Here is a 72,089-nt window from a genome sequence, read left to right as displayed (position 1 = left end):
ATGAGGCCTTCGTTCGTTGTTTTAGGGTGAGGTCGGAGCAAGCTGAACAGCAATTATAGAGTGATTAAAGTTAAAATACCGAAGGACGGACGGAAGTAAACACATGTATATCTCTTTCTGGCTGCCTTTCTCTTATCATACACCACATACACATACAAGAACACCCGCACAAATATTAATGGAGATAGCTGGTAATACATAATCTGTCTCTAAAATCCTTTATCCTGGACGAAGATAATAATTATATCCATCTAGTTTTCCATTGGTACGCGTGTATGCATGCGTAGGTATACATACACACGGCACCTTCTATATGTAGAGGTAAACTAGGGGCATAAACTCCTAGTCTGTTATAACCACAACCCAGCAAAATGTACAAACATTATATGGTCATCGTCACTGTGCAACATTCATTATTATAAACAACATGCACAACTTATTTTTCCAATATATCCCATATAATTATTATCACATCTCTGTTCATCCTCACTTCACAGTCAGGAGTGAACTATAAAGTCATGTTTTCCAGTGGCCTCACAAGCACAACAGAGAAGTATATTTCGTGTAGACAAAGAGATGGTCTTTCCTCACTTCCTTGATGTAGGCCTAGATGTAGTCTCGTCTCACCTCCCTGATCATGCATAGGATATACTCAAGGAGCTTCAGCTCCTTGATTTTACTGTAGCCAGTCTCTACAATAGCACGTCAACGGTTGTATAATGGCGAGTGAGGGCGCTAAACCTCATGAAACTTGAGAAACCTGGGTATTGTGCATCATCTGGAGATGACGAGGTCAAAGTCCGCGAACATTTTTTTTTCTCTCTCTCTACATAATCATAATATTATTAACATAATGGTTGGAAACCTAGTGCAACTTCAAGCAGTCCCATCATCCATCAACATTTAATGCTTGCAGTCAGCTGTGCTCATCTGATACAGATATCTAGCCACCTAACCATCTATTTATAATAATATTATAATGTGATAAAAACCTAAAATTGGCATTAAAACACTCCATCCTGCCGGGAAAATGCATGTTTCATGAAACAAAGCTTTCAACAATGTAGTTTATAAAAGTGAAATTCACCCAATCAACATTTAACACGAAAGGGTATCCAGTTTCTCTCGAAGTGTAGATTCCTACGACCAAAGCTGCATTTCAGACACGTATTCGTGAAAGAAAAGAAAATAAGCGTGGGATGGTTATCCCGTATGTTCAGTTTTGTTGAATTAGACTATCAATTATCTTCATGTTACATCAGGTACAGGCAGTATACAGCGATACTCTACAGCTCCATTTTCTCCATTGCTGTAATATTCTGAAATTACTTTGGGTTCCTCCCAAAGGAGGCCGATTATTTTATTTTTATGGGGATATCTAATGGACAAGCATGAAAAAAACACAGCTAAAATGTGAAATTTACCACTAATGATTAAAACGGATATTACCTGCGGTGATAATGGGCAATTCGTTATGTCACTTTATACGCAATTAGAGCGACACAATTTGCTACGAACGTGGCTTTTGCTTAAAAATATATTCCAGACTTTGCCCTGTACGTGTAAAACGCGTGGCGTGTGCGATTAATATGTATAACACGCGTGTGCGATTAATATGTACCAGCAAACATGAAATTTTCGACATGGACACCCAGCGTGTGGCATGAGGAGCTGACGGGCGGGCGGATATCTCTCCCGAACGAGGTCGGTAGCAGGAAGAGTTTAAGTGTTCCTTTTGAATACTTAAAAAGCAAAACACGTTGTTTAGAGACAAGAGAAAAAAAAAAGAGGAAAAAAAAATACCCCAAACACATAAAAAAAAAAAACACACACACACACACAATAGCAACAACAAGAGTGCATCCGGGATACTAGCACCTCTAACGTCCTCAGATGATTTCCGCCAATCACAATGCCTACCTCTATGTTGTCAATGCGACAAGTACAAGAAGTGCACGGCATTACACACGAATATTGACACCATGACAAGCACATAAGAAACAGAGTATACATGAATAGAGGACTTATACATACACACCACAACCAAACACACAATGACGTGCGTGTGTGCAATTAACACTAAACCATTCTTGACATAATAATTCATATAAATGTAACGTATATGCACAAATTGGCTAATTGGCTTCAGGATATCGCAGATCACCATCAACGACACCTTCAACGTCTCTTGATCAGTTGCGAAGTTGTAAGTCAGTTGTCATCTCTGCCATTATTCGGCTCATGGAAGGTGCCATGTCACGCGCTGGAACATGCACGATAATTAAGGAAACATCTACTCTTTGTTCGGCTAATTGTGAGACTTACTGTAGCCATTAAGGTGTGAATGATATGTAGGACCTAATAGTTGTGAGAACGCCTGACTAGCTCTCGAAATAATTTATGCGTCTCAATATGCAAAAACATTAATGTGAAGCGTGAAAGACAGTACACGGTCAATTAACAATAGTTAGCGCAAGGAGATACCGCGATAGCGTACCTCGATCCTTGGGTTAGCGTGAGCCTATTTCTCCACAGAAAATATTACATTAAATTGCTGTCTGTGTAATAAGTAATCTAGCTACGATTTCAAGGGGAACGATTCTTTAGCAAAACAACTCGAGCGTCCCTTGGACGATTTTCAGTCACGTGACCGTTTGATACCGTGATCACAGGAAGTTCCCGTGAGACGCCATTAAACTGCTATCCAGCTGATCTTGAGCAATATCAACGTCACAATTAGTCTCTACTGTCCACGTTTTCCCATTGATGTGGCGAGGTGTCTGATAGTAATATGTTGTCTCCGCTTTTCCAGTTGTAGTTTAAAAAAATGTCCACTCTTGGCCATATCTCCGAACATCTTGAATATATTTTAGGATGAAAACGCATCATGGTGAAACCAATTGTCTACTTTCACTAATCTTTACTAAATTCTGCCCCTTTTCCCCCAAAGAATTAACTAATCAAAACAAATGATGTTACTTGCTTTGAAATTGTTCCGCAATTGTTATGCTGACAATGATTTTATGATAGAAATGAATTTCGAAGGGGGGGGGGGGTTCAAATTTGCTAAAATGATAATGGACAAACGCTTGATATGAATCGATTCTATACTCCATTTGGAATTTGTGAAGAGATGACTCCTTAGCTAATCTGCGTATGAGATTTCTAGGCTTTTTTTTTGTTTGCAAACAAATGTTAAACGTTAAAAACTGTTCTTTGACATCCATATTGATGATTCATTTCTCATTAGACTGATGGAAGAGGAACTCGAACATGGAGCAAAGTTTCACGTCAAGGCCAAATGAAGCTTTCATTTCAACAACTTTTACGCGAACACTGTATTAGCTTTCATCGGGAAAAAGAGCCCGTCATCAGTCAACAATATACACGTCGAAACATAAATTATATTGAGAGATAGGACATTATTACAAACTGATTGTTTCCATGGATACAGATGGAAGCAGCACCGAGTAGGCCTATAAATTATGAACATCCCTCTGTCACTTGCAGGCAGTTAGTAGACAGGAGTTCATCGGGCTGAAGCAGACAATAGCCAGACATCGTGGACATGGTTCCTGGAACAAATTGTACTTATGTTTCTTTTCCGAGCAAGAGCATGGACGTATGTCAACCCATCGGATACTACGTAGTTCCCTCCACAACCTGCAAAGTCTACAGGTTTCCAGACCCAGAATGAAAAATGAAATATTACTATCCTAACCATGTGCTTTCATAATTCAAACTAGAAATGTCGCTATGGCAACTGGTATGCCTCCGCCATAATGCGTGATTCTCCTAATAGGTCTAAATAGTACATGTGGACAATGTTTGATTACATTTTCACAAAATCGGCAAAATGTTAAAATGACAAGTTTGTCACAAATGTGTTGAATGCTCACCTTCCTTGACCTAGATTTAATTCGATGAATAGGAGAGCATGTATTTGACCCATTCATACGTTTATGCATTGAGTAATTTTCAAGGTATGGAGAAAAAGTGCAATTTCTGTATTGTATAGTAAATTGTTACCATTTTCATCTGGCCTTTGACCCTAAAATTCATAAGACAATCACTGTCAGGCAGAAGAGGCATAAATATGTAGTACGTTTCAAGATAACTTGAGCCACTTCTGAGATATGGAGGAAAAACTTAGTTCAGCACTTTCACTTGATCTTTGACCTTTTGACCTTTGAGGCAAAAACAAAAGAAAAAAAAACTTTCCAGAGAATCTCTATTAGGTTAAACATGCATACACCTAGTGTTAAAAAAAAAATAATCCTGCTGGCATTGCATAAACATGAGGGATATATTTAGTAAAATTTTGAAGTGTTGCCCTTGACCTTTGACCCTTGACCTTTGAACCCATGAACCCTAAATTCTCTAGATAATCACTGCCAGTCAGTACATGTATATATACTATGTTCCATGAAGAGACCTTGAACAATTTCCAAGGTACAGAGAAAAAAGGTGAAGTTTTGATATCTTTACTTGACCTTTTGACCTTTGACCTTTGACCTCATGACCCAAACTTTCACCAGAGAATCTTAATTGGGTAATACATGTATACACTAAGTTTCAAAAAAATATCTTCAGGCATTGCATAGATATGATGGAAATAGTGAAATTTTATGTATTTGACCTTGACCTTTTGACCTTTGACCTTGAGCATGTGCACCCAAAAGTTGATAGGCACAACTTCACCCCCTAATACACATACATGTCAAGTTTCATTAGGATACCTCAAAAGGTTTTGATAGTTACCTTGTCCACAAAATTCATTACGGACGGACGGACGGACGGACGGACGGACGGACAACCCGAAAACATAATGCCTCCGGCACCACTTCGTGGCGGAGGCATAAAAAAAAATCAAAGCTTGTGATGAATAAGGCATTTTGCATTATGTTGGGTCGTCATAAAATTCCTCTATAGCATATACTTTTCATTTGAATCGTGGTAAGGTGGACGGACTTCAAAATAATGATTAGAACAAGTAGCTACGAGCAAGCGACACACTCTAACATAAGTGCACAACGAAATCCTGTTAATCGGTGATACTCCGGCTTCTATATGCATTTCGGTAAATTTACATAGGCCTACTTCATTATGTTATCATGTAGGGCTCTTATAGTGGGGGGGGGGGGGGGGGTCAATTTTTTATTACTGGAGGCAAAATAGCATTGACCGTGAGATAGGCTTTTTGTAATTGCCTTAATTGAAGGCTTTTCTGTTTTTACATTTTGAAACTTTCAAATTCATAATAAGAAGAAAGGATGTTGTTATAAATTTATCTGCATTTTTCATGATTGTTCTTTGGACATTTTATCACGGTGAGAAGAAAAATCTAATGGCCCCAAAAGAATCAATTCTCTTCTTGAGGATGATGATGATCATAATGATCATGATCATCATCATCATCATCATCATCATCATCATCATCGTCATGATCATCATCATTATAATAATCATTAACATTAAAACGTTTCCTTTCATAACACGTTTCAGACTGCACTCCAGTATGCACATAGTATGTAACTCACACAAAAATCAACCATTTAGTACACCAACCAACCAAGCAACCAAACAACAGATATTTAGACAGAATGAACAGATATTTGCACTCTTCAAATTTGTGTATAATTGATTGCACTTTAGAAAACTCTATTCGTCTTTAATGGATCACGTCCTTGCCATAATATTCGCAGATTGCGTACACATTTTACTCTATTCTCTCTCTCACCCCTCTCTCCCTCTATTTGTCTCTTTCTCTCACTCCAGATGCAATCTTAGCAAACTGGACACGCAGGTAACAGTCAAAAGGATACATTGTACAAACTTCGAGGACCGGAATACACTTTGTGGAACGATCCTTTTGATAACAAGCGCTAACACAATGAAAGGAAGGTTGAAGGGGATGGTACACAAACTTACAGATAAACATTACACAGTCAGTTTCCCATTCGACTTAAAGGGATTGTACAGTTTTGGTTGAGATGGGGTTTGAGGTTTCCCACTTTTTTTTTTTTGATGATGATTTTTGAGATAATGAGAAACCTCGTATGAAATATGAAAGAGCATATAATTCTACAAGGAGTTCAAAGTTTATTTGATGAAAATTGGTTTTGAAATAGCTGAGATATCCAAAACAAAATGATCCTAATAAAAGGTGGGACCTACCTTTCATTAGGATTTCTTTGTTTTACTTTTGTTTTTAGATATCCCAGCCATTTCAAAATCCATTTTCATCAAATAAACTTTGAAATCCTCTTAGAATTGTATGCTTTTTAAAATTTGATAAAGTGGTTTCTAAGTATCTCGCAAAAAGTTAAAAGCTAAATTTTCACCTCAACCAATACTATACCATCCCTTCAATGTCTGACCCGACCAGGATTGTAACCTAGGAACTCGATGACACTCTTCGCTTACAATCGGATAGAAAACAATAGCTTGATTCGAAAACACTTTGAAGAGAAGAGAGTAGGTTTGATATGTTTTGTGATAGGTATAATGTCACTTATTGTGCTTGTGTGTCAAGGCGTCATCAATACAATACGTTGATTACGACTTGTGGGTATACCTGCAAACTTGTGCATGTGTGCCCATGTGTGGGTGGGTACGTATGCATGGATATACATTCACTCTTGATGTAGAAATACAGGAGACATTTTGACACACTGTTTAAAAGCCCAGTGAAAATTCAGAAGAGAAGCTCAACCATCTTACAGGTATACATGTGTACTAAGTAAGAATCACAGTGATAGTTCTCTTTCTCTCTCTTTATCAATCCAGCTATACATTGCAATCCCATGGTCTTTAATACACAGAAAGTTTTGATCACAAAGTAATCATGACTTACAGAACACACAGAAAAATCACTGTTGTTGTTGTTGTTGCTGCCATGTTTGCCACAACTTCCAGTCTTGGCTTCTGCCTTTCCTGTTTGTTTGTTTGTTTGTTTGTTGGTTTTTTTTTGACGAGTAATTCTGTTTATTTTCCTCATTGTAATGCTACCGACATTACACAGGCATGTCATCACAAATATCAAGTGTAGATATAGAAAATTGCAGTCACACTACCTATGAACGCTCTCTGGGTGTGATAGCATTGAAATATCTGTTCTGATCACATAACATTTCTTCTCCATTTCCATGTCAAACATTTTCCGTCCTCATGGAGGCATGGTGTACACATTACTCTGTGCTAGAATGACATTCTCTTCACATAGAAACACGAATATCATAAGAGCATCTATGATAAATATGCAGTATATACAACATGTTTAAATGCAAAACAAAAGCAAAATCACAATACTCCTCCATGAGAAAAGAAGAAATAATATATATACTTCAGTGGAATTGGCTTACATTACTATCAATAAACATATCGTCTTTCCTGCTTGTTTTATAAAAATATGTGTCTGACAGATGCATTCATCTCATATATAATTATGTACCCTTAAGATATGTAAACATACAAACACCAGCACACCATCATGCATACACACGACACACACATATGCACACATAAAAAACATATTATGCTTCCATATGCTCTGCGCTGCTGGATGACACACATAAATAAAAGTTTGAAAAAATATAACCCCCACCCTCCAAACTGACAAGTGAGTCATATTCAGTAACATGTCCAATAACCTCTGCTCATTAAACAACACCCCTGACCTTCATCAAATAGACTCAACTCACTAGAACTACATGTAGTTGTTCTTTTTTTCTGTCTATTACCCCCTGGAACCCCTCCCCTCCAACAAACATGCCCGTTTCCAAGCTAGCCTTTGTTACCAGTCCTTGGTGCAAATGTCATGCTGTCTTCCTGCTTAAAAGGAACAAAAAATCTCTCCTCATTGCCATATTTCACATCAATGTGCCAAAAACAGATCAAATGGCTGTTTATGGCATTCATATAAGTTGTCACACTTCTTCAACATAGGCTTGCTAGCAAGGGGATATTGTGTTGGTTCTAAACACATATGTCTCACCACATTCCTACACTATACTGTACCTCACTGCTGAATTTTGAGGCAGGGAAAACTTCCACTTCATTTCATGCAAAACTTTGTGAAGGTGCCAGAATTTCTCATAACTTAACAGAATTCTGCTTTCAAAATCTCAAACTGATAGGACATTAAACCTTTTTCCCATCATAAGTTTTCTCCTTTTTTTTTTCTTCCTTGAAGCTGATAATCAAGAGTCAGATAAGGCAATGCCAGCATTAATTCAAAAGTAATCAAACAAAACTAAAATGAACTACAGCAAACTTGTTTTTGATGGAAACCACTGTCATTCTCATGAGTAATTACACAGCCTCTGTAATAGGCACAATGACTGTCTGAAGAATGTCATCTCAACTGATTTACATAATTGTTTTCTTTTGAAATATAATTCATCACCTAAACACACACCTTAAATTGTATTGTCCCTTGGCACAATCATATTGACCTTGTTCAGATCTTATTTGGACATTGCTTGGACATTCTTACACACAAAAAAAAAAAAATAAAGGAAAGGAAGAGAGAACTGTTTTGAGACTGTAGCCTGATAATGCTCCCCTTTTTGTAGCTGTACACTCTATCCAGGCATTCTTTTATATGCAAGTACTGTTGGCATGAGGACAACTTAATCATTTGCAAACCATTCTAAATCAAATCTATTCTCTGGCATGGAAGGGAGCATGAATGATGAAATATTTCTGGAATGTCCCTGCTCTACCCCCTACACACCAAAGTTATCGCTTTGTCCCCTCTATTGACAGTGTATAAAAGAGGATGACAAACTTCTCCTATTACTATTTGACACTATGACTGTTGTAGGAGTATAATGTTGCAATGCATTTTGCTGGATTAAGCAATCAGATCAAGCTATATGTAGCAACAATCTTAGTTAAAGCACCCCTCCTACCACCCCCCCCCCCCCCCCCCTTCCACCTCACAATGCCTCCCGACATCAGGGTAGACTGCTTGGAAAGATTAGAGACAGGAAAAGCAGGCCACACATAGATATGTAGGCTGTCAGTCAGAGTGCGTCAACCCCCACTAGTCTATCAGCCAGGGTACCAACCACTCCACACTGTATAAAACTGTTGCTGCACTATCCACTATCAGGAAATAATACTGTAAAATGAGGAATGTTCGCGTGCATTTTAATTTTGCGAATTCCGCAAGAGCCGAGTTTCACAAAATTAAAATGTACGCTAAAGATCTTGTCTACACTATATGCATTGAATGTTAGAGGCAACTCGCAAAAATTTCATGCTGCGAATAAGGCTGTTGGCTCACATCCGCAAAAATTTCATGCCGCAAAAATTTCATGCCGCGAAAATATCATGTTTTACAGTAATACTCTGTAGAGGTGATGTTACGTCCCTGGTGTCCAACAACATAATTATGTACTGGAGTGAGCGTCAGATGAAGCATATGATCGTGACTGGTCACTCTGAAGTGGGGCAGTAACATTCTTCATTTCAAAACATCCTCTGAAATTCTTAAGGGACACCAGTCAAGACACCAAACTTCCGATCGATTACTGAGATATCCAACTTACACTTTTCCACCCAAGTCCCAAAATCAGCTCATTTTGCAGTTTTCTTGGCTTTAATGTCTGCAAATTTCTGAGTGCACAGAGATGATGCAGGTCATCTATGAATTCTCTAGACTGACAGGCCACAACCTCAAACTCTGCCTCAGGAAAAGGGGAATTTGATGCAGAATATGCGATGGAAATAGCACTGCGCCACTGAAAATGATTTTTACCGAATGAAATGAGAAATAGGAACAGATTGCTGCACCCTTCAAAAAGACACAATACTCGGACAAAGTGGAAACCCTGCACAAAGGCCAACTGGAGAAAGAAGAAATTCGCAGGCAGACACACATGTGCACCAGCACACAAACACACACATACACACAGTCTTCATGCACAAATGCACACATACAAAGAATGACAGTAACATAAAGATAGAGAAAAGAGAGAGAGGGGGAGAGCATGATGACACAGTGAAATTAAAATTACCATAAGAGATTGCTAAAAAATAATATAAACCCATATAGTCTACACAGCATACAAAAAAAAAGGCTTTGAAACTGTATATAGACATAAATATAGAGCTAGGAATGTTAGGTTAGTAATACATGTACATTGTTAAACAGGATATTCTACAGGTTACTAGTAACATCAAAGTTGTGAGCAATAGACTGCAAGTTTAGCCAAAATACCCCTAATAATGCCAGTACATGTATTGAGGAGGCCAAAACAGTTGATAAACAAGTCTAGAGACGTCCACTATCTGAAGGATGGGAATTGAGGATGATGACCATCTTCTATGGCTTCATCATGGTGAAAGTCATGTCTTGGAAGGACAGTTGGCATGTTGAACATGAACATGTTGATAATGAATTCATCAGAATCGTGCAAAAGTTTGAGCGAAGCTGGAGAAGCATTGTTATACAAGTCGCTTCTGCGTCGCTCTTGAATGGCAGTAAATTGCAGGATATGGCTTCCTATGGGAACCCTGAAGTAGCTGTTTGTCTGGTCACATGACTGTGGAGCGGCACACGTAAAGAAATCCTCACCTGGCTGCTTTCATACAAATAAATACTGATGAGTGATTTGTATCAAATATTTGGGAAGAAATGCACGTAAGGGATGCGCGATGCATTATTTTCAATGGATTGTAACTTGAGCAAAGGCAAGACTTATCCCTCTAACTTATTACCAAGTCAAATCAGTCAGGTGACCTTAGCAACTCTTTTGAGGTGCCTGGTGAACACTGCATTGCATGACTTGATATCGTATTGAAAAAAACAAAGGTTGCTGATTTATGATATTTGTTCCATTTTGTTAAAATTGTTCACTGCTCAGTCCTTCATGTTTCAGTGAATCTATAAAAGAAAAGAAAAAAGAAAGAAAGAGAAATCCATTCCACTGTACTTTATCCCCACAGATCTCAACCCATAACAGTTCCCAGGCTCACAATTTGTGACTTTTCCTATTGGTGACACAACAGCATGAAATGTACAATATTGGGTAGAACATGTCTCTGGGGGGGAATATCATCTTTCGCAGTGAAATGGCAATATGATAAATGAGTCACTCTTCAAAAACTGTGACTGCTGTCTCATGGACCACATCATAACATTTTTCTTCAACTATGGCTTCTACTAGTGAAGGAGACATCCTCATAATGCTTCTCCTTGCCATTTTTTTTTTCTCTGTCGTTCAGGACTTCTAATTAGTGAGAAAGCAAGCTGGGATCGCAAACTGAGTGAAAGATGCTACCGATGAAAAATCATCGGTTATACAAAACAGAAAGAAGAAAATAATGCTGCAGGACAGGCACTACTTGTGAGAGTGTATCTGATGCCATATAAATGGATATGTTGACTCCTTGAGAGAAGGGTCTTTGTGGGTGAAATACTGCGGGGGAGTCCCATTATAGTGAGGACAGATACACAAATCCACTTTCAACTAGGTAAATCATAAGTTTCCAACTAACTTTTATGTTTTAACCTACAGCAATTCAAAATTTGTCTTCCTGCAAGATGAATTATTGGCCAACAAACAAAGGAAAATTTGTGCAGATTTAACAAGAAAATTTTTTGGTCCCGAACAAAACAGTGGGCGAAATAATGTGCTGTGTCAAAACTAGGAAACTAATGTGGAATAACCACTCTCTATACTTGCCTGTATTGTCACAGTAAGTGACTACCCCCGTGACGAGTGCTACATAAATGAGTGCTCCGCATAATCTGAGCTCCAAATAGCTTTGAGGAAAAGAACGTAAAGAAAGGTAGGTTCCATCTATAATATGATTATTGTTAAATCCAAGACTTTTGACAGCATTCATCAAGAATAGAAGCTTTTTTTTTTCATGAGAATACTCTAACCATTTCTCCATCACATTTCATATCTTTGTGTGCATCAAGACTACATTGTACCATGTATGTAATATGATCGTAGCAGAACACGTTCATACGGTGTACATTTGTTGGTGTGTTTTAAGTGTTACGGATACAGGGAGGGTCTGGATATATTGAGGCAAATTAACCAGACATGATGACCCTGTAATAATAGGATTCCCCTGTATTCATATATACAGAAGTTATGTGATAGGACGACAAGCATGAATACATGAATTTAGCATGCATGCTTTATAAGCACCATCTGTTACATACACAGAGCAGAGAATCTGATCTGCTCTTACGTAATATCTCCGCTCTCAAGTCATTGACAATTCAAATCCTGCTAAAATCCAACAGGATCTAGGCAACTAATGCAAATGCTGCAAAAGAAATCATGAAGATAACATATACTGATACCTTACAATTACAAAAATGATGAATATGACCATGGCATCTCTTTACTACAATTATCTAAACACATATTGAATGCTTTTCATTTGTTTGTTTGTTTGTTTTTTTGGTATACAAATATGCGGCATAATGTCACACGAGGCAAGACTGCACAACTGAACTCTGGAGATTAATCAAATTTGATGACAATGTTCATGGTGTCAGGACGGTATCAACTCCTCTCACATAATTCATCACTCAGTTGTTGAATGTATGCTGTCAGAAGCAAACCAAAAAAAAAAAAAACAATTTCCCATGATAGACCACATGTGCTAAGCAAGTACTACTGTAAAAGCTGCTATTTTCACAAACAGATATTTTCATGAGTGAGGAGGTCACAAACATTTTCACGTGATGCTGTTTTCGCAATTTGACATCGAGGCTATTGTAAGTGCAGTAGCGGTCGTCCGTTCGTGATATTTTCATGTGTTGTTCAATTCATGGTCTAGCAGTGATTCGGGAAATTTGTGAAAATGAATCCCTTGGGGAAAATACCAGCTTATACCGTATGTCCCCCCCAAAAATGAGATCGGGATCCTCTGCAATGATAACTTTAAAAATAGTGAATCAAGCCAAATACAATTTCAGGGTATGAAACTATAACTTATTACCCTAATCTTATAGAAAACCCCATCCGAGTTGCTTCAGTGGTCAAAGAGAAATGAGGAGTTTTATAGAGCATGTCAGGAATCCCTACCCTCGAAGTTCAGTCCATTGTGTTCACACATTATGCAGTTCCAAGAGCATCCATTATGTGCTAAACTTGGAAGAATCAGACCCATGACATGCTTCACAACGGTCCACATTTCTCTGTGACCACTTCACCAAAATAAATGGGGTTTTCTGCAAAATAGAACCAAGATGTTATATTCTAAGACCCTGAAATAGCATTTAGACAGTTTAATCATACTGGAATTATCAATGAAAAAATCTCATTGTGATTTTTTGGGGGGGACATAGTGTACGGTACGTCTTGGTAGACAATGCACACCATGGTCAAAGGGTTCATTCATGCTTCTAACACCCATTCTACTTCATCTGACCACACAGTTTGTCCTCTCTGCTGCATAACTTTATAATTCTCTAAAACTTTCTCCTCTTGGACCTCTGATTAAAGTGATCACTCACTGGTTGGTAGACACACTACTTCCTTTGACCTGGAATATCGAGAAAAGGTTCTCTTGTAATACCATCAGGACAAAGAAAAAAGCAAAACAAAACAAAAACAAAAACACAGGAGCAATTTCTCTGTGGAGCACAGTCCACGAGGATGTCGGCGGCTTCTTATGCAAACAGTACATTTCTGCCTGCATAAGGCCCTTTATCTATTCATTGTTCTGAATCTCTGACTGTAAGGATTAACCATGGCTTCCTTTGTGAGAGGACAACATTTCCCTACTTCCAACTGGGAAACAGATTGCATTCCCATCGGACGTAGGCAAATGATAGTGTCCTTCAAGTTTTGTGTCCCACATACTTGACTGTCTCAATTCTTTTTAGGTTGCACTGGTTTGCGCATGATTTTGTTACTCTTGCCATGTTTCAACTGACTGTACTGACAATGTTTTGATTACAAGGCAATATATATATCCACAGAAATCATGGGTTTTGTTCTTAAACAATACCAATAGTACTCACTGTATTGTAGACATGGAAAGATAAACTTCTCTGGCATTGTGCCCTCCACCCATACATTCATATTCTAATGTCCTCTGAATGAGGATAATGTTGGTACCAATCAAGAGAATTTCTGCATACTATGTTCCCATATATTCCTTTCACTGATGTCCCACACATAGAGAGTAATGTTTATCAAGATGCTAGCTTCTTGTTGTCAGCCACCCATCTGAACTCATCAATCCTAGTGCAGTGATGCTACAAGAACTGGGAGGTGATGGGTGGGTGAGTGGCAAATGGGCATTGCTTAGCAGCTTTGATTCACAGAGTACAGCTATACCTGACAAAAATTTTGAGATCTCTTCACTCCAACTGGTCTCTCAAAAGGCGGCATGAGGGCAGGACACTCAGTGGGATGAAACCTCACAAACTGAACACTGATCCAAACTGTGTAATCACGACGCTGACAGGAAGAGGGACACTCGAAGCCTCTCCGATCTCGAGCTCCAGTTTTCTCCTTGTCCCTCCTGGGAGTCCCATCTCACTTTCCCAACTGCCTTCACTTCATGTTCTTCTTCCAAGGGGAAAGTCCCAACTCCATCCGCTTGCTGGAAGATTTAGTGACTAGCTCTGCTGGCTCTCCTCCAGGGCCCGTAGTATCGTGTGCTACCTCCATGACCAGATGTCCTCCATATCATCGACGATGTCGCCAAGACCATCCAACGACTTGATGAACTCCGAGTAGAACACAAGGTCAGAGGTCACAAGCCTGGAAATGAAGGTAAATAAAGTCCAGAGGACAAAACAGGATTAGTTTACATTTGAATTATTCCTAGTCCTAGTCTTGGTCCTAGTTTATGCTTTAATAATTCTTAGTCCTAGTGAGAGAGGTTTTGCTACATTCTTCACTCCCACAGGGGAAACTCACTATTGTCAACTGTAACAGAAGTAGGATTATGTATTTTAACACCAGGATATATAGCATGGATAAAAGTCTTTGAAGCTCTTGGGATAACTTACACAACATGATTACTAATGTGTCCAAGAGATTTTAAACATGAATTAACCTTCGTACAGCCAATAAAAGCAGTCTTACGCATTGTTCTTCTTCTTCTCCTCACTATCTATAGTATCACGAGAATCTGTCATCCTCTTTACAAACTCTCATCCAGAGGGGAAACACATGTTACATCAATTACTCCAGTGAGATGATGTTGAGATGCTGAGAAATGCAGCTTAATCATGCAGGGCTGCCAAAATTGACTTATCAAAATCAGGAGGTGTTACAGAGCAATCAGAGAGATACTTGTATGCTACATGCATCTCCACAGGCAAAATAACTCCCCAAATCATATATTCAATATATTCCATATCCTCTTGTCAGCACATGAAGGAATATCAAAGTTTGCAGGGAGCCTCCCAAAGAATCAGGTAGACTTGGAGGCTGTTGATGCATCAATTTCAGTTCACACCTGGCTATACTCCTCCATCACCTCAGAATATATTTCACACTTCAAGGATAGTCCATCAAACACAGGCTTGCCAAGAACCACTTACATGGTCCACTGGACTCTTGTACTGGATTACAGAAATATGGCAGGGTTGAAGGGTTCATTTACTTCCACATGTAAAAGAAATCTGTATGTCATGAATATTCATGAACAATATTTATACACAGTTACTACAGAGTGCACACAATCATGATATTGCAGCCATACATACCCGTGCTTGGGTCCCCCATTGTTCTCTACATTGAGGTGTATAAGCTGTTCCTTCAGTCTGGTCTTGAATGATGCATTCAATCTTGTGAAGAGGACCTGTGGCGAATATAGATATGAATTGTGTGTCAGTAGAAAGTAAATATCAAAGTCATGATTTTTATTACTTATATTCCCCAAATCTGTCTGAGGTATCATTCGGTCTGTTTGCAATCAATTGATTAAAATTGAGATGCAGTGATTGTTAAAGCATTCTTCACTTGTAATGCTGACCCATGCTTGCTTGGAAGGAGAGGGTTAGGTATGGGTTTTGGAAAGCTTTTGTAAAGCTTCTCTAGCAGACCTTACACTATCCTATGACAATTTTCCGTTATCCCTCCTTTCTACCTGCATAAAGTAAAGACTTACTGAGGAACAAGTTTTGGGGCAAGAGCACTAGCTCATATCAGTCCTTCAGTGATATTCCCCCTCCCACACAAACAAGCACACGAGGGAATGAGAAAAGGGCGTGGCAATATGTAAAGGAGTGGCTGAATGCAGCTCCTGAATCTCAGGCTGACCTTAACCCAAGCTACGGCAATTTCTACTCATGTCTGGACTTTTGGTCAGTCACCAAAAAACAGTTTAAAAAAACAAAACAAACAAACATGGTAGAGAGATTTGGTTGGATTTCAGCTAATGAATCCCCAGCCCTCACTACTGTTTCTGTCACTATTGACATAATTCCCCCCACCATTCCACAAGATACTCAGGAAAGGGTCCCACCCACACTGATTTGCTTGCAAAGAAGAAGATTAGAGATGGCTTCAATAAGCTTCCACATGCTCTTGCTGACCTCACACATGACCTGAAGCAATTTTCTTTCACATCCATTCATTTCCAACAAACACCAAAACTATAAGTTGTGGTGTTGTTGAATTTCAGGTCAAATATTGCCAACTCAAAATTTAATGTTTTGCTCATTATTACAAAATTACTGCCACCAACACCACCACCCCCCCCCAACACACACATACACACACTAACACAAACACACAAGTGAAATACAGCAGAAAGCAGTATGCCTCAAAACTGTGGGCAAAACATTACTGTATACACCATATATTTCACAAGGTTTTTATTTTCATTAATTTTGTGAGTCGGGTGCCATTCGCTAATTCAACAACATGCAAAAATATGAACTCTGGTCCCGACATGAATGTGACGTGCACGCATATATTCTCCATTCAATACTGTACTCCCTGAACACAAATTTAAACACTCATGAAACTGTCGGGAAGTCCCGACTTGCGAAAAAACAGACTCGCTAAATAAATGGCATATACAGTAAATCTGACAGACAGGTTTGCCCCACCTTGATTTGTTCAGGAGGAAGGAGGTCGGCGATGGCCTCGTACAGCTTTCGGATCCTCTTGCAGATCTCTCTAAAGCAGGACGAAGGGACAGGGGCTTTGACTTCCCACTGTGGGGGTGGAGAGACATGGAAAAGTAATCAAGAGTCTTTAAAAAGAAGAGAGAAGCATTCCTTGAAATTCAAAGACGTCTTTGGAATTACTGAAGCATAACTCACATCAACATTTAACCATAACTGAGTTGAGGCTAAGTCTAGATTCTAAACCCATGCGGAGGTACATACTGCCAAGACCGCGCTTGGATCAAGCAGCAACAAATCATAAACAGAGCCAGATCAAGCCCAAATTGAGTGACAATAAGACTGAAGTTCATGAAACTTATCACTTCATAGGTTTGGTGTGCATACTCACCATCGAGAGGCACGACCGAAACGAGTCATCCATTATGGCAACAAGCTTGCTGGAAATCTCTTGCACATGGTCATTGTAGTCCTGTCAGGGAATTGAAAAAAAAAAAACATCAACAAGGATGAGGTCATGTCCAACTTCAAGTGATACACTAAAGTCATGGAAATTGGCTGAAATATTCCAACAGAGAACTAAAACAAAACAAGCCAAGAACAAATTAAAAACACAAAACAAAAGGGCAGGTGATCTTGCTGTAAGAATCTACTGTTTGACAAACCATCCTGCAGGGTTGCACACTAACCAATTTTTTCTACTGATCTGACCTGTCTCTGGGACCAGTAGGAACCTAGTTTTTTTCCATTTTTTATAGGTCCATTCCTGAAAAAAAATTACTGGATCGACAGTGATCTTTACTGGTCCTGGACCGTAGGACCAGTGCCAGTGTGCAGCGATGCATTCTGGAATGACTTCTTGAGGAAATTGCATGTGAGAATGAAATGGAAGCTTAACATATTGCCATGACACAGAAGTGGATATGCACCAGATGGCAAGCCCAAGATGCATTGCTTTTACCCCAAATTTTTTTACACCTACAGCAATAAAATCTGGAAAACAATTGATGTGGTGCACGATGATTTTATACACTGGGCCAATATTCATGCTTAGTGCCGGCGTGACTACACATGAAAACACTTCACTATCACTTGATAGCATTCACAATTGTGCTTTCTCTGTCAGAAAACCACTGCTGGAAGTCCCTAATAAGGGCTGGCTTCACATCCCCATTACCATTCACACTACACTTCAGGTTGGCCTAAAGCTTGCTGTGAAGTGGGTTGTTGAAACTGCATTGAATACCTCACATGAGAATTCAATTAATCACATCATTACAGTTCTGCTGGAATTGCCGTTATTCAGAGGCAAAGTACAAACCTTGTAGATTTTGTCAAAGCTCTTCAGAAGGGTCTGCTGCTTGAGAGACAGACGGTCAGCAAAGAACTCCTTGACGATTGGAATGTAGAGTGCCACCAATTGCAGACAGCGAGATGTGAGTGCTATGGGAAGGCAAAGTATAGAGTACATACCAACAATAGTCTCCTAATATTCTGTACAGATCTTACAAGCAGAGGAGATTCTGGTTTCTGAATTTAGGTATATGAAGTTTACGGGATATGAAATAAAGCTGGGACAATGTGGTTCAGTATGTTTATTGACTAATTTTAAACGGCTTTGTATGATTAAACATTTTCAATCAATTGAGAAACCCGTGCCAGTTACCTTACTTGTAAGTGACTCAGAAAATATGTATTGGCAAAGCACATGGAACAATGAATATTTCACAAAATCTGACATATAACATGAAATTTGAAGACCTGAGCAGAGTGTGGCAGTACCAGGACACATATTTCTGGTTCTGGTTCTGAGCTGGCAGTAGTTGACGACTGCAACATTTCATCATTTTATCCAGCACGCTGAATGTCTCAATATTTCATCAAGGTAGCTAAAGCAACGTCATGGATAGTTATATGTGGACAGACAGAGGTCAGGGATTGCTCTATGCCTTACCAAGGTTCTTTGTCGTGATTGTCTTGAGTCCAACAAGTTTGAGTGCTCCTGCGCCCAAGATGAGCTGACATGACCTGGAATTGAACATCTGCAGAAGAAAAAAAAAGAGGCAAAAACATGGAAGAAGGTATTCACAACTGCTGACATTTCACAATCACTGGATAACAATGAGTAGTGTGCCTTGATTATCATGAAAAATAGCATCCCAAACCCTCTGTCTTTTTGGTGTCTTTTCTGCCTTTCTCTGACTAATTCAAAAATATTTTTGGATTTGACATCTTTGTTGAATTTGAATGAATAGTTTGTCACGTAAATTAAGGCCACCATGTGGAGAGCAAGGAACCCAAAAGGTATGCATGCAAAGCACAGAAGACTGAGAAATTTACCCAAAGGATTGTATTTTAGGCTACTTTTTCCCCTTTCTTGTTAAACATGAAGATTCCTTCAAATTGCCATTATGGTTGCTAATTGGCTTCAACTCAGCCTGAGTCAAGAGGGAGACAGCTGCCTAACCTGTAAGAGCTCCACCACCCTGGTGAGGAGATCAGCCGTAGCTGTGGGCACATCCCGCGCACACTGGCAGTATTCTGCAATCATCTTCAGCAGCAGGAGTACAGTCCTGGAAACACAGAGTGATGGAGGCGAGAATGAAAATGATGTTGAGGATGATCACGATGCTGCTGCAACTATCACTACTACTACTACTACTACTACTGCTACTACAATGACTACTGCAGCTACCTTCTACCACTATTGCTGCTGCTACTACTGCTAATTCTACAGCTTCTACTTTTTTATTATCACTACTGTTACTTCTGCCTCCACTTCTGCTTATGAGAATGTGATAGCATCATAATGTTAGTACATAATGACAACAATCAACAGATTATCAATTCTATGAATTAGAAAAACAAACATAGACATAGAAGAGGAGGAGAAACAAGTACAGGAAGGAGAAAAAGAAGAAGATGCAGAAGAAGAAAAAGAAGCCTATTTCATACACACAACATTACACAGATAATTGAGAAGCATTTGAATTAATCATCTCGCCTGAATTATTTCTCCTTTCTATCACCAATAGTCCCAAATTCATCACTTCAATAATGTGAAGACAACTTACTGTATGTTATAACCCTATCCAATACCCTTAGCTATCGTCAAGCAAGAAACAAAAAGAAGACCAGGAGTGTAGAAATTAAGATGTAGACACAAAGCTAAACAATTTTATTCCTGGCACGTAAGAAAAAATTTCAAGAATACTGTAAAACCAAAAACATTCGCAGTAAGAAACTTTCTCAAATTGAAGCCAACGGCCTTTTTCACGGCATGAAACTTTTACGAATTGCTGCTGGCATTCAATGCATTGTGTAGACAAACACTTTTGCATGCAAGAAACTTTCATGAATCTTTGCTTCTTGCGAAAATCACAAAAAGTTCACCCAAATGAAAATTTCTGGTTTTACTGTAGGAGGACCCTTTAAATGCCTCCCCCCCCCCCCCCCCCAACACACACGCACACTCCTTTCAGAGACAGCTTTATGAGGATCAAATGCCTCGCCTAATGGCACAACCACTGCTGCCAGGGGACTTGAACCAGGGACCTTGTGATTGAGTGACAGCCATTTTCTCAAATGAGCCACAATAGCTTTACATTATTAACCCATAGGCTAACATAATCGCATGTTTTACTCACCCAACAACAGCATACTTTGAGCCTTTAACATCTACACAGTCCACTGCCTTCCTTTCACCACCATTACCTGGAAAGGGAGGGATTCAGGAAAGTGAAAAATTGGAAGGAAAATGTTAATCTCCAAGAGTATTTTTACCATGTTTCCATGACTGGATGTGTCCATCTGTTATATCTACCTCAGTCTTAATTTAAGTCTGTTAGAGTCCCTGTTCTTTCTTCTATTATCGAAGGTGTGTTCTCAACCTTTGCTAACGTTCCCTTATATCTGACAGCATAGTACTCTAAATGGGTGGAAGAAAGAAATAAGGTCAAACTGTTAGACAAAATCAGTCTGAGGTTTTCTCATCAAGTGTTAGCATCTGCATTACTCTGAGCATCTTTCTTTCTTTTTTTTTTGTTAAAAAACCAAACAAACTCTGTTTGAACACTATATTTTCACTAGCTTTATGTATGTATGAATCATTAGTGATGACTTCAAACAACATTTCAGCAAATTACAACTCCACTGAAAGCATTCGAGGGTCCAGCTTTGCTTTGATAATGACACCTAATCTATCAAAACCAGCATCTTATCTTACTACTGCTATCTTTCTCATACAATGGTGCACTTACCCATATCTGTCTTTGCAAGAAGGTCCAGAGAAATTTGTCCTAAAATCAACAAAACACAAAAGCAGACAAAAATATATTTGACAATTTTCACCAGAGGAAACATGGGCTGATATGTCAGAGAAATTTCAATGTGGAGAAGGACACAAAGTGCAAATATGAGGTTCCTATTTCACTCCCAACACATGATGATTACTGAAATGAGCTTGTACAAATATGGGCTGAGAAGTCTCTAATAGCTTGCTTGAGAACACAAACACTACATAAGTCTCGGTCCCATCTACATGTTCCCAGCTCTTAGAGCAAGTTTGAACATGTTATACCATGTTACAAGCTCAAACTCTCTATCCCAACTCCGAGAATGTGATCAGACAAGAAACAGGACAATACACACACTATGCACCTTTTGAAAAATAGAAAAAAGAATACAGATAACAAATTTGGCCTGTTCCATATCACTGGATGGAATAACACTGACACTAAATGCATAGGTATAAAAATAATGCATAAGTAGTGAGGAGCATCTCGGTTCTTACCAGCAGAGAAAGCTGTGAGGAGCTCTTGTAGCTCAAACGGAACTTCTGCCTGCTTCCACCTTTCACTGTCAAGAATTAAGCTGCACCAAAAATATTCACAGCAAAAGATGATATCTTTGTCAAAGATTAAGTAAGTTTAAAAGAAAACTGTGCTGTCACTGACATAATGTATGTAGCTTTTGATAAGGAGATTTTAGGAAGATGTCAAGATACTGATTTTCATTTGAACAATGATCGACTTGTTTTCATCTGCGATTGCAGTAGCAAATAATCACGAAGTACACATAACTTCTGAGTTTATGATTGTTACAAAAAAAAAGTCATCAAATATCATCAGCATTATTTTTTTCCTGTTTAATAAGTGAAGACAAGTCCAATAAACTCTTATTCTACAGCCACAAAAACTTGATGTAATGACTGACACAGAAACAACAAAGGATATGTCATAATATATGTAAAGGCAAGTACATGCTGAATAACTTCAGCAAATTCAAGTCCTAAATACAAAGTCACATTTTCCCTAGCTTGCTGAAAGTCACTCATGAAGAAACTTTAGACAGACCCACTGATATACTAAGATCATGGTCACAGAGGTAGCCACACTGCTTGAGATGGCAACACATCTATATGGACTAGGGATCACACTAAAAATGTATCGCAACATTCGCTGCTTTTACAATCTTACCTGAGCTTTGTTTTCCGTTCCTCATGGAATCTACTGACAAATTTCACTGCCTGCAGGGTCAACAAAAAAGGAGAATGGAATAGTCATATGGGTCTGTGTCATTTCATTCTAGTGTTGCTTAACCCATTCTGTGACAGGGACTCTGATCAGTGTATACAACACTATGAGGTTTTCTGTGTCAATCAGCACTGAAAGCACCCAAAGGGTTTACCTACACTCAAAATCACTCCCAAGGTTCCCTGGTTACTACAACAGCAGCCACAATAACAATGGAAAAGACATGCATGGTAATTGAGAAACTGTCTCCCAAATTGCAAATGCCCTGTCATAAACTGACATCACATCAGAATTACATTTCCTTGTCCAGTACTGCACAATATTTCTCAAAAATATGTAACAATAAGCTTTTGGAAAAGTCATGCTGATCAATGCACCGATAGGTAAATGGTATTACAATTTCCCAAAGCATGAATGATTTTTTTTTTAATAGTGTGTACGAGTGTGCATGCCTTAATCTGCTTACTATAGCACTGGCAAATATGGTTCTGGTGACAGTTAAAAAAGACAGAAGTTGGGTACATGTTTTCTATTATGAATACACTTCACTGACCAGGGATATTTATGCAACTACCTTTGTAAAGGAAGAAAAGCTAGTTTACTTCCAAGACTCGTTGCCCACCATACTTGGATTTCTGACTTTGGAAAAGTTTCTCAAGCAAATCAGGGCATATCATGTGATTGACAGATACCTTATAATCTCACCACAAAATGAATGACAAACATCAAAAACATATCTCACGTTTTTGGGATGTGACATTTATGCATGGTAGAAAGCTTGAGAAAAATTCTTGACATCGATCAAGCAGTTCATTAAAACTTTACTTTCCACTTTTACTAATGGAAATTGAATACACAGACAGTCAACTGCACGTTGTTTGTTGCTTTCATTTTTTCCTAATTTTTTTGTTCTCCGCAGATGACTACAAAGATCCCACCGATGAGCTGCAAGGCAAGCCTCACCTGATTCTGCAGGCCTCCGATGAGGGAGATGCTCCGCCGGCCGCACATCTCCTCACAGTTGCCGACAAAGACCTTAACAGTGCGGGAGAGCGTCAGGAACTCACTGGAGCTTAGTCTCTCGAGAAAGCCATCCTGAACAAAAAAAACCCCAAACAAACAAACAAACGGTTTGTAGGCAACAAATGGCACAATACAAAACATCTATGGGTAGTGATTTGGCATTTAATGCTTGCTTTTCTGCCATTCGAATATACATGATGATGTCATAAATTCACAACAGCTCCACATGCATACATATTACTAATTTCTTCAACAACAGCTTCTTCAAGTCCCCCGTTTCAGTACTCAGTACTACAGCTCAAGTTCCTTCTCCGCCATGGCACCCACCCTCTGGAACACTTTACCTATTATATTATTATTTACTGCATTATCATTATTATTATTGTTATTATTTACAAATTTGGAATAAATGCAACAAATCATTTTCTGGGTCCACGTTTTCACGGCAGCTGCTTCTGGCATCTAGAGAACTTGCCTGGGTCTTGCCCGACACGCTGATACCTGATGTATGCAGCCAGAATTCTGAGCCCTGACATTTAGTGGAAATCAGCAACTCGATTAGCTTTTTACCAGGTAATCTGTGATGAATATATATAAAAATTTGATTCTGATTACACCTGAAGTCTAGTAAAATCTTCAATCACTGGCAGTTTCAGCCCTAATCAAACAAATGTACTCAAATTCATGGATACTTTGATGACCAAGAAGAAGAGTGAAATAGTCCCGGGGGGGGGGGGGGGGGGGTAGATTGACTCACCTTTCCTCTGGCAATGAGGAGTTTGAGACAGCGGTCATGCATGTAGTCACACACTAGCCCCAACATGTCCTGTAGACCAGTCATCAGCTTGGCATGCTCATTGGGTGCAATGAGGTAGTCACCTTGAGGCAGCCTGGACATAAGGGCGGATGGGGGAGGGGAGATGGGGGGGGGGGGGTGGGAGAGGAAGAAGAAACAAAACCAATGCACATATTATATCAAGACGGACTGTTATTCTCCAATAGTCATGAGATCATATACTATAACAATGTACTATACAGTTTTCAGTTTTCAAGAATGGTTGATTTCACTATAGTGATGCTTATCTCAGTGAATCTAAGAAGTTTAACTTTATCATTGACACAATAAGATATCAAGCGACATTCACACTTACACAAAAGGCATATCGTCGGCTGAGAATGATAAGGGCGTTAAGTTGCGACTAAACCCATAGTGTTCATGACCACTTAGCGCCCTTCTCATTCTCAACAGACGATATGATGGCCTAAGTGAAAGAATATTCCAGTGAGGCAGAGAGAAGGTGTGTAGGAAGTAAACAAAAGATGGACAGAGTCTGAAAGGAGTGCATGAAGATCGGAAAATGTGGATGGAAGGACACAAAGTTAAGCTTGGTAATGAAAGAGTGGCTGGGACCAGAGAGTTAGCATTCCCTTCACACAATTGTCTAATCACAGTTTTCCATTTGGAACAACTGCACATAGTGAGCACAGCAAAAGAGAGTTTCTCAATAGTGGATCGTTCTGATCATCTTCTCACAGTAGGAATGTCCCCTTACAAGGGATTGAAAAACCTAAAATTTGTCCTCACATGTCGGCCGCCTCGATGCATTCCTCCACCTCGTCCAGCCGCCCATCGTCACTGTACTGCTCGTCTAGCTGTGAGGGGGCGGGGCTCAGTCCATTCATCTGGTGACCCTCGGCTCCGTTCACAGCCTGCTCTTTGGGCCCTGCTCTGCTAACCACCCCTTGTCCTTTCTCCTCTGTGTCTGGACGACCAGCTGCTGTATTGACCAGTCTCTTCATGATCCCATATGTGTACTGAAATACCACAGGGACAGCATTAGTTTGGAAACTGTCTAAGGAATACTCCTTTTACATAGGTCTCAGACTTGTGTTAAACTTAAAACTGTATACTTTCTGAATGCATTCTTACCATTTGAAATTCCAATGAGCACAACTACAACTGTGTACGTTCTCTGTTCCCCACAATGCATTTCAATAGTCTTGTTTGTCTAAAGCTTGTACGTATCAATACATTCTTCAATGTAGTATCATTATCACCTTAAATAGATCAATGATAATGAAGATAATGAGGACAAGTATGATGGAAAGGCTAACTTTGAAGGCAGTATAACGAAGAGGCTGCTTACTTATCTCAAGACACTAAGCCTATCATCATTATATCTACATCATCATCAAACACTATTCAATGCCTCTGCCTCATAGGGTTGCAGAGTCACAGGAATTTATCTATCTTTCTTTCTTTTCTTTTTTTTTTTGAGAGGGGGGGGGGGAGGATTGCTCATCCCTCCCATATCTCATTACTGCGATTCAAGGAAAGCTGCCCCACTAATTTTCCTGGTACAGGGTCCAAGTATGCTACTTGAGGTGAAGATGCCCTAATCAGATTTTGTGCAGATCCTTCAATGTAAAAAGTCAAAGGTCAGAGAACTTTGTCTAAATTGGGCATTTTTTCAGCTGTAACTTCATCTTCAAATTTCCAGAGTTATATGATTTGGTAGGAAATAAATGTAACAATAAGTAAACATTTATTTCCGTGAAATGATCATGGTTACAGGTGAATGGTCATGAAAGCCACTGTACTTTGGGTGAACAATCATGTCATTTCCGGACATACTTCAACAGGTAATTTTTACTGCAAACATGCATGAGGTGGTCAGGAGTCAAGGGAAGACTAACCTCTATCCTGTTGAGTAGTATCATCAGGTTGATAAAGACTCTGTTGAAGAGTTCTAGCCACTGGCTGAAGTTCAGCAGTCTCATCTGTTCCGATAAACTATGAATGAAACGTAAGATGAGAGGCTATGAAGTTAAACACTTGATAAATGGGTAGGTAAACTAACTAGTGGTCTAAGTCCTTCTTCCAAATAATCTTTCAGCAAATTCAAATAGCACTGACACTACCAAGTGAAGTCCTATCAGCCTATCTGAATTGAAAATCTATAAAGAATAACAATCATAAATACACATGAAAAGCAGTTATGGCATGTTTGCATTGTAGCCTTAATGCCCTAAAATTTGTCATCTTTTTTATTTTTGTGTTTGTATGTATGCATGGGTTAGATCTGAGTTTGTACGCCATCATCCGCTTTCTTCTTCAGTAGATGCATCAGCGTTTACCTCTAGGACCACTGTCTTGATGTCAGCAATATTACTGCCTTCCACTGCATCATGGAGTTGAAAACTCAAGCCAATGAAACCTTACTTGCAGAGATATTTCAAAAGGGGCCTCACTTGGTCGTCATCATTATTTTACAAACAAGCCAATTCCAGCAAAGGAAACAATATCAGAATTTGGACATTGGTTAAATGAAATGTACATCTCACAACTACACAGAGAAAATATGCATTGTGATTGAACTGGAAGACTGCCTATGTACGAACGAATACAGACAGGCCTCAATAACTTGTAAGCTAGTAAAGAGAATAAGCATGTTAACAATCAAACTTGTACCTTGATGGTGTTACATCACTGTCAACTGTCTCTGCCTCAGACACAGCTTCCACAACAGTCTGTTGGAACACAATCAAATGCAAAATTGATGGAAAGTACAACATAAAATGGGAAATCTCTCTTTTTACAAGGAAAAAACTCACATTGCCATCCCGTCCATTGCTCATTATACCAATTATGAATAATAAAGGTTTTAGTCTCATTCTCCTTGTTGAAATTGTTTGCAATGATGTAGGAATTCACATAAATATTTGACATAATGTGATTGTGTGATTGACTCTTTACCACTATGTTTGCAAAACTACCTACACATTGATTTGCTCTTAAGTCCGTACACTCAAACTCAAAAGTCATGAAATATTTTCACTTCAAATCCTTCTACGCTTATTCTTACACCTAATACCACCACAGCAATAAAGTACTCAAGGAAATTAGCATGCCTATACAGCACTTGGGGTTGATCAACAGAAAAGAAATGAATGAAGTTATACCCATATCCTTATCAAATGTAAGTTCGTTAAAGGGATGGTATAGTTTTGGTTAGGAAGGCGGATTTAGATTTCAATCTTTTGCAAGATATTTAGAAACCACTTATCAAAGAGCATACAATTCTAAGAAGAATTAAAAGTTATTTGATGAAAATTGGTTTTGAAATGGCAGAGATATCCAAAAACAAGGTAAAACAAAATGGTCCTAATAAAAGGTGGGTCCCACCTTTTGATAGGACCTCCTTGTTTCTAGATATCGTAGCCATTTCAAAACCAATTTCATCAAATAAATGTTCAATTCCTCTTATAATTGTATGTTCTTTAATATTTCAAAAGCGGTTTCTAATCATCTTGCAAAAAGTTGAAATATGAATGCCCCATCCCCACCAAAACTATACCATCCCTTTAAAGGACAAGTCCACCTTCATATACATGTGAATTCAGTGAATGCAGCAATATTAGTAGAACACATCAGTGAGAATTTAAGGAAAATTGGACGATCCGTTCAAAAGTTATGAATTTTTGAAGTATTTGCGCAGACACTGCTGGATGAGAAGACTACTACAGTGTATGAGATCACATGCGTAGAACGATGTAAGGAAAATATAAAGAGAATTTCACAAAATTCTATTTTTTGAAAAAAGTGCACATTTCCTCAACTTGTCATTGACGTATGTGTAGGATATTATTTCCCATGCCTTCTGAAAGAGGCATGTCAAGCATTCTTTTATCATGGGAGAAAAGTGAAAATATGATGAATTTTCTTTTTATTTTCTTTATATCGTTGTACACATGTGACATCACAATCTGTAGTAGTCTTCTCATCCAGCAGTAACTATGCAGATACTTTACAAATTCAAACTTTTGAATGGATTGTCTGATTTTCCCCAGACCCCAATGATGTGTTCTACTAATATTGCTGCATTCACTCAATCCACATATATGAACATGGACTTGTCCTTTAAATCACCAACAAGAGAAAAGGTTCTGTAGCTACCTGCTTGATGACTGCCTTGATGGCACTGGTGGTTTCTTCCCGATAGACATCAATGAAACTGAACTTCCTCTGCCTCATCATGCCCAGGATGACAGAGGACAACTTATCCTATGGATTCAAAGAGGTAAAGACAACACAGAATGGTATTCTCGGGGACGAAGAATAATGCACATGGATCACTACACAAGAGGCTGTTAGTCCCTCAGAGTGCTTTGTTCACAAATCCCACAGGCTCCCTGGAGTGCCATCCAATTGGCACAGATGTCTGAAAACAATAATAGCCAGTGAACAAGATTTCCTAATCCCCCTAATCCCTATTGTATCACAATGGCCTTCCAGGGGTGACTGTGACACATTGCTTCACCCGAGTGGGTTGGTACATGTACCTGTACAACTAGTCTACCAGTATGTCAAATATGGCAATATTATACAACACCTCAGAATGATGTCGAATTGTGATTGGCCAAGAACATGTCACATGACATTCAATAGAAAATACCTATCAAACTCATTGAGAGTGACAGCCATGCAATAGGCCCCTGGCATGGGCCTATTGCACGGCTCGAAGGTACTATAGCACGGCTTCGCAAGGGGCTACTATTGCACGGCCGCTCACTAGACTTCTGTGGCTCACACTAGCAAAGCGCCAGCAAACTACGTGCTGGCCGGCTGCGCTGCGCTGCCGGTAAGTCTCACAGACCAGGCGCGGCGGAGTACTGCAATGTTAACGTGTACGCGCAGCTACCTTACCTAGCTAGTTGCATGTATTGCGGCCTTACCTACTGCTGTGTTTTTACTTTTGACTCTGATCTGCTACGTGGACCACAGTGATCCCAAAATCAAGACTTCATTTCAAGTTGAGAAACCGTAATTTGATTATTTTTCTGTGTTTTTATACAAAATCATTTTCGGAAATAGACAAAGTCTAGACCTACTACTAGATCTACCGACATCTCAGATCGGCCCAACATGCAGTCAGGCCTAACTCGATCTAACATTAGTGTAGAATGGGTATAGACCCTGCAGAGTTTGTGATTCCTGTGACTGTGTGGTCGATTCATGACGAGTGTTTGAAAGCAGTACACATGGGTGGTTTACAATTCTCGGCCTAATTGTTACATTTATATTTGGGCCTTCATGAGTTGGCGGTCACTAATTTAGTACTGTGATTGTGGACAAGGTGTTGTATAAAACGAATAATTTATGATTTTGTTCGTGCATTGGGGCACGTAATATCGCACTCGGCGCGAGATTCGCCACTGGTCTATTCAACGCGGCGCTACGCGCCTTGTTGAATAGACCAGTGGCTTATCTCGCGCCTCGTGCGATATTCGTGCCCTGATGCACTCACAACTTATAAATTATTCGTATATTATTGAATGCTGATGAAAAACCACGGCAAGTTAAGCTAGATGCCTGGGAACTCAGAGTTAAGCACAAATATATTGTCAGTGACATTATCTTCCTATGTCTGGAACTACTGTCAGCGAACAAGATTTCCTAATCCCCCTAATCCCTATTGTGTCACAATGGCCTTCCTGTTTGACTGTGACACACTGCTTCACCCTAGTGGGTTGGTACAGCTAGTGTTCCTGTGCAACTAACAGTATGTCAAATATGGACATATTATTGAATGCTGATGAAAAACCATGGCAAGTTAAGCTAAGTGCCTGGGAACTCAGAGTTAGGCACAAATATATTGTCGCTGACATTATCTTCCTACGTCTGGAAACTATAACAGTCAATGAACAAGATTTCCTAATCCCCCTAATCCCTATTGTGTCACAATGGCCTTCCAGTTGGACTGTGACACAATGCTTCACCTGAGTGGGTTGATACCTGTACAACTACATTGTACCAGTATGTTAAATATGGACATATTACTGAATGCTGATGAAAAAATCATGGCAAGTTGAGCTAAGTGCTTGGGAATGCAGAGTTAAGCACAAATATCTTGTCACTGAAATTATCTTCCTCCTATTCCTTGCATAACTGAGCATAATTTCAGTTTCAATGAAGGTCTATAATATCTTTAAACTGCTGAGGACGGACTGATGTTGTTACAACACGCATTTTCCATAGACCCCTGCCGAGTATACTTGGGACCCGTCCTCAACAGGTTAATACAGTGTACAACTGTATTTTCTATATCTCTCGCTCCTCTCACCTCCTCAGTTGGCGTGGGATCATCCAACGGTCGATTCAGATCCTTGCAGGTGTACCTTGTGAACTCTTCGCACAGCATCTTGTCAATTAGTTTCTCCATCTCAATCAGTTGTGAGCTCAGATGCCTGGATAATCAATCCAAAAGCAAGACGGAAGCTAACATGTGAAGGGAACTGGCAGAAGACCAGAAAGAAAGCAATCAACCTCTCAACTGCTTTATATCCGTTTTTCTTCTCTTTCTTGTTCTTTCTCGATTTTACTTCTTTGTGCCAATCTGTTTTCCTCCCTTCCTTCTGTTCTCACACACTCACACACACACACACACACACACACACACACACACTCAGACACACACACAAACATGTAGAAGACTAAAGAACACACACGTGGGTCTGACCTGAAGCTCTGGATGCCTGCAAGCTCCTGGGTAAGAATCTCATGTGTGGTGGAGATGAGATCCAGGGCCCCGACAAACTCTGAATTGGATAGGAGCAGCTGGATGGTGGGTTGGGTCTGGTGGACTGTGGCCATCAGTTTCAGCTGGGGAAAGAGGTGGGAAGGGGGTGGGGATTAGCATCTAGTAGAGCATGAAGCATGTAGCATCTCACTACTTATAAGGTTTAGAATCCTTTATCATGATCAGAATATAACAAATATACCTACCATTACCATCGAAAATGGAGACACTTTCTAGCTGGCTCCTTTCATCAAACAATGTGAGGATATTTCAAAACAAAACAGAACAAAACAAATGCGCAAGACAAAGTGAGAGAACAATCTGTTGGTTTAAGCTGTCTGCAGAGCTCCATGGTAAAGGTGTAGATGATGCTAGAATCTTGCATCAATGAACATGTGCAGTACAATGTGTGCATACTCCCTCACACCAAAGCACAACTCTACATTTGAAATCTGAAAATATGTCACTAAGTATGACAGTTGCAGTACAACCAAGGGGGGCTAACTTTCACCCTTTAACAATCAGTGCCGAGCCATTTCATGGAAATTTGCACCTGAAATGGGCAATTCGTTGCTGGCATAATTTGCTGTAATGAGCAATACATCATAACCCCCTCCAGTCATTCCGATAAAAGTAATGTAGCTACAACATTGTTGTATTGAGTCAGTGTTGACTATGAGTCCAGCTTTGTTTTGTGGAACACCTATGGTCAGGTTGGAGATGATACTATAGTCTCTTTAACACAAGGCTACTAACACATGTAAAACAAAAGAAAACAAAACAAGAGTATTCAAATTGATGAAATTCTTCTGTCGACTATGTTTTTATTGCAACTGATTGACAAATTGCCCTACATCGAAGTAAATAAGCACTGAATTGATCAGTGTTTTAGCAGTAGCCATGATTAAAGAAGAAATCATGAGCGTACGTACTCGAGCAGGATTCGAACCTACAACCTCCTGAACTCCGAACAAGCATCATCTCCACTAGACCATTGAGCTTCCGCCAGAAAACAAGTGTCAGTACTAATCCTTATAGCATGCAGCGGGTACTGCATAATTATTCTAATTCATGAAATTCTTCCGTCAAGATGTTTTTAATGCAAGTGATTGACAAATTGTCCTATATTGATGTAAATAAGCACTAAATTGTTTAGTGTTTTAGTAGTAGCCAAGATAATGACTCTGACACTGATCAATTCAGCGCTTTTTTACATCGATGTAGGACAATTTGTCAATCAATTGCAATGAAAACGAGAGTATGCGTACAACACCAAGATCTATAGACCGAAAAGAAGAAATGCAAATATTACAAAGCATGAAAGAATACGTTTTGAAATTCAATGAATGTAAAGCTGCTTCCACACTTACCTTGTTGTAAACTTTGACATAGTTTAACCTGGAAATCTTAAGCCGCATGACTTGCAAGGAGCCCTTTGCCAAAACTTTATCGATGTTGTTGATTTTATCTCTGCAAAATGATAAACAAACAGAGGCCTGAGAATTAGGCACCAATCAAATCAAATCATTTTCTGTAAACATCATTGCACTACACAAAAAACAACAACAAACAAACAAACAAACAAAACAAAACAAAACTAATATCACTTATTAAATGCCAGTGCTAGATTAACTCTTTCAATAGTTTTGGCAACTTGTTAGTAAAAAGTCAATGGCAATTTCAGGTGGTAGGGTCCCAAGAGAGCTACTGGCATATGTGCAGTCAAAACTTCTCTTATATGACTGCCTTTGACACTGACAATTTAACAGCAATTGATATTGTCTTTAACTGCTTTTGCCATTTAGTGTGAAATGTAGCTGTCAACAGTGTTACACATATATTCTAATAATCATGCCAGACATCCACCAAAATGACAGAGAAATGAAGAAAAACACATCTCAGCCTGGTAAATTCTCCCAGGCATTTGCTAAGACTACGGCAGCAGAAATGCATAGCTTGGCATTTGTCGGTCAGTCTGTCCGTCTGTCTGTGCTTCATAGTATGTGCTTACCTTAAATCACAGACAGCCTTGGCTGTTGCAACAAGGTCCTCCTGCAGCTTATCATGGGAAGCCATGGCGCTGAAGAACGCATTGGATCGCATCGAGATCTGGCGGGCAATCTGCACTTCCACCATGTCCAGGTAATGGCTCAGCTGTGGACAAGAGGCAGAGAGAATCAAGCAAATGGCTGGTAAAGAACTAGGCTTTTAACTAATAAGAAAGTTACAACAAATTTCTCTTCAAACGTTCATACAAACATTATTCAATTCAAACAATATTCCATGCAATTATTCCCAAGACATGAAATGTAATGAGAAGTAATTACACGAACAGATGGGCAACTTGAATACAAGGTGCCTCTTGCACTACTTCCTGGCATCTTGTAGTACAGTTTGTACATGGGAATTACAACAGAATAATGGAAAAGGGACCATTTACAAAAATGTTATCCAATTGGTAGCTTTTATAATGATGAGAAAATTATATGCTTATGAAAGATATTAGAATGTTTTGACACAATACTGTAATGAAATGAGGTTAGAGCACTGGAGTGAGTGTCTCTGGTATGTCTGGTAGGACGTAGGGGTGTGCGGTGACCCCATGGCCGTAAGAGTTTCGGTGGGGTGTCAAGGGTCGCACATGGGTATACTCTCGCTCGGGTAGTAGGAGCGAGGAGTGGTGAGCTGACGCTCAACGGGGGCGGACGTGTCCGCCGTGTCTCCCCGGAGTTTTGTAGTGTATCATACACTAAAGTCTTGTATACGCTGTTTGTATCGGCCATTCGTGCGGTGAGTACAGTGACGGTTGTGCATCGTGTCAGGCGACGGGCCCTGACGGGTAGCCGGATTGGCGAGTACAGTAATAAAGTTTTTTCTTCGCATGCAGTTCGATTGTCATCTCGGTGAATTATTGATGCTGTCTCGGCGTGATAATGCGATGTGATGTGATCGTTGTGAGTCTGAGTGAGGTGTCCGCGAACTTACCCAAAAAAGATTCCACACAGTAACTGGAGAAATCCGGTTATATTACAATACTATATAGACAAGTACACCTACAGGAAATCTATTTCTCATGTATCTAAGCAGGATCAGCAAAAGAGCGTACAGGTTGCTAATGATTGTTTTAACACAAGACAAGTGTGAGAAAATAAGATATCTTTAAGGTACATACTACTCAAATAATGCGTAGCAATGGATACCTTTTCTTGGAGTAACTTTGAGGATTGCTGGCCTCTGAATTGTGACCATGGCAGCACGGCTTCGAAAGTTTCTTGATTCTCTAGAGCAAATTCGCCCTTGAAAAACATCTGGAACAGGGCAGAAGAAAAAACAGATCAATGCTTCTCTATTAAAAAAAAAAAAGAGGACATGACCAAGGTCAGTCCAGAGTAAGAAGCATGTGCATAACTTGCTTCTCCCAACAAACAAACAAACAAAGAAGCAAAAACAAATCAAGCCAAGAACCATAAAAGACATATTTCTGATTTGCCTCTTTCTGTTTAAACACAGCACTAAGACATGCTGGAAGGTTGTTCAAATGCATGATTATGCAGAATATGGGTATAATCCTCAATAAATATAATGTGAGGATTGGCCAACCCAGTCATAATTACATCCAGAGAAAACACGTGTGAATGGATTCAATTTCAGCTGTTTGATGACAAAAATTGTGTCAATCACATACCAGTTTATATTGTCTTAGACGGCATTTGGGAAAACAAAGAGAAATAACAGAAACTATAGTGGCTACAAAAATATGCACAAATAAACCAAAAATACAGGATACTCAGGCGGGCAGCTATCAATATGAAGGCATTGTTATATTGCCAAATAACTTGTCACAGAACAGGTGTGTACAAGTACTTCTCATGGTGTATTGATATCTGCACATGTACAGAAAATATCCAGCAGATATATTGTGAATACAACTAAGGCAATTAGTGTCTGGCAACACTTGCATGCTGAACTTTGCACCCAAATGAAAATAGTGCCATTCCTGGTACCTGTGAGTATCTGTTATGCCAAGCATCAAGATACCAACTGCATAACTCAGTACCCATTGTACATTCACTGCATATTAAAGGACCATGTCACTTAAGAGCAGAAGTGCATGTTTCAGAAGACAGAAATAATATAAAAGGCTGTGGTGATAAATTCCATGATGATGAAGATGAATATCATACTACTTTTGGTACTACACTCCTACTACAACTACATGTACTACTACTGATAATAATGATATTGATAATGACAATACCAATGATAATGAGAATGATGATGATAATAACAATAATGATAGTAATAATATAATGATGATCATGATGATGATTATGATTATGATGAAAAAAAAATAATACTAATAACCACTAATAATAATAACAATGATAAATGAACATTTGGAAAAAAGGAAATTAAAAATCTGTTCATATGTCATCTGTGCAGTATTCAAAGAAAGTTTCAATGGTACACTTACATATGAGGCACTTACATTCAGATTACATGAAACAAACATTTTATGGCATCCAAAGTGTAAATATGTAAATTAGGTAGTATCAGTTGTCATCAGCTCCAGAAACATCATAAAAACATTCCAACCAAGTAAGTCTTCATGCTGGACGACTCACACTTGACTGCTCTGTGAGACATCACAGAAAACTGCTGGTGATTAAGTCTCAATGACATGTGGTAAAAGAGATATGTTTCACAGCTAATCTGTACCAGTGAGTAGGCCCTACTAAATGTACATGTGCACATGCCGTTCAGTGGTTTACAAATATCTACTGGTAATCATAATAATTCATACATGTTTCGTCAAATAAGCCATACTTCAAGCTTGTGAAGTCACAAAAGCGGGTGGGGGGGGGGGGGAGAAAAGATTTTATCTTATCAGATATTTAATAATCTGTGATACATACCTTTGGTACTTGTTGCAACTCAGAGTTAGTTTGCTCTGTTGATAAAAGCAAAACAAAATAAACTTTGTTACCTGGATGGAACGCGATGGAAAGTAGACGCAAATGTGAATGAATGTGAATGAAACTTGGTTTGAATATGCACAGTACAACATTTATATGTATGAGGGCTGCATATGAAAGTCCACATATAAAGCACATTGCTTGAGTTCTATGACAGCACACTGGAGCACTTTGATGATACTAGGACAGTAATTTCAAAAACATATTATGAAATATTTCCTCACGTTTGCAAATGAGCGGTAAAACTAGAAATGTCACTATAAAGGCAACTGATATGCCTCCGCCAAATTGCATTATTCTCCCATACATCTTGATAGTGTGGGATGACAGTTTCACATGGTTAATACTTGCCAACATTTTGAAGCACTAAAGGTGTACATTTGCAAGGGAGTGAAGTGACCTAGCCCAAGCTCACCTTTGTGTGCACCCTCCTGAGTGTGTGGTGTTTTTTTTTTTTTTTTTGTGGTTTTGGGTTTTTTTGTTTGTTTTTTTGTTTTGTTTTGTTTTGGTGTTTAGTTGTTGTTGTTTTTTTTTTTTTTGGGGGGGGTAACTTCAAAATATGCAATCTGAAGCATGAACATAATATTCTACAGTGTAGTTGTTTTTGAGAGAATCAATGCACAAGCAAGGGGAATTGTGACTTTCATTTTATCTTATGGCAGGTTTGCTACAAAATCTGTATATATTCATTATTACAGTTAAAAATCAGTAGCCTGCTAAAATCCCTACAAAGTGGTAGTCTCTACCACCCAAATGGGTAAAATTGGCAAGTATGCATGATTGCTAAAAAATTGAAATTACATGTTCTGAAGTTTGATGGCACCACCCTATTAGGTGTTTACACATTCCTTGAACCAGATTTCACTTGGATGGCTAAATTGTTTCAGAGAGCAAGCTACTTGACTTTTGACCCTTGCCCTCTGACCCTACAGCCTACATCTTCTTCAAATAATCACCGACTGATAATATCAAATTTTCATGACAACACTTTGAGCTTTGTTCAAAATATGGGGAAAAAAGTGGGATTTGAACATCACCATTAAACCTTTGACCACACGGCCAAAAGCTTTCCTTACAGAATCACTGCGCTGTAATTGCGATGTATACACCTAGTTTAATGAAGTGTATGCACTGAGTAAGTTTCAAGGTATGGAAAATACTGTGTAATTTCAGCATTACAATTAATTACATGAATTTTGCCAATTCTAGCTACTGAGTACTTGCCCTCTCTGAAGCATTGAGTTATACACATCTTATAAACTGCACTAATCAGCAGCCAGCTTATCACTTGTCACTCTTTCTTAAATTCTGCTCTCCATTGGTCCACGAGTTACCTCTAGATCTGGTGGCAAGACAGCTGTTTTGGCTTTCATCTTTGTCCTGAGTGTGTGGGTCTACTGCAGAAGGCCTCCTCTGCTCTTTCAGTTTCTGTAAAGTGACATACGAACAAATTGCTGACAATTTCTTTTTCATTTTCATTTGGTCAGGCTTGAGAAGATGCAAAGACAGTGAAATGAGTATCCGTCACAGGATGCAATAGCAAAGCCGATACGAACAATGTATACTGTAACACCATAGACTTGATGGCCATTTGATATCGTGTACTTTGTGACTCTTTGGACATGACATAGTTTTGTTTTGCTTGTTTTACTACTTATTATCTCTCCTTTGCATTACAATGAATCATGTGCTTGCTTGGCTCATCATTGGGTAAGAAAATGAAAGAGAGTTTGCCTGTTGTATAAAATACATGTAAAAGAACATTGCCTGAATGTTCATAACATGTAGGGCAAGTGTTAGAAATGACTTTAATAACATATTGCAGGTCATAATCATTTAAACAAGTCAATGTTGCACTAATAACATACAACTCATAAGATGGGTTATTTCATAGATCTTCACAGACACAAAGAAGAATTAATATCCTCTCCTTGTGTCATTGTATTGCCTCACATAAAGAATGGGTACATTATCACAGGTGCAAGTAGCAATATCTTAGAATACACGTTGTACTATCAAAATAAATGGCATTTACATGTAGAATCAAACTGTTTGAAAGCTGTACATTTTTCAGTAGCATTTTCTATTCTTCCTACCCCACCCCACAAACACATTCCAGGAACTCACTTTGGCAGTCTGTCTGAGATACTTCTCAAAGTGAATCCGTGATATCCGCGGCACATATGGGGACGACGGAATCTCTGCCTTCTCCACGAAGGCTTCGCCCCACGTCTTTGTGAAAAAGTCTGTCTCGCGCTTGACCTTTCTTGGGTCATTCAGCACTGCGGGCAGATTGACCACTGATGACAGCACTGTCCACTTCTGCTGGTTACTGATGACAGAGGGAGCCGAGGAGGTGGGCGGGTCTGACTGGGCTGCCAATTTGACTTTATTTGCAAACCCTGCAGTGAAATAATGAGGACACAAAATTGGTGCAGTACATTGATAATAATAATGATTATAATGATGATGATGATAATAGTAATGATGATGATAATAATAATAGTAATAATAATAATAATAATAATGATAATAACAACAACAATAATAATAATGATAATAATAATAATAATAATAATAATAATAATAACAACGATAGCAATAATAACAGTGACCTCTGATAAAGAGCTGAAGTCCATCAAAAATGACGTTCATGGTACTGTTACATAACCAGCATGAACAGTAAATAATACAACCATACAACAATTATATAACTTATTGGAACAAATTAGATACAAAAACAAACAATGCATCAGTATCAACACAAATTTCATGTTACTGCAGCAAAGGCATGCACAGTATACAAATTCTATGTAACCAGAGCTGAATAATATGGTTGACAAAATTTGAAGGAAATGTTACACAATTGCATTCACTGGCAAACTATCACATCTCCAAGGGGCAACTGTGGCTAAGAATAACTTCTTACTCTGTCATTAACGCAACTCGACAGTTAAATGTATCTTTACTAAATGCATCATTTTCTAAGCACTAAAAATGATCAATTCATATTTCCACAATATAAGTAGACGAGACGATTTACATGAATATTGTAATTCGGCAAGAAGTCTTCATTCAGCAGGAAGGAGGACAATTTAGAAAAATGGTACAAGCCACCAATGTCAAAGTCTCTTTAAATTCTGTCTTTATATACACAATAAAACTAATTAAAGTGTGGTTCACCATTATGCCACTATATCACTGTTAAACATTGACAGTTTACTCTATGGAGTACAACAGAACAACATACACATGTACAATATACATCGATGTACATTGAACACTGAAAACTGCAAGTCAATGACAAAAATTCCTTTTGGAACAGCCACCTGAAATGCTTAAATACTCCATTACCACCTGTCAAATGTGCATGCATGATGTATTCATGCATAAGCTAGCAAGGGTAGGGCAGTGTAGAGTATAATTGGGGAGGCTGTCCCAAGAAGAACTCTTTCTAACATACTCTCCAACACTGTAAATACTGCTGTGATGTCATTTTGTATTACAACTCTTGTACCTTCATCATTCATATGATCCTTTGCCACATGATATTCATAGTCAGTGTCACTAACACCATCTACCGGAAGAGTCGGGCAGACCCCGTGCAGACCGTAGCGGCACACGAATGAACCTCCTTCGCGGGCACAGTGTTTTTCGCGCAAATGTCTCGCAAAGTCTGTCTGGGTCCTCATGTTTATACTGCACAAAGCACACGTCCGCCATGGTGTAGATGTCATACTGCGCTGTGACCTGCTGCTGAATTTTGTTTTCTCCTCTATGTCCATCGGATTCTGGCTGAGATGATGATAGCGTTCCTGCTTGTGCATGCTTGCACGTCCATGTTCAATGTGGTCGACATGATTCACGCTGGATGCAGTGTCACTCATCTTGTCTCACACATTGCACACAGATGGCAGACTCACCTTTCCACACTTCCGATTATTTCTCCAAACAAATTAGATTCTACTCATTTCACATAGACATAGATCCACTGATGTCTACTCATTACGCATTTAAGCCAAATAAAGCTCATAAATCAACATCAATCATCGGTCAATGAATCAACACATGTGTACATCCAGTTGTTACTGCACAAGGAGAGATCCTCAAATCATCGATCATGACCTGGTTACCACTACACCAAGTCTGCATCAGTGAACATGGTGAAGGACTGGTATCACAGTAGGGGCCAGACTGCACTCCTGTACGGTTATGAGGGTAGTGTAGGGCCGGACCTGTCTCTGTGTTGTTTTCACTTGAGCTGTATACACAGTAATGAGTAGCCCGACCAGACGCTGTCGCGACGTACCATGTACAGCGACTGGGCTGTGTATAGTTAAGTAATGAGATGAGTGACTGTATGTTGGTTGGCCTACTAACACTCGGAAAATGGATCTTGCAGCAGCAGGTACATTACATAAAATCTCTGTATAATGCAAATAGACTATAGACAAGATGATAAGCCAAAGGAGTTCGTGTTTTCACTCAGCTTGCGAATATAATCTGTGCAGGTTCTTCCACTGACTGTTTACTTGATTGGTGCACGAAGCTCGCGAAGACAGCAGCAGCAGCCGAAAATAATATCACGATATGCACAACCATTACCAAAGCTGAGCAAAGTAGGCCTATTACCCTATTTTCTACTCCCGATCATGATTTCGTGGCACACTGCACTCCTTGTCCTGGCCTGATGAGAGTGACCCGCGACCGGCAAAATCAGATGTTGAAGCGACTGAGGGAAGAGTGCAGTGCAGTGAAGAGTGAACGTCCACGTAACAGCTAGCTAGCCCCAGAGCTCTAGTGCAACGGTAGTGTGTACGTACGTGTGGTAGTGTGTGTGTGGTAGCCCTTCCCTAGGCCCTACTGTCATAGGTACACAACGTTGGTTGAGGCGAGAGGCGAGAGGGCATTTAAATCAAATTGGCAACCAAGGATGGCAATGATTTAGGTATGTATTTATTTATTTTAGAACAATAAAAAAATTAAATACCCTTTAAAAATTATCAATATATTACATATTTATTGAACTATTCTTGCAATTATTCAATGATAAAATGATGCATAAAATAAAAAAGAAATATCGCATACGTACGGAAGAAGAGCATAGAAAAGTGCGCTGGCAAATATCGGCGTGCAGAGTGGGCTTTTCCAAAGAGGTTCTTTTCCCACCGCAGAGTGACTCACTGTGGATGCGATGTTCATCCTAGCAATATATTCGCTATAGTATTGTGTTGTTTTGTTTTGTTCTTGAGAAATCGCTCTTCATGAGTCTTCTCCACAAAGATTCCTAGTTTTTTCATTATGATTGATCATATAAATCATTATGATACACTGTAATACAGATGCGACCTTGGCATCGTTTTAAAAAAAGAAAAAAAAAAGAGAGAAGATGATCGAATTAAAAACATATTAAATTTCATTGTACAACACTTTCCCTGTATACTGTTATATAACCATATCATTGTCATTACTGTCCCGTCCGCATTTGGCTCTTGATTATATTCCGGAGCTCTTGTCATTTTCCCCCATTCAGTCTTCACAGAGCACAGGGGCGGATCGAGGGAGGACCGCAACCGGCGCACGCCCCCCCCCCCCCTTTATTTTTTGTTGAAACAAAAAAAAAAAAAAAAAAAAAATGGGGGGGGGGAGGGGTGCGTGCGCCCCCCTTTAATTTTGTAAAATTTACTTTTTACCCCCTCTTTACGAAATCCCTGGATCCGCCCCTGGAGCACGCCATCACAGTATTCACGAAGTATAAAGGAAGCATATCATTTTATATTTGAAGTCTATTTTACAAAAAATCGGAGTGAATGATTTTCATAATTTTGCCGAATTTGTAATTTTCAGGACTTTGTGAATAAATGGTGCTCTTTTTGACCAAAATTTCATCCTCTGAGTACGGAATTCAGAGCCACGAAAAAAGAAAAAGCGTCCGGTATAACACGTGATACGATCCACTCTCCTGCTTGGGAAAAGTGGACCTATATATAGTGTGACAGCTCCAGGAGGGACCTCATGGCCGTCAAGGCGCGTGACCGTTTCTTTCTTTTTTTTTTTTTTTTTTTGGGGGGGGGGGGAGGGGGAGACTACCCCCAGCAAACACATAACGTTTTCAGAACGTTTCCTAAACTTTCTTTTTTTATTATTATTATTATTTTTTTTTAGGTTCCGTACGTCTTCGCATAAGATGGACGTTTTTAAAACGTACAAAGTCAAAGTTGGGACTTAGCATTTACCGCAAAGCACAAGTTTTTTGGAAAACGTTTTAAAAACGTCAATGGACGTTACAAAACGTTTTTATTATGTCTGCTACGTCTTCGTCCTTTATAAACGTCCACAAAACGTTTTATTAGGTCTGCTACGTTGACTTCATCTTTAATGAACGTTTATAAAACGTTTTTATTTGGTCCGCTACGTGTTCATCATTGGTTTCTTTTCATGAATATTCATGCATATTAATGAATATTCAAATAAAAATATAAGATTTGAAAACTAGTGGAAATAGATGAAAGAGATTGAAATCTAAAGATTTATGCTGGGTTCAAACTTTCTGTGTTAAAAATAAACTTACCTACGTTATTGTTCAGTTATTCACAATTTCAAATTGTGTTATTCTTATAATAAGTTAATAGGTCCAATTAAGGTGTGTGTGATCTAATTTTAGTAACCATGTCTTAATGCATTACAACATTTTGCTGGTATATAAAAAAAAAATGTGATTCAGTTTCATCGATTGGGAATAGGATGTAGTATATAGGTATACGGTAGGACATTAAAGGACAAGTTCACCTTCATAAACATAAGGCTTGAGAAAATGCAACAATATTAGTAGAACACATCAGTGAAAGTTTGAGGAAAATTGGACAATCGATGCAAAAGTTATGAATTTTTTAAATTTTTGTGTTGGAACCGCTGGATGAGGAGACTTCTACAGCTTGTGAGTCATATGCGTACAACAGTATAAAGAAAATGTAAAAGAAAATTCAACATATTTTCACTTTTTTCGCATAATAAAAGAGCACTTGACTTGCCTCTTTCTAAAGGCAGGGGGAATAATATTACCCGTAACATTTGTCGGTAAGGAGTCAGGGGAATGTGTACTTTTTTCAAAAGATGGAATTTTGTGAAATTCTCTTTATATTTTCCTTATATTGTTGTACGCATGTGACATCTAAGTTATTCATACACTGCAGTAGTCTTCTCATCCAGCGGGTACTGCACAAAAACTTCAAAAATTCATAACTTTTGAACGGATTGTCTGATTTTCCTCAAACTTTCAATGATATGTTCTACTAATATTGCTTCATTCTCTCAATCCTTATGTTTGTGAAGGTGAACTTGTCCTTTAAGAACAGGTTACGATAGGATTATATAGGATTAGGGTACAATCCCAGATTGCGCCTGTATAATCTCATGCCTATGATTTTTTTTAATACCCAATAAAAAATAAACATTAGACGTTCTTAAAAGGTTTTCTGGACGTTCTAGACGGATATGAAAGGTTCTCTAAATGTTCTGAACGGGTCAGAAGACTTTTCAGATGTTCATAAATCGTTTTTTGAACGTTCTATTACGGTTTTCAAAGGTTTTCTGGACGTCCGCAGAACGTCCACAGGACATTTTGAATATTCTTAAAAGGTTTTACTGTCGTCTTTAATGTCCAAAAGATTTTCTGCAGGTCCTTAAAAATTCCGAAAGGTTTTTTATTGGTTTTTTAAACGTTTAAAAAACCTTTTTATAACGTCCATTTGAAACGTTTTAAATACAATGTACGTCGAAAACCTTCCACAAAAAGACGTTCTGAAAATGTTTTGACAAAACGTCCAAATAACGAGCTGGGTGGGGGAGGGGGGGGGGGGGGCAAGAACGCACTTGCTGTTCAATCTTCGGGAGAGCAAGGGAGCATATACCGATCACCGAGCAGGGGAGGTGTGATATGGGAGGGGAAAAGTCCCCCCGTCCACATTGAAGTGTCAGAACTTTGCATTTTTAAAAGTGATAGTCAACGAAGATTTTTACAATGTATACATTTTGTATTTCAATTTCAATTAAAGACAGCTATAATGGAAAAATACCTAGCTAGGCCTATAAATGAAACAGTGTAAATGGATACTATCCTTCTTCTGACATAACGATGAGACTTGTTCGATCTTCCTACCAATCCACTTTCATCTCGCCATAGTGAGCAAAAATCCTCGATCGTACTTTGCGCCACCTCTATTTAAGTTTCAAGTTTCTTCATTGTTCAAAACTTTGTTTTAACACAAGAACATGGTAACAATCTCAAGTTTATAAACAGCATAACATGTTTCAGTAACAAATTACTACACTGAAACCCTGTAAAACCTTATAAAATCGTAACACGGAGATATCTTATACCGGTAATGTAAAAAAGGCGCTACATCAATCAAAAATCTACAACGATAATTGCGCACAACATCGTATCGACGATTTTGATGCGACCCGACGGCGCGGCGACCCGACGCGACGACGACGGACGCACGTCGATCTTGACATCCCAGGGCAGAGAGATGCTTCGATCTTCATCTAGAACTCTAGTATCAATATATCGGTCATTTACGTAAGTCTGATTACCGGTCATTATGGAAATGGGCAAAGCAATCAGCCAGAAAATAAGGGTAAGTTTTGGATGGCTTTGGTATTTACTGAACAGTCATTGCTTTCACTGCAGAAAAACCAGAAACAGAACCTAATCTAGCCTCGGTCCCATAGCATGTGAATCGCGTTGTCCTCAAATTCGAGAGTTTCCCTTCATCACATTGACAGACCCTGTACAAAATATACAAAGTGTGTGGACGTTAGATACAACAATGTAAATATAATTTAGATCTATGTTAGATGGCAGAGCGTTACAAATGAATTTGTCTATTATTTGCTAACAATTTCAAGTGAATTTTGGAAACATTAAATAAAAGTACCATACTCGGCCTAGCGTAAAGTCAGCGGCACAGTACTAAAATTGTACTGTGCGCACTTTAGTAGAGTTTACCCATAACTACGGTATACTACGTACTAGTGTCCACTACTAGTGAGTAGCCCTAGTGTGCAGTAGTGGCGTAGACCTACCATGATTAGGTACCGGTGTAGGCCTACCGACGTGATGATTAGATTTTAACTTTTAAAAGTCAATTTCTTAATTCTCTGACTTTGTGAAACACCCCCACGTCCCACCATTGCTCAGCCCATGTATGGTTGGGGCACCACCTATCGACAGGGCACCTTCCCATCGACACCCTGCGTATCATGGCTGTTTGCGTATAGAACGAAAAAGTACGCGCGGGATTAAGTGTCATTAGCTATAAAAACAATAAAACCGAAGAAACGAAAATCAAACTCAAACAAACCAAGCTAAAAATTACACATCCGATCAGTTACGACGCATGGCTGTGAAATTCACGTGTATTACCTATGGCCTGTGAAATTCACGTGTATTACCTATGCTGTGAAATTCACGTGTATACCTATGGAGGAGAGGGGCTGCCGATCGCAAGGTTCCCTTTTTAGCTGCGCGAAGAAAACGGAACGCATGCACTAAAATTGCGCTATTTTAAAACGGAGATTCATAATCAACGAGACGGTCACGACATTCAAAACTGCAGTATTTATGCCACTTATGGCATATTTGAGGTAAGAATTAGGCGGATTTGTATTATATTTTTAGAATAAACAAGCTACAGATCCTTAGGGTGACGATACGTGGTACCCCCAACCCTACATACTAAAACCTGAACTGACCTCAACACTAGTAATATAGTTCTAGATCTCTTATTTATACAATATTTCCGAATCAATGATTTTTTTTTTTCAGTGTATAAGAAGGACTAGAAAAAAAAAAATCTGTTTTATTAAAATAGAAACTCCATCTGAACCTTGTCATTTGGCTTTGCATTGGTGATATGGCTCACCTGCAGTGTCGAGTGTGACTCTTGGCCTTGCTGAGCCTGAGCTTTGTCAAATTACAACTGTGTATATATGACTTTGTCCTGTTGATTGTAAATAAAGACACACTGACGTAGATCAGATTACTGGACTAAAAGGTGGATAATTGTGTAGTAATGTTTTTTTCCGGTAAGATGAATTTACATGTTTTTAATTCTTTGGAATCAAACATTTTTTTCTTCTTTCCCTCGTTTTCTTCTTCTTCTTCTTCTTCTTCTTCTTCTTCTTCTTCTTCTTCTTCTTTCTTCGTACCCAGTACAAGCGCTAATGTGGCACTTGGCAGTACCTGGTACACTCTTCTGATCAGTGGTTCTGTAAATAATACTCATGTTTATGTTATCTTGTATGATCAGTTATTCATAACTCTTTGAATACATATTTGAATAAAAAGATGATAGAGATGATGATTTACCCACAAATTAAGTGAATATATATACTAGGTCAGTGATGCTGCACAGTCAGTTGAGTATAAGATCCTGTGAAGTGCCCACTTAGAGCCACAGTTTTCAATGGCATGCTGACATTCAAATTGTCATAGCCTTCAGTGAGTCATTGATCACTCACTTGATAATTTGTTGCTTTGGAGTATAATTACTGTATGTGCTGTGTACAAATAACGTGTAGTTTGAGTACATTATTCCTTGATATACAATGTGAATATGAGTGCAACAACTTTGTAGACATCTACATAGTTTGTATTCTGTTTTATCTCTTTGCCAACTGTAGGAGGCTATCAAGGCCAAACTTATTGATCTGGGAAACTATGTTGGTAAGTTACTTTTAAAAAGCATTTCATTTGTTTTATCATTCATCACCTACATACCAATGAAACTTACATTCTCAGCAGCAAGGAATCTGCCTTTTCTGATAGATTATGGATTTTGTTATCCACTCAGTGAATAATTTAAGTCACCCCAAAATTTGCAAAGGAAGGTGTAATCATTTTTCATAAGAAAGGATGCATGATACTATTGTGTAACTACACTGCGGGATGAATCTGATGTATATCTCATGCATTTTTCTTGTTTTGGCTTTGACAACACTGAACAATGGGACTTTAACTGATCACAGTTTATTGGGTAGTTTGTCAAATAAGCTACAATGAAAGCCTTCTTGAAAGATATTGAAATGATGATAATGTATTCCTCATAATCCCAAAGTGTGAGTAACATACATGTATATGGACCACCGCTTTTGGGAATAACTAGGGCTATCAATGTTTTCAAGAAAGTACTGCATGATATTGCTTGTTGTGGATTGTTCTTTATAGGATCAGTTTTCCATGTGCACATGATACAGAGTCCAATTTGTTTCTCTGCTATACAACATTACAACATTTGTATAGGTATGACAGTGATCACTCCATTATGACAGGGACTGTTTTCACTTCATTTTGAACTTCATTTCATGTCTGCATAGTTTGTAGTTAATTTGTTAGTCTGCTTAGAGGTAAAATCTAAGCCAAACCAACAAGTTAACAGTTAACATGATTAGTGTAACTAAATATGAATATAGTATACATTTCTTTTTATTATTCAAATGTCAGACTGTTATACTCAAATTTTTACAGACAATAATTTTCTCCTTGGACATATTATGCATTAGAGAGTAATATGATACTGTAGATAGCATTCTCCTTTCTTGATCAAAATACAATATGTGCATCTTTTTTTCAGCATCATCCTGGGTAACAGATGCAAATCTCATATACCCCTCTTCAATATTTATACCCCCGCCAAACGAAGTTTGAAGGGGGTATATAAGAATCAGCGGACGGTCGGGCGGTCGAGCGGTCGGTCCGTTGCAAATCTTGCGTCGCGAACTACTTCCTCAGTTTTCAACCGATTCCCATAAAACTTGGCACAGATGTGTGCCTTGGGTTGTAGATGTGCAAGACGTATTTTTTGACAGTACTCAAAAGTACGTTGCCATGGTAACGGCATATTATGGGCAAAAATGGGTACAAATCTTGCGTCGCGAACTCCTCCCACAGTTTTTGATCAATTTTTATGAAATTAGGTACAGATGTTCATCTGAATATGTTAATGTGCAAGACACATATTTCTGCAGTGGCAAAAAGTGCGTTGCCATGGTAACGGCATGTTATTGGTAAAATATAGGGCAAAATGCTTCATGGCAAAACTGCTTCATCAGTGTTCTTCCAATTCTCATGGAATTCATATTGAATGTTTGTCTTAGGATATAGGTCAGCATGACACATTTCTTGACAGTGACAAAAAGTATGTTACCATGGTAACAGCTCACATATTATGAGCCAAAATGATGGAAAATTTTGTGTTGCAAACTACTTCCTCAGTTTTTGCCCAATTTCCATGAAACTTAGTACAGATGTGTGCCTTTGGTTGTAGATGTGCAAGACGCATTTTTCGACAGTACCCGAAAGTACGTTGCCATGGTAACGGCATATTAATGGCAGAAGATCAAGGAAAGATCTTGCGGATTTAACTACTTCCTCAGTTTTTTGACCAAAGCTTATGAAATGTTGTTTTGACCAAAGCTTATGAAATGTTGTTTGGCGGGGGTATAACCAGTCGCTGTAGCGACATTTCTAGTTTAAGATAGGACCCTATCAGAAGACTATTTAATGTTGGGAGAATTGCATGAAACTTCCATGCATACAATCATTGTGCGCGTATGATGGACTAACTATATATTTTCTACCTGTTGATGTAGATGAAGAACTGCCTGATTACATCATGGTGATGATTGCAAATAAGAAAACAGAAGAACAGATGAAGGATGACCTTGCACTTTTTTTGGGAGCCAACACTGACAAATTCACTGGCTGGTAAGTTTACGTATCTTGAAAATATTAAAAAGTCATTGCATTCTCAAATCACCACCAAAATGACTGTAATCCCAATGTGCTAAAGTGGAATGGAGTACTTTGTATTTTGGGCAACACCATAATGTTGCCAAGCTCTGCTAGGGATGGTGTTTGAAAATTGTTTCTCTATAACATTCTCACAGCCAGCTTCAGCACATGATGGTTATCTGTTTTTCATCAGTATTTCATGTTATTGGGCACATCAAAACAGAGGAGTGGCTGCGAATGTCAGCAGCAATTCTAGTTTTTGTGTGTGTGTGTGTGTTTGTTTGTTTGTTTGTTTTTTGATGAATCAAATTAATCAAAGCTCATGCAGCATGCATGAAATGGAGAAGTGACACATGTTCAAATGGTGGCAGACAGGATGTGTAGAAGGTAGACTACAAACCTACCTCCCCACAAGAAAGCATAGTCGATCTATCCACTGCCGTAACTCTCTGCCAAATTGTGCTAAAACTTTTGGCAGTGACGCTAGTTTGTGATAGTGCAAGCACAGACAACTGCAGCAGCCAGGTTTTTTAACTCTTAATCTTTGCTTACCAGTACATGTACACTTAAGCCTCTCTATTGCAGAAATTTGTGAACGGTGCTGTTCATGCTGTGTTGCATTTGCTTCAGTTGTGCAACGTAAAAAAGTAGAAAGATTGGATAGACTATTTCAGTTCTCGCTCAGCTTTTCAAGATTTAAGTGGGGGTGCTGTGGCATGGTGGATAAGACTCCCGACTCCCGATCGGAGGACCTAAGTTTGTTTTACCCACAATGTCCCTCTTGACCCAGGTGTATAAATGAGTACCTGGCAACACAAGGATAATAATAATGGCAGGGCCCTCTGGTAGAACAGTGGCAACACTGAAGAGGCTACCCTGGATAAAGAAGACCTTATTATTATTATTATTTATTCAAAGAATTATGTGCTACAACTGCATCTTGTACATGTCTAATAATGTATGCAACAGGCAACAGAACATGGCAAAATTTGCAGTATTGTATGGCTGAAGTGGAGTAGTCAAAAGTGGCTTGGCAAATTGGAAGTAATGTACAAGAGATAGTCCTCTCCCAATATGTCAGGCAATAGCCAGTTGCATGCATAGATTTCACAAGAATAGCATTGGGTCACCATTGTCAGAGCGTTGGAATCAAAATTGTGATTAACAATCATACAAAGTGAAGCAAATTGTCATTTTTTGGACTTGTAGGATTTCTCTGTATTCACTTTCTTGAATATTTCATATAGGGATAACATAAGTGATATTTCAAAGTGATGTTTAAGAAAAGTATGCATATTGAATATATAGATTAAATGATATGAAGGCAAATACAACTTCTTGTTGAAAATCTGCTATGTCAGGAACAACAACTGGGCGAGTCACACTTTTGTCAGTTACCATCTTCTCTTAGGACTCTATTTGCCACATTCCTTGGATATCATTGTCAGATGTATTGTTGTGTTGTAATAATGCCATTGTTATTGAATATTGTGCTGCAGATTAACAAACCTCCTTTGCTGTGAACAAAGCAAGTACACGGAAGGCATGGAGTAAAGTCTGATATTTCATTTTGCTGTGTGTCTCAGGCTGCAGGGAGTTCTGACCAAGCTGCAGGCCGCCAGAGATGAACAGAAGGTCAAAAAGGAAAAGGCAAAAGAGAAAAAGAAGAGCAAAAAGAAAGACAGTAAGAAGGAAAAGACAAGGAGACACTCTGCTGACGGGAGCAAAGAAAGCAGCAGCAAGGAAGACAAGGAAGTGGATGACTCCAGCGGAGCTAAGCATGAAAGCAGTGAAAAAACTGTTGAGGTTCCTGAAAAAGCTACAAGAGAAGTTGTGGAGGGTGAAGATGGACCTGGGACCTCAATTCAGAGTCAAGATAATGCTGGGAAACCCTCTGCATCGTTGCCAGCTGCTGCTACGGCCGTGAAGCCTGCATCCAGTCTGAAAAGGCTTCCATCTTCTGAGCCAGTGATCTCCTTGGTGCCGGACACAAATGACTTTCTCGCAGAGGAAATTGAAAAAAATGATGCCGTTAAGAGGGCCACAGCTGAAACCACAGAAACGGCGTCTGTGACTCTGCCCGCCAAGCGAGAATCTTCAACTGCAAAACCGACCTCAGAGGTACCACGCAAAGCGCCTGAGAGAGCAGCAGGTGAAGCATCACCAGTCATTGTATCAGCTGCGCGGTCAGTCGATAAACCTCATCAGAATGTCATTGTGACTCTAGGCACAAGAGGCAGGGTGAGTCAAAACCCCGTCCCCGCTAAGGGGCCGGTCAAATCTCGTCTTGGGATTCCTGCCATGAAGCAGAGAGGCAATGCACAGGAGCACCCCCGACCATCATCGTCGAATATGTCAGCAGTTGTCAAAATTACTGTAAGTAGCTGTGTACTCAGCAGACGTTACATAAATACTATTTCTTAGCTGGGAAAGGTTTTCTTCTTTTCCTTTCAAATCAAATTTTGACTGTTCCCCCATATTGAATCTCATGTTTATTCTGTGTGAGATGTCAGTGAAGGTGAAAAAAAATCAGCAATTCAACATGATTGAATTCTAGAAATTATAAATTTGAAAAGAAAAATGACTTTCTTTCATAGTACTCTATTTATTTGTTCTGATTAGAGTAAAGTGGAATTTTATTCACCAGTTGTTTTCCTAGTAAAATGATTTAATTCCTGCTTTCTCCTTTCTTTGTTTTGCTTGTTGAGCAGGGCATACCCACAAAGCGAAAGGGGCCTGGCTCGGTTATAGGTCAGGTGATACATGATGAAGAAGACTCCGATGATGAACCACCAGTGAAGAGACTGGCCAGTACGGTCAAGCCTCGAAGGAGGTGAGTGCAGTAGATCAGAGTTGCTTCACTGTACCTGTGAGCATTAAGGCAGCCCAGGTTTAATAGACCCAAGGTACTAGGTCTTCCAGATCTCCCTGAAAATTCTGATATCATATCTCGTCATATCCTGACAAAAGAATGATTTCAGAAGTATTTTCACCAATTGAGATGCATGCAGACCTCCCAACCATTCTGAATTTGAAGGAAAGAATCTGAATTTTAACCATTCCTTGCTCTTCATTAGATAGGAATTTCTTATTTTCCTGATGATTTTACCACACACTCCTATGGGAACTGCTCTTTTTTTTTCCTACATTTGAGCCAAATCATCCCTACTTTTCAGTTAGAAAGGTTGGGGGAGGTCTGTGCATGTTGTGCTCAGGTATCATTTCATTTGCATATTTGAAATCTCCATGATTTCAGTATGTAAATGTTGACAGCCCTGCTAAAGAGCTAACTGTCTGCCTATGTTTAGTGCTGCAAGTATTCATTGTTTCAAACAAGTTACATTTCATAACATACTTGACAGGTGATAAACATTGATTTTTTTAAATACCATCATAAATTTATGTCTGTTTTTTTTTCATCCAGTGAACAGATGTGAGAATTAAGGGGGAAAAAAGGATTTTGACATTAGCGCATCATAATTGATTGTTCAAACTCACCTTCTTTGTTTCTTTGTTTCATAAATTTATGTCTGTTTTTTTTTCATCCAGTGAACAGATGTGAGAATTAAGGGGGAAAAAAGGATTTTGACATTAGCGCATCATAATTGATTGTTCAAACTCACCTTCTTTGTTTCTTTGATCAAAACACTTCAATTGCAGATCTCTGCAAGACATGCTTACATGTATATATCATGATGAACACATTAATTAGTTTCATTAGATTTAACACAAAATACAGTTAAACTCGCATAAGTCGATCTTCTCGGGACTGAGCAAAACGCATCGACTTAGGCGATTTTCGACTTGTGCGTAAGTCGAAAAAAAATCGACTTAACAACAGCACACGTACATTATGTATAAATGTACATGTATGTTGTCTACTCTGGAGCTGAGAGCTGGAGAGGTGTGCCGCAGCACGGGTCGCCCGGCAGGGCCGTGGCTAACTTTGCATGGACAGTGCATTAGTATTGGCACAGGTCCGATTACATTACACCCTTGTTAAACCTTGGGGAAGTGAATATGAACGATATTTGAGCAGTGATTGATTCCAGTTTACCATACCGTGGCTTGAAATGCGTGTAGAGGTGTAATTCTGATTTACCCGTGCCCGTAACTTTCCCCCTACTTTCCGCTTTGAAAACTGGTCAGCAGCTTCATCCATCCACTGCACAGCGCAGACTGCAAACATACACAGACTATACACAGCCCAGTCGCTGTACGCACAGACACAGCCCAGTCGCTGTACGTACTTAGCGCTAGCGCGACAGGGCTGTACCAGCGGACCTCCAAACACGAAGAGAGTTCAACAATCGCATGCGATCACTTTGAATTTTGATACTTTAGATCATTTTTTTTTGTCACCTGTCTGGTCGGGCAAGTTCTTATGTAAACAAAAACTGGCGTCTCGTGATTTTGACAGTGATTTATTGCACAATAAAATCTTATTCGACTTAGGCACAGTGAATTTAATGGTTTTTCCGTGAAAGTGTTCTTGGAATTTCATCGACTTAGGCGAGTATTCGACTTACAAAATTCGACTTGTAAGTGAATTAATACACGTAAGTCAATGGGGAAAAATCGGGACTTTTTAAAATCATCGACTTATGCGATTATTCGACATATGCGATGTCGACTTAGGCGAGTTTAACTGTATGTCTATTCCTTCACCCAACTATTCAAAGTATATATTATACTAGTTTGTACATATTTGTTACCTTATATGTTTGATCATGATCAGAAATAGAGGTGAGAACACTATCTTCATGTGGCATGTTGGCCATTATGAGATGCTGATTGGTATTCCTGTTGACTGGTCGATTGTTGTACTCAAAGGATGGTGAGTTTTGGATCGTTTTTATACTTGCTTGTCCATGTTGACACAGACAATTAGCTATGAATGCATTTCTTTCCATCATGAAAGATTTAGCTGCACCTCTTATGACTCCAAAAATATGTTCGGTTTGCCAGGCAAGCTCTGCCCAAGACGAAGCAGAACAGCACCGTACTATTAAAGAAGGCAATGACACAGGCACAAGAGTCTACCAGCGTGTTTCCCGCAGCAGGCCAGTTTGCCGAACCGGTCAGGATGATCGTCAGGTCCGCCAGCCAGTCTGGTTCCATGAAGATTGTAGCTAGGTGAGGATCTGTGCTTCTGCATCATCTTTGATGCTGAGTGCCAGTCTTTGACGCTGAGTGCCAGTCTTTGACTCAGCTGTTTAAAGACACTATTTACCATTTACAGATGAAACAAAAACCCCAGCCTTAGTGCTTCAAAATAGTTCTAAAATGTGAGTTAGGGATAAAAAGCAACCAATGTAAAAATTTTAGTCAGTATAATCAGTGTTAACTATTGTTAAGTAAGCGAAATGTGAACAGTAGTTGTAATAAAATTGTTTCTAGAATAAACCATCTACAGTTATGGTTTATTGAGAAAAATAGTGACATCTCCTTATGTTTTAGGCTTTATTGCAACATTTTTATGTGGTAGGGTGTTTTGTGACACAACTGACCTACGTGCATGCTTCAAATGTGATAACTTGAAATTTTTTTACACTACTGCTCCCAATGGTAAACAATACCTTTAAGTGCGATGCCACATCGCCTGCAAGTCGGCTGTACTGACCAGAGTGAAGCAAGGCAAACACAATCTTTGGAGTTGCATAGAATTTGACCATGAAACGATGAGGTTGTGGAATTGTATAGTTCCATATGTTTTTACTGAATAATGATATTGATTGCAATCATGTGCCCAAATAAGACGTGATGATGTCATCAAGTCGCATCTCATTCACTATGTTGTGAATTAAAATGTTTGAAAATCATGTTTAGGTTTATAATGAAGAGACACTATCTCATTCCCCACTATCGTTACTAGATTGATAGAATGCTACAACAATTTGAAGAGAAAGATGTAAATTGCTCTTGATTTTATGATGAAAAAGGGAAAAGATGGAAGATTTATGTATAGTTGAAAAAGAGACTTGTGAGGTGAAAACAACACTACCTCCTCAAGAATTTTATGCATGCAAGTCGTCATTATTCTATTCTTATTAATTCTTATATCTAGGTTTTGCTATTTATTTCGCTTGTTAAGTATGTTACTAGTGTATGTATGTATGTGTATGCTTGTCTTTTGTATCATTCTATATTGTTGGTTGTTTAATTAAAAATTGCATGATCAGATTGTGTATCAAGTTTATACTGAGTTGTTGTGTAGGATGAACAAGTGAATGTAAATGATGTATATTATTGTGAAACAGCAGAAATCATTGTCTCAGGGTCACTTAATCTCAGCTTTGTTGTTTGATCTTTCAGATCTATACCAGCAGATAGAGATAACTCCAGCATAGCAACGTCCAATTCACAAAAGAAACTCTTTTCCAGGGCTGTTGGGGCCACGGGTCTGTCCACTGCCAAAGCCAAGTCCAAGCAACTGGTGGAGGAGAAAGTGGCAGTGACCGTCCGGCCGCTCGGCCTAATGTCCAGATCCCGCTTCAAGGAGGCTAAGGAGAGAAACTTTGACGCGCACGAGTATCAGCGGGTGGAGAGCGAGAAGGAGGATGCCAGCAGAAGGGAATCCGTGTTGGAGGTCATCGAGCAACAGCCGGAGGAACAGCAGGTTGAGGAGAAGGAGGATGAGGCAGACATAATGGAGGATGAGAAGGAGATAACAGTCAGAGATGATGATGACGATGAAGGTTGGTACTGATTTTTGAAATGCTCACAGGCAACTTAAAAGAAAACTGAAATCAAGATATTTGCAGCTTTTCTGTACCATATTTTCTCAGACAGGTGCTCCTTTCACTGTGAAGTAAAACATATTTTCATTGATGCTTCTCCACAGCATGCCTGAGTGACCCTAAGATTTTAATCCTCTTTTCTCTGTTTTCTATGAAACTGCACTTCCTAGCACTCTTTTTATAATTCAATCACTCTTTGAATGGGTTAGGATGGCTCAATTTTACCCAGTTATACGTCTTTTTAAAACCTAGAGCTTTCATTTTGAAACTGTAGAAAAGTGAAAATTTGGTTAAGCCTACTTTATGTGGGTTTTGAGACAGACACTTGTGGTTTGTGTGTGTGTGTATATATACTGTATACGCCGTATATTTCGCGAGGTTTTTATTTTTGGGAATTTCGCGAGTCAGGTTCTATTTGCGAAATTAAAGACACGCGAAAATATTGACTCTGATCCCGATGTGAATATGATGTACGTGTGTACATTTCTCCGTTCAGTACAGGACTCCACGATCGCGAATTTAACCACTCGCGAAAACGTGGGATTTCCCGATTCGCGAAAATTTAGACTCGCGAAATATATGGCGTATACAGTATAAAAGTATGTATGTATTTAGTTATTTATCTATTTTTTATTATCTCTCCTGTACAGGGCTTGAAACTGAGCGCCAGATCATGGAAATCATAGAAGCCAGTGAGCAAGCTGACGTCTCAGAGGAGCTACCTCTGGCAGTGGAAGGAGAGTTTGTGGAGCAGGAAGTGAGGAGGGAGGAAGCAGAGGAGGAGGAGGAGGAGGAGGAGATGGAGGAGGAGGTGGAGGTGGAGGAGGTGGAGGTGGAGGAGGTGGAAAAACGGGTGCCACAGGAACCCACTGGTGATACCAGGACCACCACCATCGTCCGGCCAATCCAGTTTGAAACCTTGTCAGTGATGCAAAAGAGGTGAGAATAATATGAGTGCATTCATATATTCTGGACTTCAGTACGAGTGTTGCGCTGGTATTGCATCAATGTCATTAGTTTCGTTCAGATGGTGATCCTTAACCTCGAGGATAAGTTGATTTCAAGGATAAGCTCTATGAGGCGTCAAGTGTCACACGGTCAGTTTCGTTACAAAATCAGTCATTTTGTAATGGCCATTTCATCTCAAAATCAGTCATTCCATCAGCACGAAGTGACTGATTTCGTAATGAAATCGATTGTGCAACATCTGGTGCCCCATAGAACTTATCCTCATAGTTAGCTTATCCTTGAGGGTAAGGATCACCGTCTGAATGTACATTTGTAACTATTCGTTTATGTAGACCAGTTTGCTGACATGCTCAAATTTTATGCATACCTTTATATCTTAGCCATTTCAAAACTGATTTTCATCGAATAAACTTTGAATACCTCTTAGAAGCATATGCTTTTTAACTTTTCCTTAAGGGGTTTCTAAGTGTCTAGCGAATAGTTAAAAGCTGAATTCTCACCTTAAGCAATACTATACCATCCCTTTAACATCCTCACTGACTTTATTTGACTCCATTTGTCTTCCCGCGATCCTACAAATAGTTTGTAACCCTATGTAAGTGTCACTCAAACAAATATTTGCCATGCAGAGAAGTAACCATAACTTGCAAAGCTGCCATGTTTAGGCTCAATTAATTCCCCCAGATGAAATAAGACAGGCAAACACACAGTACCAAACAAACAAACCATAGGCTGTCACACAAATCTCATTGATTAGCTGTAACAATGTGAAAGTCTGACATGCAGAGTATTGTAACAAGGTAGTGTTTGGTAAAACTACGTGAACCCAATTCACTGGTGGTTAGTGCCAGGACTTCCACGCAAAGTGCATCACATTGGCTGATATGCTGATTTGTGATGGCCATTTATCTAAATGCTATGTGTCCTTATTAAGTCTTAACACTGAATTTCTAGGGTGCAGTATGCTCATAGTCTAATCATTTTGATACTCCTTGTGGAGAGCTGCAAAACAAGACTGCTAAAATCAAAGTGCCTTTTATGTATAACAATGCCCCTTCTAATGTCCATTCATAAGCCAACAAAGAGACATAATCCAATTCATATTGATGCTTGTGGAAACTGAGGTATAAAGGTCACTAGTGTACATGCCTAAAGATTCAAGGCCTTCTTCCCCTCTTCCTTCAAGGACATCGCCCCCACAGGCCGCGCCTGTCTTACCAACACCCATGGAGGATACGAATCCACGCTTCATTGTGACCCTGGAGGGTCGCAGGAAAGGGATGGCCTTTCCGTTTGAGTCCTCGGAGCGCACCCCCCGTCTGGCATCGGCGACCCCTTTCCAATCCTCCAGGCTGCTGCCGTCAGACTTGAAGTTGCACCTGCTGAACTCGAGCCTGGAGCAGATTGAGGCCGGCGAATTGGAGGAGATGGAAGCTGTGGAGGAGGAGGAGGACTCTTTCTTTGTGTACGACTCTACCGCCCCCCTGCCCAGCTATCATCAGGTGGTGCAGAAGCATCATCCGATCTACGAGAAAGAAGTGACCGTGGGCAGGGTCCAACCCTCCCAGCACCTGATCAAGGACCCCACCTACACCCCACCTCAGCCCAAGGTGGCGCCAGTCACTTTCTCCCTGCAGGAATCAGATGAAGGTTTGTGCCTCTGTGTTTAATTTTGGGTGCTGGTTTTGTGATGGCTTATCATTAAGATAGATGGGATATTTTGCCATAGGTCCATGGTGCATTTGAGCGTTCTACATACTCAAATGCAGTGTCTTCTTGGGAAAGTCTTATCACTATACCATCACTCATGAGAAATACAATCCACAAAACAATCAATGCTTTCAGACTGTAATGTATTTTGCCCTTGTTCAGGCAGTTCAAATTACACGAGGGTCAAAGCGCTTTTGGAAACACAGATGCCATATGACTCATAGTATGATCTCATCATTTCTCAAGAATTTGACTGAATCATCTCAACCCTCTGATTGGCTCAGGGGGCAGAGAGTTTTGAAGTGGAATCATTTCGAAAATGCGAGCTATTAGTGTCAAATGACAGCATGAATCGTCTCAGGGTATGGTCTTGATCTCAGTAGCACCTATTCAAACGTTCATAAGAGCATACATATCTCTCGGAGTAGAATTGGGCCAACTCGATATCCCTACTTTGTGTAAAATGTATCATCCTACTTAAAGTATTGTGATGAATTTGTGTATTATTATCATCAAAGACTTGTTCTGCATTATTTACACACAGCATTGCCATGGTTTATATATATTGCTATGTACAACACGATGTCCTTGATTTGTTAGTTTATATATTTTTAATTAATTGTTACTTTGTTATTTTGTTGCAGGGCCACAAGAATAACAGTGTATAAACCGCTGATGGGGCTAGCTTTGCTAAAATAAATTAACTAACTAACTAACTAAATAGATAAAATGAATGAATGAATGAATGAATGAATGAGTGAATGAATGAGTGAATGAATGAATGAATGAATGAATGAATGAATGAATGAATGAATGAATGAATGAATGAATGAATGAATGAATGAATGAATGAATGAATGAATGAATGAATGAATGAATGAATGAATGAATGAATGAATGAATGAATGAATGAATGAATGAATGAATGAATGAATTAATTAATTAAACAGTGAATGAATAAATAACTAAGTAAATAAATAAATAAGTGAATAAATAAATGAATAACAATTTTTCTGCACAGACCAAGACCACGGCCAAGATGTGGCAGAGGAGATCAGGGAGCGGTGTAAGTTCTGGCCCGCCTGCAAGAACGGCAGTGACTGTCCCTACATCCACCCAAGCAAACCCTGCAGGTAAGGGGGGCGTGATGACAGTGAGAGAGGTGGTTGGGGGTGATAAACCCGTTGAGGATGGACTGCTTTTGCTGCAACAGGTATTTTCCATAGACACCTGCCCAAGTATACTCGGGCTTTGTTCTCAACGGGTTAAGTGTGGAGTGGCAAGAGTTGGATGATGAATTTCTCCACATCAATCTGCATGTGTTTATATACACAGGCTATGGATGATCTAGGGAGCATTGAATTGATTTTACTTGAATTTTGATATACACTAGTACTTGTTTGCTGCCACAGAAGAAGTAGGATTGATAATTTAACACTTGTGTGTTTCAAATCAATTCTAAGAATAATGTAGACAAAGAAATCATATTATGATTTCTTTGTCTACATTGTTCTTAGAATTGAAATGAATTTATTCAGTTTTGCTGTCCATTGAAGTGAAATGGAATATAGATATGTCGTTTATTCTCCTCTGTATTCTTCCTACAAGCATCCTGACCTTTGCTTTTCATGGAAAATGTGGAGTGTCCTCATATCTATGTACCAGAATGCCTTCCTGTTACCCCGTTCCTCCTGCAATTCTTCATGAGCCTTCAATGACCTCAAACGAGATTCTTTTTGCAGGTTGACAGTGAGCAGACAGGTTGGTAATCCACCTGTGCGAGAGCGGTCAAGCAGTACTCGTATCCCCTTTCCATGGTCAACTACATGTACCATCAAATGATGAAAATATCGATTGGGCGCTAGGTATGAATAGAGTGTGTGCTCATGGGCTCACAAACTCTTTAGTTATATCCGAAAGAAGCACCTGAATGGGGTTAGCAAAAGCCAAAATCCACTGAGCTCAGCCTTGATCGCTACGTATGTCGTCATATGAGTTTATTGCGAAACAAGCACACGCTACAGTAGAAAAAAGGCAAATAATACTGCGATACACACAGTTTTCATAGAAGACAAAAACAGATGTGATAGAAGAAACTCTAATCTTTCAATTAAACCATTTTTCTGGGAAGCATAAGAGAAATAAACAAATTTAGGCCATGAATGCAGGCAGTCTTGCCTACATTTTGGGAACCTAGTATGCCAGGTTCCTGTAAGGAATGGGTTAAAGCATAATGGAGGATTATAGAACATGCATTCAGTGCAGGGCTCCAAGCTTGAATGCTTTCAGGATTGCAGATTGTGGGATTGCACATTTTTGCTTAAAGCCAAGGCTTGAGATATCCGTGTTTGTAATCTGCTAATGACCTGTGTGGGACTAGTCTTCTTGAAACAGATTCCTTTACTACTCCTTTCATTTGCCATGCAAGAGTCAAATGCTTGTCATCTGTCGTTGCACGTATTCCTCTGTCAATACACCACTGTGGAAGGCACTTTCATTGACTACTTAAAACAAAGTTTCTTATCCCCGCCGTGAAATTTGTTCGCAAATTTTCTCAGTCACTACAGCTACTTCTGTCTATGAGTTTTACAATCTAATTATATCTATACATCAATGCTTCTCACTTTCAACGGCAAGAGGCATAATGCACCATGTCATTGGATGTGGGGATCCAAAGTTACTATGACCGCGGAATTCAAATAGCGCCCCCAGCGGTTGTGGCCTTACAGCTAATTGCAATACCCAAGTTGTCATATTATGTGGTGACAAGAATGATTGAGACATGTGCTGTTGATGTATATGTCCTTGGTCCTGGGAAGGTTGGCACATTATGTGGTCGACTCTATCCCACAATGCACTGGGGTTGTTTTGGCACGCTGACTGCACTGCACTTTGAAAGCAGTGAATCCACAAAATAACATATGTAGTGTTATCACTGCCGTTATATTCCCCATGACACCTTTGCACATAAAGACATATAAAGACCTATCAAAAGACATCAGGTTATCATCAGATCAGGGTAGAACCAAAATAGTGGATAATTTCCCTGTGTTACTCAGAGTCTGCTATCTTCATGGTTGCAGTTGATGTGTTTTGCTTTGCCTCTACTTTGACATATACCTGATGCAATATTTTCAAGTATTGTCCTCGTCATTAAACCTACATGTACTCCAGAGTCTGCTTTAATGCTATCTTTGCATGCTCTTCTTCTTCTCTGTTTTTTTTTCTTTTTTTACATACACTGATCAATGTTATATTCACACTGTCAAGGTCCACACTCTGCCACAAATTTTACTGGGGAGTATTTTAACCTACACTTTGTGTTTCACCTATCTCTTAAAATAGTTTTTGTCACACATCATATCACTTTAACTGTTGGTGTGCCATTATGTAAACCCTTGTGTGCCAACATTAATCTGAGATTGCAATGCATGAGCACTTTTCAAAATAATTATGTTTTTCAAAGCCATGCAAGATTTTATAGAAGCATTGTATGCGTGAAATGCAGTACAGCAAAGTTGGAGAGAAAATCACAAGCTTTGCAGTGATATAACTTTTATGACAAAGCCATGGCTGTGACCTTTTCAATGTACTTTGGCATAAAACGATTTATCTATCGGTATAGCAATTGTGCATTTTTGGCAAAATATGCAAAGCTGGCAAGATGTCGACTTAGTCAGGCACGTGAATGTGGTTCACAAAGAGTATAGGAGAACCCCTGGGAAGCTCTTTCCACAAACAGAACTATAATTAGAGATTCATCAAAAGGGGACCATTCACAGATATTCAGGTCGATATCATGAATATTTGATAAACAATAATGTTAAGTCATGTTGCTCTCTTTTTGGTTTATACATTGATTGTGAAAATAATTTGTCTGTGTTTGTAAGTTTGTGATGATACTCTAAAAAATTCAATATCTGGTTTGATAATCAAAGCAACTTTGGAATAGTTTGATGCAAAAGACATGATTTCTTAATCTTTAATTCATCAGTTATAACAGATTTTACTGAAAAAAAAATTCACCAGCTAATTGGATACTAGTGTTAAAAGTGATGACATCATCTCTTACAGGGTAATTTTGAATTTCAGTAAGATGTAGATACAATTCATATAATCATACTATGTGATAATTACCCTGTCACTTTGGTATGAATGCATCTGTGAAACTTGAAAGATGCTAAACCAGTTTTTGCCCAATATCATTGACACTTTTGCTTTCAGTTTGGTGTAATTTACAGCGTTTATCTGTAAGCAAATCTTGGCACAAATATGGACTTTCTTTTTGATTTTCAACAAGCATGATAAAGACAAGTTGGTTTTTTTTTTCTTCTTTTTCTTTTTTCAGGGGTAGCTAAGAGGCTTTAGGGTAGGTTTATTTTAGACATGATAATCTTACATTAGAATTCACTGTGGATATACAACTGTCTGGTTCCTCCCCAGTACATGAAACAAGCTTAGTGTACCGGTAATACCTGCCAAGTGTGGCTTTGCACAAGATAAAGCAAAGCCCCCAGCACCTGACAGTAAATCGATTCACCCCTATACTTTCTCCAATTTTCCCTGTTTTGCTGTACTCTGTAGTGCATGTTTTGATGTGGAATTATACATCTTTAGACTATGGATGTACCACTTGCATCTTTTTGACTTAATGCACACACCTTTTTCTTTGCACTTATTTTACAAGTTCTTCAGCCATGTCAAAGTCCCTATAAGTATTCCTCATGCCCATTTCAGAATAGAGCGGATAACGGTAATGCTGAAAAGGTATAAAGTCGTAAGATTTGTATGGAAATCCGCTCTTGACACCCCTCTGCGCTTTCGAAGGAAACGATGTCAGAGATGCAGCTTTGTAATTTCCTGCTTTCATAACCATGTACACGTCTTTATGATTCACTGTGGTATTGGCAGTACAGCTGTGGGCAGTGGTTAAGGATGATTCCAGGCAGGCAGGGTGCAGTAATCTTTGGATTGATTGCTGGGATGTGGGATTTGGGAAGAAAAACAAATACTTTGTTGGATTATTGCTGAGTGCTGGACATGCTTGTCACCATTTGCTGATAATCTGCGCTATCACAGATGTATTAGATCAGCATCCACATAAAAGCAGTTGCGTGATCTGTCGGTGATCATTTTGTTTCTTTGGCTGTACTTGTGGTTTTTACCTTGTTTGTCTGTGTTTCTTTCTGCAAAAGAGAATAACTGTGTGGGTATCACTATTGCTGTATATTAGATAAAAATATACAATATAGCAATTAAAAAGGTTGATAATGTATGGCTCTTACCCCCAGATCACCATGCTATATTCATTAGCATTATCGTCAGGTGTTAGCAGAAAAATATATCCCTAAGATATGTAAAAAGTCACCATATTAAAATCAGTATTCACAAGATATGAGACTTCACATCACAGGGCTGGCATTTAATTCAGAAAGAAAGAAAAAACAAACGAAGGGGGAAATTCACCCAAATAGTTTATAGTTTGGTGGATAATAGATTTTTAGAAATAAGGGTATTGAAAGTAGACATTATCTATCTATCTCTATCTCTACGTGGTTAAAATTCATGATTTCATGCATACCTAAACCAATAGTAGTGGTAAAATTGTTCCTTCTTTTTATGTTCTTCTGAGTATTTCATGTACATGGACCTGCAAATTAAGATCTGTTTGACACAAGTGTGGCATGCATGATAGAGTCAACATTCAAGCCACGATTATCACACCCCCCCCCCCCCCACCCACCACCACACACACACACAGGTGGTCCAAGCACATACTGAGCTTTACTTGGGGCCACTTTTACTGTTCAAGTATGCTGTAAATCACTAGATGACCATGATGTTAATCTGTGATCTTGACTGTGTGATTACTCTCTATGAACATGAGAGATTGCAATCACAGGAGGGTATTGCACTTTCGTTTCCACATTCCACTTGTGTACTGTCTATGTTATCATTATTGCATTTTCACAGAGCCTGTTTGTTGTTTAACCCATTGAGGACGAGTCCCGAGTATACTCAGGCAGGTGTCTATGGGAAATGTATGTTGTGGCAAAATCAGTCTGTCCTCAAAGGGTTAAGCTTGAGTTCTGTAGCTATGGTGAAATCTGTAGTGTCAGTGATTATAAGAATCTATTCATGTGCAGCTATCACAAGTGTAGGTGTGTTTGTGTGTGTGTGTGTGCATGTGTGTGTTCTCCTGAACAGCTGATTGGGGACATTGGTGAGTTTTGCTCTGGGCATATGCCCATTTGTTCAGAACAGTTAAAACAGATGAAAAAGCATCTACGTGAGGCCCTAGTGGTTCCTTAGGGATATACAAAATGTACATATATGTAATGCACCTGCCCGTTCTGCATATATTTGGTGCCTGCATGGAGGCAAATTGTACTTCACACTATGCAAATTGGGAAATTCTAAACCTGTAACAATATCCCTGATTGTTGTGTATGCACCTATATGTAAAATGTAGCACAATTTTCACTAACTGAACTATCTTAAAATATTACATTTGATACTTTTCCATTTCAATCAGTCAGTAAATCAAAAAAAAAATGAACTATGCTTTTCCAAAACAGATAATGGAATAAGCCTGGTTAGCTCAAACAAATGTCATATCTAGTTGAAGTCTCTTACGAGAATGTGTGTGTGAGCGTGTTTGTTTATGTTTGAGGGTCACTGTGTTCACATACATTTCTATAGAAACCTGTTTATAGATCTGTTTGCAGCACCACTGGTATCAATTATTCATTAGCTGTCGATGGAATGGCTGTTTCTTTAATGAGGTTCAGATCTCTGTCGGGGACTTACAGGGATGAAGTCAGTGCTTGTGTTTTGCAGAAGTCTGTCTTCACGTAGAAGATTTGCAAATCCTACGTGAACTGCAAATCATTTCTCCCTATAGTTTACTCTTACCCCATTTATACTGCTTGCGTGTGTCAGAGTCTCCTCGAGGAGGTTCAAAAGCCTGCTTGAAAAAGCATTCTCTTGTCTGTTAATACTGCTCGGGCTGGTTTTGCCGAAGCAGGCCTGACTGGCTCCATTCTCATGGTAACCGAGTTCCTCTCCGATCCAGGGTGCGGGCTCTTTAATTTCTTCCACAGCCGCCGACGTAATTGAGCGCGAAAGTGCACAAGTTGTGCGGCATATATCAGTGGTGGTTGGTCATGACAGCTGGTTTTGTTTACGTCAGCTAGCGGTAACCTGCAGTGAAAACTTTAGGGTGGCAAAAAAAAAGTGGCTTCTCGAACCCCCAGGCAGTTATACTGCAGTCAAGGCTCTCTGAGGCTGCCACATGAAGTTCTGAAACCACCCCTTGTGGTGGTTTGAGAACCTGACCTGGGTTCTAGGGCAGTTAACCCCCCCCCCCCCCCCCACAATTGCATGAGACCCTTCCCCTGACCCTAACCCTAATCCTGAACCTAATCCTAACCCTAACCCTAACCCAACCTCTAACCCTACACCAAACCCTAACCCTAATCTCTACTCTAACCTTATCACTAACCAATATGGGAGGGGGGAAGGGGGGGGGGGGAAGGGGGGAAGGGGGTAATTGTCCTCAGGGAGTAATTGCCCTGATGCACCTGACCTGATAGGATAGGATCTCCTTTTCTGAATTCTGTCTGTTTATAAATACTGAACTGAAAGGCTGCTCAAGGCTGCTATAGGAGGCTTCAGAACCCCCTTTTTGCTTAGTGTAAACGGGTGTCTATCTACTTGTTTTATTTCTTATGTATGTGTTTGTGTGTGTATGTTTACGTGCGTGTTTGTGTGTGGGTGATATTAGGTGAGTGCTCTTGTCCTCTTTCATTGGCCAGCCTTGCCAGGCATGATTAACGAGCGTGGCAGAGATTTCAAAGGACAGCTAAAATGGAGGTCTACTGTATGTCACTACTTTTAGAAACCATTATGCAAATGACTGCAATATGACTTTTTTTTCTCCTGTATTTTTCTTCCATCCATGTGTCTGGAAGCAGTAAGCATCAAAACAGTAACTTTTTTTTTTTTTAACCCAGTACCTGGTTCACACAAGTGCTGCTCCTGGATAGAATAAAATCTATGTATGGACTGAGGGTCACTAGAATTTCTTTGTGACTGTGTGTGAGTGTGTGTTTGTTTGTTTCTGTGTTTTATTGTGGTATTTTGCAACACAGTGCATTCTAAGCTCTTGCTTTTCATCGAAATGAGATTTTAATTTAGCTTAAGTTCCAATTCACTCTTTCTTAGATTTCTCAAAGATGAGAAAATATTTATTACAGTGTCAAAAATGTGCTTAAAGACATTAGATTTAAAGGGAAAAAAACTTCACACCCAAAGAGCAGAACAGCCATGATTGTACAGTTGTAATATATAGCAATATCATGCAGTAACCAAGCAAGGGGAGGCAAAATTAAAATGATGGGGCCTCCATAAAAAGGAACTTGTATAGCTGTGGGGCCCTAAACTACAATTGCCAAGTGAAGAGAGTTCAAATATCCTTGAATATAGAGGCGGTGTTTGCCTTGCAAAAAACTCGTGTTTTAAAGTTGTGTGCAATTAATTGCATGCGCCAATTTTGTTCTTATAATGTCTTCAAAGGAATATCACTTTTAAATGAGGAATTTATAAATGCAATATAACATGGTGTGCCACAGCATGGTAAAAATAGCAAGGAGTGATATTCACGGTGCATTGTGGGATATAAAATCACTCCAAAAAAAAAATATTGCTGTCTCCGTTCTCACTGCACAACTTCACGTCTTTTTGCCAATAAAAGATATGCACAGATTTAGCTTTGTTCTGTTTTGCCAATTTCAACAGAAATGTGAAGTGGCCTTCAGCATTGGGTGGCATGTAACTTTTAAGAAGTTTTATAATTACAACGTGCAAGTTTACAGGCAATATTTTCCAATATCTATGAACAAAGAACCCCATCCTGCTCTCCCCATGATCACATCTGGATGTTTCTAATGTCTTTCGCCATGGCAAGCCCACAAATTTCCCAAAATTCCTCCTGTGGTAATTGTGTTACGAAGACGGGTAAAAAAAAAGGAGGAGCTGGCGGTGGTGCTGCAGCTGCCCGTGTGTAGTGCTTTGATGTGACCTCGGCTTCCAATCTAATTTAATGTCACCTGAGAGTCCTGGCATCATGGAGCAATCGATAGTAGACATCTAGGAGGCCTTGGCACAACATAGCAGGTCCCATCTTCCAAACTTTATGACTGCAAGGATGTAGCAATCAATAGTCTAGCTTTCAGGCTCTGGTGTGTCTTCCTCCTTCCGTGTACCCTGGCTTGTATCAAACAATCTCTCAACTCTCTAGTCTCATTGTTGGGACCACCCTCCTAAGATCCCAGTGACGATGTAAATAAACATATTACCCATGGGAATGAAAGAGTTAATAGGGAGAAGAATTAATCCTCTCATTTTAGAAATCCATCCCTTAATTGAAAAGCCATTGCCCTATATTCATCCCCATCCCCCCCCCCCCCAATTTGATAGTGCAGTAGTCTCTGCATAATCTGGTACCACTTAATTGGGTACTCCACGTATTAGTAATTGACATACATTTTACACAATGAACAGACAGTTCAGATGCATGTTTAACAGTCGAACCTGTCTTAAGAGCCACCTGCTTATAGCGGCCACTTAAAAATCCCCCGCACGAAATTGCTGTATTGTATATTATCGCGGCCATTCATTTTGTATCCCATGGTGCATATCTAGCTGCGTACAGCGGCCACAAAAATTTTAGCTGAACCATTAAATCAGCCATGAATATGTCTTTTATGTTCATTGCATAAATTCTACAAGGTCCTATCGAGAGAACAGAAGGAGGCTCAAAGAAAATCAAAAGTGAAGTAAATTATACCAAAAAATCCCCATATCATAGCTGCTCATGCACACTAATTTGCTGTTTGTTTTTTTAAGAATAACATGTGCTATTTTATGCTAATATACAATGCAAGTGTTGAAATTCAAAATGGCCACTGACCTGTCTGTAGTGGCCACTTTTGTCATTTCCTCTGGGTGGCCACTATAGACAGGTTTGACTGTATTTACCAGATAATCAGGTACCATATAGACAATTCGGTTTAATGGGTAGAATAAGTTTCCAGTCAAGCCTCATCTATTCTCATCATTTTCCACAGAAAGTCTTTGAAATGGCAGAAGAAATTGTGGGGTGCTGACAGGCAATTGAGCACTTTGGTGTACGTTTTGACATGTTAAGTGTGCAGAGAATGATCAATCCGTGGTATCACTTCATGTAGACGCATTTATGCATGCCGTGTACAAACTGCTACACCGGCACCACACACTCTACCCTAACGTCACATACAGTGGCATAATAATCACAACACGTGTCTAGCCTTGATAAAATCAGGGAATGAAATATCTCCACCAAGACTCTAGCCTTTCTTCAAAATGTTAGTGAAAAAGTGAACTTACGATTGCCATTAATGGACAACAGAATTTACGGCTGCATGCAAAGTTTGCAGTGTCAAGTTGCATTTAATGATAATAATGATAATAGAGAGACTCATATTAAGTGCTCATTCTACCTAAAAAGATACTCATTTGCAATGTCGTGTTAATATGACTTGTCTTATGTACATACAGTACTTTCATGAATGTTGAAGTCTGCATTCATGCAAGCAGTGCCTCAGCCATGGATTACTGATTATCAGTATCCTTTGCAGTTAGAGTGGTCGTCAACAATGTATAGCAAAGCATGATAATTCAGTTGGGTTTGTGTGTTGTTTTCCTTGAAACCATGATAAGAGAAAATGGAATTTCTGCCAAGGCTTTTGTGCGACTTTAAACGATCTGTAGCTGTCGTGACATACCATGCATGTTGTGTATGTGGTGCAGATAGGTGATAGTGTGTGGTGGGTGTAACATGAATACAATACAATACAATTCAATACAATCAGATTATTCATATAGCGCTCTTATACACAATCAATGAGTGGTTTCACAGCACTTTACACCAAAATTCAGTTACAGATTGGCACCAAAAAGAAAAGTCTTCAGATTCTCCCTGAAGACATCAAGGGATGGGGAAATGCGGACAAACCATGGTAGATCGTTCCTCAGTTGTGGTGCAGAAGTCACAAAAGAATTGTCCCCAGCTCTGCTATTGGTTTTGTGTACATGAATGAAACACACTCTTTGATTAATCAGGTACTCCGCCTAATAATCGGGTAAGAAATGCTCTGCCCGACACTATCTGATTAGGGGGAGAGTACTGCATTCTAAATAAACTGCTTTTGGAGGGCATTGTTGATATTATTACCCTGAGGGATCTCAACTCCGTGTTGCTCCGAGGTCATAGTGTGGAGTTGAGATCCTGAGGGACATCATTATCAACAGTGCCTGAAATGAAAGCAGTCTATCTGTTTATATCTGTTTTATATACAGAATGAATTTAAAGTCCGGTTGGCCCCTACTAAGGGGTGTTGGACAGTAACCAAGAAGAAAAGTGAAATTCAACTTGGTCGATTTGTCGGCATCCGAGTAGGTACCAAAAGAGGGTAGTTTGGATGCTTTAAAGGGATGGTATAGTACTGGTTGAGATGGGGATTCAGGTTTTAACTCCTTTGCAAGATAATTAGAAACCACTTATATGAAATATTAAAGAGCATACAATTCTAAGAGGAATTCAAAGTTTATTAGATGAAAATTGGTTTTGAAGTGGCTGAGATATCCAAAGCCATATATACAAATCTAAAGTGGTCGTAATAAAGGGTGGTTCCCACCTTTTATTATGACGACTTTGTTTTGCTTTGTTTTTAGATATCTCAGCCATTTCAAAATCGATTTTCATCAAATAAACTTTGAATTCGTCTTAGAATCGTATGCTCTTTGATATTTCAAGTGGTTTCTAGTTATCTCACAAAGAGTTAAAATATAAATCCCCATCTCAACTAAAACTATACATCCCTTTCAAGGCCATTTGGATGCTATTAGTGGACTGTATCTAACTGGTGGAGATGACGGCTGTCCGGAGATCAGGAGGTCGTACGTTCGAATCCTGCTCGAGTATGTACACCCATGATTTTTTATCATGGCTACTACTAAAACACTAATTAATTCAGTGCTTATGTACGTTGATGTAGGGCAATTTGTCTATCAGTTGCAATTAGATTAACCTGTCATATAAAGCATGTCTTTCCTCCTAAATGTAGTAGAAAAATCTGTCAAAAGCTTTATTATCAAGACAGACAATACAATCAGCTACTTGCAGTAAGAAAAAAGAACGAAAGAAAGAAAGGAGAGATTTTCATTGTACAGTTTGCCTCATGTGTCTGTAACATCACAGAGAAATCACTTCGAGTCCACAATTTTTTTTTACTCCTAAGATAAAAGCAAAAAAACAAGGAATATTAATGCTTTCCATTGTATTGTATAAACTATCAGGAAGCAGAAAGGAAAATTCTTGAATCCACATTGATATCTACCTTATTTAATGAATCAGAAACAGAGAAATTGCATATCAGTGTGCAGGTTGCATCTTTGTCAGTGAAATGAATTGAAATTGAATGTGAGTTATCATTGTGGTGAGCGGAGAAAAAGAAAGTAAATGAACCATTGTATGAATAAGCTAAACTGGTTGAGTACAAATAAAATACAAAAACAACAAGAAGAAGAACATGTGGTTTTAATGTGTTAAGGGAAAGTCATGTATTAAAGTTAGACATCTTGTAAACTCAGTAATATGGAAAGTGACTAATTCATATTTACAAAAGAAAAACTTTTTTTTTAACTATTGCTTTGATTTCACTGCTTTTCTTCGCAACTGTGCAGTATTGAATTTATATTGCCACAAATTATTTCAACTTGGTATTGTTGGTCACTTTGACTCCACATTCTTACCACAGAGACAAACACGATTCGTTTCAAATAATCTAACAAGAAAAGAAAAGAAGAGAAAAGAGAGGGAAAGATTGGACTGGAGGGAAATTCAAGGGAAATCTTTTTCTTTATTTGTTAGCTTTGGTTAGCGGTTTTACTTTACAATTAGATCTGTGCATATGCAAGGTCCGATTTTCTCGTCAGTGTTTTTCACATTTACTCAGAAATGTGGTTAGCTTGTTGGCAAGAAGGATACTGCCTTCGGAGACCCGTCAGGGCAATGAGACAGGCGCAGATTCTGCCTCATCCCTGGTGGAATATCCAGCTCTGTCTAGGTTTTCATATTCGGGGTGATAATCCCCAAGGCTCGATGTTGTTGCAGCGGTGTATTCGCTGTTAGCGTCGCATGTCCATCTCTAACACTTCTGTCTTTGCTGTTGTTTTGAGATTTTTTTTTTTCATTTTTTTTTCCTCCTTTAAACGTAATTGGTGTCATCGAGGTATGTTCTAGCCACTGCAGTAGCCCTGGAGCAGAAAGAAATGCGATCAGGCGCCAGAGCTTTTCATCATTTTGTCGCCATGGCAACGATCTGCTTAGTACGGGCAAACACTTAGATGGCAGGAGAAGAGAGAGATAAGACCTGTTGTCTTCGTGTCATGATTTCGAGACAGAAGTTGGCTTGTGGGTATGGCATTCAATTTCATTGCATTTCAGTGCAAGTTGAGTCCATTTAAAAACAATGAGAAGTGGATGATCATTCCATTTTCGTATTATTTTTTCTGAGGTCTCTCTCTCTCTCTCTCAGCTTCTCTCTTATGGAAGATGCCACAAATTCTCTTTCTAGAAGCTCTCAGT

General features: G+C 39.1%; 2 protein-coding genes across 2 annotated transcripts; one reads left to right on the top strand and one right to left on the bottom strand.

Moving 5' to 3' along the window:
• Nucleotides 1-12,775: 12,775 nt before the first annotated feature.
• LOC139718212 (vacuolar protein sorting-associated protein 54-like) lies at nt 12,776-40,387 on the bottom strand. The gene is made up of 26 exons (XM_071629690.1): nt 39,702-40,387; nt 38,312-38,586; nt 37,519-37,612; nt 36,125-36,159; nt 34,409-34,516; nt 33,220-33,362; nt 32,579-32,678; nt 31,149-31,291; nt 30,753-30,876; nt 28,586-28,693; nt 27,101-27,159; nt 26,326-26,422; nt 25,214-25,443; nt 24,386-24,518; nt 23,569-23,700; nt 22,549-22,598; nt 21,864-21,943; nt 21,331-21,369; nt 20,719-20,785; nt 19,539-19,644; nt 19,026-19,113; nt 18,393-18,514; nt 17,463-17,543; nt 17,054-17,161; nt 15,704-15,798; nt 12,776-14,750 (listed from the first exon to the last, which is right to left on the bottom strand). The coding sequence occupies exons 1-26, from the start codon at nt 40,069-40,071 to the stop codon at nt 14,648-14,650; spliced, it is 3,090 nt and encodes a 1,029-aa protein (XP_071485791.1). The 5' UTR covers nt 40,072-40,387; the 3' UTR covers nt 12,776-14,647.
• A 4,367-nt stretch (nt 40,388-44,754) lies between these two features.
• On the top strand, nt 44,755-59,546 carry LOC139718210 (uncharacterized). The gene is made up of 10 exons (XM_071629689.1): nt 44,755-44,823; nt 46,871-46,913; nt 48,839-48,953; nt 50,567-51,356; nt 51,692-51,813; nt 53,949-54,116; nt 55,296-55,678; nt 56,371-56,659; nt 57,876-58,339; nt 59,421-59,546. The coding sequence occupies exons 1-10, from the start codon at nt 44,788-44,790 to the stop codon at nt 59,534-59,536; spliced, it is 2,526 nt and encodes an 841-aa protein (XP_071485790.1). The 5' UTR covers nt 44,755-44,787; the 3' UTR covers nt 59,537-59,546.
• Nucleotides 59,547-72,089: the final 12,543 nt, after the last annotated feature.

The sequence above is a fragment of the Diadema antillarum genome, unplaced genomic scaffold (genome assembly GCF_040938485.1).
Source record: "Diadema antillarum isolate AM-2024a unplaced genomic scaffold, OU_Dant_1.0 scf00000091, whole genome shotgun sequence".
NCBI lineage: Eukaryota > Metazoa > Echinodermata > Echinoidea > Diadematoida > Diadematidae > Diadema > Diadema antillarum.
Note: the sequence above shows the minus strand (reverse complement) of the source record. Positions and strands in the feature narration are given on the sequence as shown.

What these genes read in the sequence shown, in the direction of transcription:
- LOC139718212 (XM_071629690.1), bottom strand. Translation starts at nt 40,071, where the DNA reads ATGAGTGACACTGCATCCAGCGTGAATCATGTCGACCACATTGAACAT. An exon ending in GGATCATATGAATGATGAAG is followed by an intron (nt 38,587 to 39,701) that starts GTACAAGAGTTG and finishes ATTTCACTGCAG; the next exon opens with GGTTTGCAAATAAAGTCAAA. An exon ending in TCTTGCCACCAGATCTAGAG is followed by an intron (nt 36,160 to 37,518) that starts GTAACTCGTGGA and finishes TTTTATCAACAG; the next exon opens with AGCAAACTAACTCTGAGTTG.
- LOC139718210 (XM_071629689.1), top strand. Translation starts at nt 44,788, where the DNA reads ATGGAAATGGGCAAAGCAATCAGCCAGAAAATAAGG. An exon ending in CAGCAGTTGTCAAAATTACT is followed by an intron (nt 51,357 to 51,691) that starts GTAAGTAGCTGT and finishes CTTGTTGAGCAG; the next exon opens with GGCATACCCACAAAGCGAAA. An exon ending in AGATGATGATGACGATGAAG is followed by an intron (nt 55,679 to 56,370) that starts GTTGGTACTGAT and finishes TCTCCTGTACAG; the next exon opens with GGCTTGAAACTGAGCGCCAG.